The following is a 71,585-nucleotide window of genomic DNA, read 5'->3' on the forward strand; positions in this document are numbered from 1 at the left end:
TGTGCATCCTTTTTACCTATTAGGAAGGACACCAAGGTCGGTTGTCCAGGAATTACAACTTCATCAGTGGACTCACAGACTTACAAAGAACCTGTACACTGTGAGCTTCCACGAGTTTCTAGACTGCAAAGAGAAACCCGGCAATAAAGGCGCCTCCCAAACCTATATCAACTGCTGAAAGGATCTTTCTGAGAAGGGATTTCTTCCATCCCTCTGAAATGGTAGCATCTTAAAGTTGAACCATACTTAACTTGGATCTAATGTGGCATTTAGCAGTGCTTGCATACAACATTAACAGGTACACAAAATTCTGAAGGTGGCTATTTGACAAAAAAAAAAAAAAAATTTAAGTTAATGACTGTAGAGTATTTATTTACTTAGCTTAAAGTTCCAGTCCTGGTTCAAGCTTGTAGACACCACTATTGATGTTATGGTCCAGGAGATTGGCAGAATCACTTTGGTACCTGGCTTTGGGGCCTGAGTGTAGCCTAAATGGATCAGGCTGGAGTCATTCACTTTGGCCGTAAATCAGGCCTCAAAGTCCACCTGATACCAGGCAGCTATTCCTAAGCAAGTGTTATTGCCCGCTGTCCGGGCGACATAGACAGCGCTTTTCAACTCCTTGTTCAGCTTCTAGAAGCAGCCACTAAACTGTCTGTGCTCACTTTAGTGTGAAGCCGGATTTTGCCCATCTTGTAGCCAACTGCGAAGTTGCTCTGGGTCACTCTGAGTTTCGTTCACCAGGGCTCAAAGCCCAGGCGGAACACGCTGCCCCAAGGGCTCCATCTTGTACAATGTCTAGATTTTAGCAAGCCCCTCTTTAGACAAAAAGATTGCATCAAGGGTCCATGCACGCACGAGCAGGTCTTCTTCCGTGATCTGGTCGCCCGGTGCCATCTGTGCTCTACCGCTCCCTGCTTCGCCCCGTGCTCCAGCCACCTGTACCTAGTCTCCAAGCTGCAGTTCACTTTGGTGGGCTCTGCGTGGGATGAGCCTGAGCCAGTGAATTCCAATCTATTCTCAGTCCAAGTTGTATGAAGCCAAATCCACATCCCTTGGTGAAGGTGTTCCTGGCAGATTTTCGGGAGGGGGAGTAGGGGAGGGGGGATTCGGCACCGATGGGAGGTCCTGTTTGCGAAGAAACCCTGATAATTAAGGTCGAAGTGTACCATGACAGGATAGCTTCTCTGAGCTCAGCACCAGGCAGGGTCTGCCTTTGTCTGATCTTGTCTGGAGAGCTCAAACCCCCACACCCTCTGCTTGGAAAATGTCAGTAGTCATTGGTTGACCTATAACCTCAACTTCCTCTTTTCCTGATAAGAACCAGTCCAGCTCGTACCAGGGATTCCTTGAATGCCTCTCCATGCAAATGAGGGATTCTCGGGACATTACAACTCTAACCAATGATTTTCGTTTACCCCGAAAACTCCTTCCCACTCTCTAACGTTCATATATCCCTTGTTCACCCCCCAAAAGTGTACGGGTGCAGGCCTACCCCGAATAAAGGTATCTGTCTGCACAAGCTAAGATCATCTAAGAGCTGTTTGTCTGAAGACTGTGGAAGAAGGCCTTCACCTAAAAGAACTGATAACACTAGAGACTCTTGGAGAAGGCCTCTCCCCCTCCCCACCTCACTCCCAGCTGGACTGGGATCCTACAGAACCCCGCCTGTTCCAGACTCCACCTCATTCTTTGAGCCCAGTGTGCAGCAGCATCTGAGGAAGCAGAAGAGGCACAGCCAGCTGACACACACCACAGCTGGTACCCACATGAGTCCAACAAGACCTCTGGTTTGAGCAAAAAAAAGGGTGAGTGAACCTAGCCCCAACACCCCCCCCCCCCGTGCCCAAGCCTGTACCCCCTACTTTGTTTTCCATAGGAGTCATCTCATGGAATCAGATCCACTGGAAGGACATCTGACCTGATGCCTGCAGCCCAGGGCCACTCTCTGGCGTTGGCAGAACATCTCTAAATCTTTGAAACCTGACAGCCCACAAGGGCAAAGGCCTCCTATCTAATTTCTCCTTGAAACAAACAAACAAGTACTTAGTGAGCTTTTAAATACTATCTACAGTGGTCAGCTATCAGGTCTCTTAAAATTAGTGAGGCTTCACATTTTGGACTTCTGTAGAATTCCCTGGAGCTGAAAGGCTGCGGGAAGATTCCAGTTGGGTTCTTCTTTCCTTCCTATGATGGGTACACCTCACATGCAAAAACACATTTTTAAAATGTGTGTGTGTGTGTGTGTGTGTGTGTGTGTGTGTTTAAATGCAAGCCCTATTAAAGTCCCCTATTTAAAAACTCACCAAAAAGTCATGTGGGCTCCCAACTTCCCCTCCCCCAACCCTGATCCTGCACTCCAAAGGACTCCATTACAATAGTGACCTCCGCTGCCCCTCCTTCCCTTGCCCACGTGCCACAGGACACCTTTACAAACACAGGAGAATCTCCACACCAACTCTTCCCAACCCCCCAACCCCCACCAAAGGTGAGAGCTCTCTGCTTCTCTTTCCCACACAGCTGTACTCTCCAAGAACCCCCAAGGAAATGGAAGAAGAGCCTCATTACTATTGGGGTCCAGAAGTTGCCCCACAAGCCATATGGACACTGATCTCAGTCAGATAGGGATAGTTTAGTGAGCATTGGCCCCAGGACTGAGCGATCCCGGCCACAGACCAAACTCGGGAGTTGACGGCAACCAGGGGCCAGAATCCTATAGAGCTTTTAAGCCTGAAATCTACAAACATTTGTGCCAAGTTATCCCACCAGTCAGGATTTAGGGATGGGGACTTCCTTAGGAACGTGTCTTTGTTGTACACGTATACCAATGGTTCCCATTAGTTGGAGTACTCAGCTGTGGCAGGGGACTTGCTTTGTCTAACATTCATGTCTTAATTTGGCAGCCAGGATGTCAGTTACGCAGGTACAAGAGCCTTTCTGTTAAGTAGGATGTCACTTCCCAGGGAGGTCTTAGGAACCTAAACTTTTCTTGACCTCTCTCCAATTATGAAAGCCTTATTTAAAATGGCTTCTTATATTGGTGCAGGTGTCTCCCTCATGGGGTCCACCTCAGGGGCAGCTCATAAAGGCAAAACCAAAAAAGCTCATACACAGGCAGAGGGAGTGTTGCCGGGCAGTTGGTCTGAGGCCAAGCTTATTGTGGGTAACTATTCAAAGCAGTTCTAACTGACCTCTATTGTGATTGGTTTCCAAGAACACCAAAGCACAGGACATAAGAGAATATGCAGTCTACAGTCTACTTGAGCATGAGAAAGTTTCCTTAAAACATTATTAACGGCACAAAATAGCTGGCTAGACAGGCAGCGGTCACCAAGTCTTAACACTGAGTCCCTGGCCTCCTCCACCCAGGCCAGAGTGAAGAGGGTGTCTGTCAGTCCCTCAACTGGCTCTGCCTACCCCGTCTGTGGCCTCACATAGAACGTGGAGCCCTGGGCATTCTCAGTTGGTGACCACCCCCCACTTACCCTCAACATCCCCTCCATCCCACCCCCCCAGGGGGGATGGATCCTCCCAAAGTCAGATCTCCATTTTAAACAGTTTTTTCCAGAGCCCAGCCTGCAAGATGCTGTAGCCGAACACTCCTGTGGCTTCAGACTTGAGATGTAATGGCCTGCCTTCTGGCTCACAAGTTCAAAACCCACTCTCACCTCCTCAACCCAGCCAGCAGGGTGCCACCAGGTATCAATGTCCTAGTCTCTTTTCTGCTTTGGGGGGGGGGCAGTGTTAAAGAAACAGAAAGCTGCACCCTTCCTGCTGCCACCTGCTGGGCTATGGTGGCACATGGCCAGGGGCAACACACAACTGGGACTCACAAGCCTGGAAAAGGGACAGGGGTGGGAGGCTGGGGGGCTTGAAGGGTGGGCCTGGATTCAAGGGCACAGGTGGAGAAGGCAGCTGGCAGTGGTAATGGGACCAGCCCCTCCCTCAGGCCACTGTAGAATGGCATCTGGACAGGAAGGATCCTCTAGGCAAAGTTAGATCCTCAGAGCCGACTAACTGCTTGTAACTGTTGCCTGTCAACTCATTTAAAACACAAAGCTACAGAACCTAAAACTATTAGGAGTCTTGCTGTTGACATTAGCCGGGAACAATACAGTTCACCCAAAACTTAGAATTTTCATGCTTTGTTTTTATCTGAATTCTGTTTAAATGCTTGTTCTTCCCTAATAACAAGAAAACCTAAAAATAATGTTCTTGCTTTTAACCCAAAATTGTTTACAGATTGCAAATGAAGTTAGTACTGACATATCTAAAAATTTCTCTTTTTTTGTAAAAGTAAAACTTTTTTTAAGCTTCAGAGAATCATGTGAATCTACCTCCCAAAGGTCAAATGGACTGTATTAACAACTATTATTTAATCTTCAAATAATAAAAAGACCATATGCTTAAACCAGATTATTTTTCTTACAGACAAGCTGCCCCTGCCCATCCCGGATTCATAATGAACTCGGTACTTCCTTCCTCAGCTACTTTAAGCAGATGACATAAATGATCTCCAGCTCTTCCTCTACTTTCCTTACTGCAGCATGGGCAACTTCCTCCTGAGTGGAGAACAGGCCAGGATTAAGGTTCCTCTAACACCTCCCCCATTGCCTATACCACCCAGCATGGGAGACACGTGCATGAACAAAGCCTGAGGAGAGGGGAGATCTTGTGTCAGGGGAGCACTGGGCTGAAGAGATGGCTCAGTGGTCAAGATCGGGGTCTCACTTTATTCATTCATTCATTCATTTATTATAAGTACACTGTAGCTGTCTTCAGACACACCAAAAGAGGGCATCAGATCTCATTACAGATGGTTGAGAGCCACCATGTGGTTGCTGGGATTTGAACTCAGGACCTCTGGAAGAGCAGCCAGTGCTCTTAACCACTGAGCCATCTCTCCAGGCCAGGGTATCACCTTTTCAGAGAACCCCAGTTCTTCAAGTCCTGGAACCAATACTGGGCATCTCACAACTGCTTGTAACTCCAGCTCCAGGGGACTCTACACATCTGACTTCCACAGGACCTACACACACATAGTATATACTCAGACACACAAATGTGGTTTTTCTTCTTTTAAAGAAAGGAGAGAGGAAGGGGAAATGGGAGAAATGGCAGGGAAACAACTTCAGCAACATAAAAAGCTGCCACTGGGCAGTGAGTAAGTGAGGCAGGAAAATGAATCAATGCCACATTCCCTTGAAACCTGTTTCTGTTGGTCAGAGCTCACCCTGGATAGTGCTAAGACCAGAGTCCTTTGCATTGCATCATCCAAAGACCTGGGCAATCATCTGCAAAACTGGATAACTTGGTCTTTGATGTAATGTTTCATCAAAAGCCAGGCATTCCAAACACATGACTGTTACAGCAGCTGCCAAGAAAAGTCAACATCCTGGACATGAAACAGCAAAACCATGGCTCCTGAGCAGACAGGGTGATGTCCAAGTCAGAGCTGGCAGACCTGGGGCCTTGGAAGTCTGAAGGAGTGCCCATGGTAAAATGTCTCTCCTGGATATATGTGCCCATCAAGGTGCAGAGGACAAAAAGCTCTGCTGTCTCTGAATTCCTTCCTGGTACTCTCAGAGGCAGTGTGATATGCTGGTTAGAGTCAACACTTGTCTCTGTGTGTATCTAACAAAGTCACCTAAAAGAAATGATATTATATAAGATCTGAGATAACAACCAATCTCTTCTGGCCACACATAGGGCTGAGCAGTGCAAACTGGATTCTCTACATTCTCAGTAAAATACAAGCTGTAAATAATCTATGGCTTAAGTAATACACTTGATGGCAATTGTACAAACTCATCAGAGGATTCGAGCGTGCAGCTTTCACACACAAGTAGGCCAATTACTCTTTAGAAAAGCAAAGCTGATTATTCTGCAATACACATTTTAAAGTAAAGCTGGGATTATCACTTCCTCATCTCTCATGACGCAGCTGTGATGAGTGTGGTGGCCCATGCCTATGATCTCTGCACTGAGGAGGCTTAAGCAGAAGGATCAAGACTCCGAGGTCATCCTCTGCTACAAGTTCAAAACCAGATTGTCCTCTGAGACCCTATCAAAACCAAAGAAACTACCACTAGAGGAAAGTAACTCATTCCAGTTTCTCTGCTCACTGACAACTTCCCACTGTAGGCTCATCCCTTTGGGGATTGGGTCAAGACATAGGTGACATTTGTGGGCCATGGGCCATGAGTATAAGTGAAGACCACTCACAGGCTTTTCTTACCCTATTTTCCTCCTGCTTAGGTCCTTACCAGGAGGGTCCCTTTTCAGCATTTGAGGGTCATATACACAGGAGTGACACAATTCAGGAAGACAAACACAGATAAGGGACATAGCAGGCTTGTGGGGGTGTTCCGGGCTATTTTACTGAATTGGGGAGTACCAGAAAGCCAGGGTACTATTTAGAAGAAAAATAGAAAAACGGTGCATCTTGGTATTGATAGTTGAGAGCAATGGGTTTGACTCTCTTAATCGGTTTCTTTTCCATGGGGCCCTGGGGGTGGTGTGAGGACTGATTGTTGTCTCTGGGTGACACACTGTCATTCAGGAGTGATATATTATTTCTGAAATAAAAATTCAGAGAGTTTATCTTTGTCATACAGCATTTTTGGTTTATAATCTTATGAAATCTAGCCAAGAAATTGATATTCAACAGCTGATACTGCAGAACAACAACAAAAGCCACAGGAAAACGGGAACAGCATGGGATTTTTAAAAAAGGCTTGAACTGGGCAGTGGTGGTGCGCACCTTTAATCCCAGCACTCAGGAGGCAGAGGCAGGAGGATCTCTGAGTTTAAGGCCAGCCCGGTTTAGAGAGTGAGTTCCAAGACAGCTAGGATTACACAGAGAATCCCTACTTGAAAAACCAAAACATAAAAACAAAAGGAGCTGAGCCTTTAATCCCACAGCGGCTTAGATTTTTTTTTTTTTAAACATACTTTAATAAGGATACTTAAAACATTTCTACCTCCATTCTGGTCCACCTACCAAAGGTAGAGAAAGAAAGGTTAATAGGAAATAAGAGATGTGGACCTGCTTAGTAATAGTTCTTTGGGGCAATTCCAATCATTGTTGTCAGGATATCAGCAGGCCAGTTCAATAGTGTCAGGGTATCAGCAGTGCCATTCAACAGCACTGGGGTTATCACAGAGAAAGGAGCCTCAGTTGGGGAAATGCCTCCATGAGATCCAGCAGTAAGGCATGTTCTCAACTAGTGATCAAGGGGGGAGGGCCCAGCCCATTGTGGGTGGAGCCATCCCTGGCCCAGCCCATTGTGGGTGGTGCCATCCCTGGGCTGGTAGACCTGGGTTCTATAAGAAAGAAAGCTGAGCAAGCCAGGGGAAGCAAGCCAGTAAGCAACAACCTCCTTGGCCTCCGTATCAGCTCCTGCTTCCTGACCTGCTTGGGTTCCAGTCCTGACTTCCTTTGGTGATGAACAGCAATGTGGAAGTGTAAGCTGAATAAACCCTTTCCTCCCCAACTTGCTTCTTGGTCACGATGTTTGTGCAGGAATAGAAACCCTGAGATAACCTGCTTTGTTTACATGAAGGCTGGGGCAGAGAAGCTGGGAAAACTTAACCCATCTTTCGACCTCATTTCTTAGGGAGAGTCTTCAGAAAGAATTCAGTGCTCCAGCACAAATGAAGTCATATCACTTTTATTACAAACGTAAGCTATTTCTCTTGTCCCTGGGAGATGGTCTTTAGTGAGGAAGTAGCTAGTGGCTTATTTTATATTCAACTCATAGAAGTAAAACACAATTAACATCTAAACTTTACACGATTTGGGAGGGAAAATGTCTTTGCTGAAATCCAGTTGAAGGTCAAAAGGATAACAAAATAGTGTCTACTGTATGACTTACAGCCTGCCCTTCGCAACTCACCTGCATCAGTATAGAATGTAGGTGCTTGGGGAACTGGTGGTCCTTTTATATGTGGGGGAATCCAATTAGTTCTTTCACTTTTAGGATATTTGCTGTTAATTTCTCCCAAATACTTGCTCCAACCTGTTCGCCAGTCCTCACTGATTAACCACGATGACATAATCTAGTATTGGTATTAATCTAGTGTTGGTATTAATCTAGTATTGGTATTAATCTAGTGTTGGTATTAATCTAGTGTTGGTATTAATCTAGTGTTGGTATTAATCTAGTGTTGGTATTAATCTAGTGTTGGTATTAATCTAGTGTTGGTATTAATCTAGTGTTGGTATTAATCTAGTATTGGTATTAATCTAGTATTGGTATTAATCTAGTATTGGTATTAATCTAGTATTGGTATTAATCTAGTATTGGTATTAATCTAGTATTGGTATTAATCTAGTATTGGTATTAATCTAGTGTTGGTATTAATCTAGTGTTGGTATTAATCTAGTATTGGTATTAATCTAGTGTTGGTATTAATCTAGTATTGGTATTAATAAGGCACGACAATTTCTGCCAGGTCTGTTCCCGACAACTCATGTGGTCTTATTCTGCCTTTTATAATTAAATCAGAAACTTTTTCTTTATGTCTTTAGTTTTTCACTTTGTGTGCTAAGAAGATCCATTCCGTAAAACTATCTTCCTTTTTGCATAATGAGCCCCATGAGAGAATGAGTTGAAGGCAAAATGACCAAAATTCAATCAAGTTTTGGGCTCTGGGATGCACATATGCATCTTGCAGTCTCTGTTCTGCCAGAGTTAACTCTGCTTCAACTGCTGACTATCTTGGACTGTTTAAATCTCCTTGTAATGTTTAAAACAAATTATTTCACTCTTAAGACGTTAATCCAGTGATAGGACATAGCCAGTTAATACCTCCCCTTAATCTTTGACAATTATTAAGAGTTTGCAATTGAGCTCCTCTGATCTGTGTCTTTTGTGGTTAGATTTTTTTTTCTTATTTTATAACCCAAGTAGTTAATAGAATCTCTCTGCAGTTCTTCAGTAGCAATATAACCCCCCAGAACCACCTAATTCTTTGTGTTTCCTTAAACATTTTCTCTAAAGTATCTGCATCTGAACCAGACAACAAAATACCACCAGTGTAATACTAATGAATGGGGGATATTGTCTATGAATTATTTCCAGAAGTTATTGCATAAAATATTGACATGAAGTTAGACTCGTTAGCTTCCCTGTGGAAGAACTTTCCACTAGTATCTTCTCTTAGGTAAAGCATTCTTATTAGTAGGTACTGTGAAAGCAAACCTTGCTCTATCTTGCTCATGCAAGAGAATAGTATAAAAAGCAGTTTTACACCAATGCCTATCATAGGCCATGCCTTAGGTAAATAAAGTAGGTAAAGGAACTCCAGGCTGTAATGGACAGACCCATTGGTCCAATTACTCTTTTCACTGCTCTTAAATATATTAACATCCTCCATTTTCCCAATTTATTTTTTATAACAAATACAGGGGAATTCTGGGGGCTGGTAGACTCTTCTAGGTGTTGAGCCTCCAGCTGCTCTTGTACCACTTACTCAAGTGCCTTTAATTTTTTCCTTAGTTAAAGACCACTGACCTACCTACACAGGGTTATCAGTCAATCATTTTAAGGGTAGGGCTGTTGGCACTTTGTCAATAGTCCCCCCCCCATGAAGTTATAAATTCAGTCCCTGTTCTTTCCTGTGCTTGGACAACTGGCACAGCCTGGGCTGTTTTTGATGACACGTCAGTACCTTCTCCAGGAGCATCTACCACTTCACCCCTTATGTCACCATGGGCTGTGTCTAGGACTAAAGGAATGTTAATCTGAGCCCCCCACAGTTGTAGAAGATCCCTTCCCCCAGTTTATGTGCATAACAACCAGACAGGCTTTAACTTCCCATCTGACCTTTCGGTCTCACACATTTAAGCCACTGCACACTTTGTCTTATCTAAGTGTCGAATTCCTAGAAACTGTGTATTAACTTTTGAAGTGGCCATTCTGAATTTCAGGATTTTTGTGAAATGAGTTACATCAGCTTCTGTATCCACCAGATCCTCTATTTCAACACCATTTACTTGCAATTTTAATTTTGGCCTCTGATCATTAACTACTGTTTGCCAAAACACACATTTTCCAGTACTTGCAAACCCTTCTGTTCTTGCTACTGAAATGGTTTTACCTTTATGGAAGGAACAGCAACAGCTGATCCATCCCGTGTTCAGTTGCGTTCCTTTTTCTACGTTGGCCATAATTTTACGTTCTCCTTTAAAAATCTTCATGTATCGTTCCCGAATACACAATGAATCCTTAGGAAGTCAATCACTCCTTCCCAAGATCATTCCTATTGTCCCTGAGTGTGAAGGACCGTAAACTGAAGTAGTTATTTCATGCCTGAATTTGGGGGATAGAGTAAGATGTGTGGCCAAGACTAGGGCGGCACTGCCTGCAGTGGCACACATTAGGTCTGCCACACCAGGCAGTGGCACTCATTAGGTCTGCCATACTTAATTGAGGTTTTCTGCCTGTTTTTTCCTGGCTGACAGGAGGCAAACCGCTTGCAGTAGTGTCTCAAGCAAAGCCCACCATGTTGTTTCCCGACAGTAAGAAATTGCCTCGGGCTGGAGAGATGTCTCAGTGGTTAGAGCACTGACTGCTCTTTCAGAGGTCCTGAGTTCAATTCCCAGCAACCACATGGTGGCTCACAACAATCTCTGTAATGGGATCTGATGCTATCTGAAGACAGCTACAGGTAGATTCATATACATAAAATAAATAAATAAATCTTAAAAAAAAAAAAAAAGAAAGAAACTGCCTTGGCTATCTCTCTTGGGCCTACATTCATTGGTCCAATGGCAACCCTTGCCACATCACCTGCACACCCCTGGAAGCCTGGGCCTTCTTTCTGGTTTATATTTAGAAAACCCTTTGCCTTTAGAGATGCCTTGTTTACAATTTTGTTGCAAATGGCCAAATTTCCCACAATTAAAGCACCAAGCATTTTGAGATCTGAGACCTTAGCAGCTTGGTCATAGTCTCTTAGCAAATGACCGGTATTTCCCACAATTTTGATACTGGACCTCCAGCTATAGGCTGACTATGATATCATAGTATGGCTCATGTTAGAACCAGTACTGGTCATATCCCTTCTGTACTTGTCCATAGGCACTGCTCTTGACTTTCTAACTTCTTACAGTCGGTATACAAAATGTTATATGCCAAGGTCTCTATCAATACCTGCTTTGCATCAGGGTCTGATATAGCTTTGTTCACAGCTCAGCCAGTCTTTCAAACTGTTTTGAAACAAACAAACAAACAACAGCAAAACCCAGAAAATTCCCTCCGAGTACAAAGCAGAGGATATCCCAATGGTAGAAGTCAATAAATCTTGTGCTGGCATCTTGGAAAGAAAAATCCTCTTCTCCTATCATTTTCTCTACAGCATCTGAAACCCAATGCCCCACTCTGCCCAGCCCCGTGTCTGGACAGCTTTTGTGGGTCTTCATTCGTCCACCCTTTCCCACCCTTCTTCCCCGGTTTTAGCCCCTAACATTAGATCAGAAAGGAAAAACAAAAGAGAGGAAAGGAAAAAGATCCCTGAATAAAGCGTGGGGTAGAAAGGGGGAGAGATTATTGTTAGACTACTTTCTGCTGATTAGGGGCGAGTTTCTTGGGCCATGTTTGATCTTCAGGTGTCAGGATATCTAATTTATTCATCGCCTTGTTTCTTCTTGGCTCACAACTACTTAACAAATCATAGCCAACAGCAACCCACAACTCAACGTGCCTCTCAGGGAATTAACATGTGTATACCCTCTAAAAACTCGCCAGCATTCCAAATATCACACGGTTTCAGAAACTGTCTGTGGCTGGCAAAATCATGCCCCTGCTGCAGCAGGAAGCAAATCATAGTCAGGTGCTGTGAATCCCTGAAGCAGCCGTACACCCCATGCCTGGGACTGAAAATGAAAACATACTATTATAACTGTTAGCATCGAAGTTCCACTCCACAGTTACCTGGCAACAGCCAGGTATGCTCCACCCCACAGTTACCTGGCAACTACCAAGAATGCCTGGCACTATAAAAGGCACTGCTTGCCCCCTCCTCACTCTCTGGTTCCTCTCTTCCCCTCTTCCCCCTTTCTTTGTCCCTCAATCAAAGTAGCAGTGAACTGAAGCTAGCACTAGGTGTAGAAATCTTTCCAGTTACCCACTTCGGCAATTATTTGATGATAGGCTTACATTTACATGGAACGTCATCATTCCGAAGGGAATTATAGTCACCCAAAAGAACTGAGGTCCCATCAGGTGCCTTTAGTTCCAGCAAGAGACACAGAGGCAGATGTATCTCTGTGAGTTTGAAGTGAGCCCGGTCTATTGAGCAAGTTCCAGGGTTACACAGGAAATGAGAGACCAGACCACCTCTATCTTGGGTTCAGGCTCCATCTTAGAGAACCATACCTAAGGTTGAACTCAAGCTAATCACCAGGCCTGCACCTAGCACTAGTCTCCAGGTCACTCCCTCACAACTACCAATCAGGAGGAAAGCAGAAGTTACAGCTGCACCTAAATATATTTACTTATGACAGGTTATGGTTTGGCTCCCAGCACTAGCCAATCATTTTAATGGACAACAAATTTCATAGTAGCCCTGAAATCAGATGTGTGCCAAGCCGGGATCCCCCTTGCTTGTCTGCTTGCCTCTATAAACACTTGCTTGAAACTGGGCTTGGGGCTCACCCTCCTGTCTTGCTGTGTCTCAAGCTGGAGTTTGAATAAAGACCCCAGTGAGACAGCATTGGAAGTGACTCCTTGGCAGTCTTTTGGGGCTTGAGAAACAAGCACAACAAAACAAACAAACAAAATCCGAAATCCCCAGGAGTAAGCAACATGCTCAATCTCATAGACATTTGTTAAAATAATCAAATATTGAGAATGAAAAAAAAACTAGGCCTGAGAGATGGCTCAATGGTTAGAGCACTGACTGCTCTTCCAGAGGTCCTGAGTTCAATTCCCAGCAACCACATGGTGGCTCACAATCATCTGTAATGGGATCTGATGCCCTCTTCTGGTGTGTCTGAAGACAGCTACAGTGTACTTATAATAAATAAATAAATAAATAAATAAATAAATAAATAAATAAATAAATCTTTAAAATTTTTTCTTTAATAAAAAAGAATGAAAAAAATTTAAACAACATTAGATTTTTGTCTCTGGTTTAGTTTTACAGAACAGGGGTTTCATACATCCCAGGTTGGCCCAGAACTAGCCATGTAAAAATAACCTTGGACTTCTGACCCTCCTGTATCTGCCTCTTAGGGTGATATCACATGCACCATACCTGGTTTTATATAGTCCTGGAGATGATCCAGGGCTTCTTGCCTGGGAGGCAAGTGCTCTACCAATTAGCCCGGCCCTGTTTCTTCCACTCATATGCTAGAGTTTTGAGGAATATATGGATTTAGAAGCCCAGTGACCAGAAGCAAAGCCCACAACCATGCCCAGAGGATGACTCTGAGCATTCACTTCCCTTGCTAGTTTCTATTTTCTTTTCTTCAGAACTAGGAGATTTAATGAGATGTCCTATAAAACCCAAACCAGTCCCAAAATATTCTCACTGCTTTTAAAAATGATTTGATTCTTCTGAAATTTTTAAATATTTCAAAAGATTTTTATTTTATTTATTGTTCAAGACAAGGAGTTTTCACCACAGTGTGGGCAAGCCTGGAACTTGTGTGTAGGCTAGGCTGGCTACAGATACCCCAGAGATCTGCCTGTCTGTTTCCTAAATACTGAGATTAAAGGCATGCATCACCATTTCCAGAGGTTATCTCTCTATCTATCCATCCATCCATCAATCGATCATCTTTAACTTATCTGTCTGAGACATAGTCCTTTGAAGCCCAGGAAAGCCTTGAACTTACGGTCATCTGTTTGGCCTCCTGACAATCCACTTAGTTTTAGATTCCTGAAGTCTGGGAGTACAAACATGAGTCACCATGCTTCTCAGATGTGCTCTAGCAGACCTACCACTAGAATGAGAAATTCAGTTCTACGTTTGATTAGGAACAAAATATAAATGTACCAGGTAGAGTAGCAGAGGCCTATGGTCCCAGCACTTAGGTGGAGACAAGGGTCTCAGGAAATCAAAATCATATTCAGCTACAGAGTGAGTCTGAGGTCCCCCTGGTGAATTCGGGCCAACTTCCCTTGGGTTACTTCCTAAAAGGAATGAGAATAATAACAGGATTTACCTCTTAAAGGGGTCACAGGAATTAGAACGAGGGTGCTTGTTGAGTATGCACAAGCTCCGAGTTGACTGTGACTGAGCATCCTAGTGACTGCTGTAGACCAGACGCTAGAGCCGGTGGATGTGTGTGTAAACCAGCTGCCCAGGGCTTATGTACACAGAGCTGAACGTATAAAGTTTCTGATGGGTTCTTAGTATGTCAGACTATGTGATGACAGTTTCTATTCCTTTGTAGTAGTCAATGCCTTTTAAATTTTTTTTTTTTTTTGGATGCTTGCAGATAGTAGACAAGCACTCTATCACTGAATTACAGCCACACTGACAGTGCCCTTTTAATGGCATTTAGATCATTTGTTGTCAGTGCAAATGAATTCTAAAAGCTAGAGTTTTGATATAAATTTAAGCTAAAATTTTTGGGGCAGGGTCTCAGGTAGCCCAGGCTGGCCCTGAATTTACCTCATAGCCAGGAATTATCATCCTATCTTTGCCTCACAAGTACTAGGATTACAGGTGTGGTGATACTAAGTCTGGCTCAGTGTAGAAATATTAGTATAAAATTCCTATTGGGTTTAAAATCCATTTCCATTATCATATGAAATGACATTACATTTGTCAATAAAAGGAAGTGTTGTTTGATTCTTTAGATATAATTATAATTGTAAATTTGAATGGCTATGTAAAATGGTTTTAAATATTTTATTACCCACTTATGTGATCACAGTCCCTCAGTGATAATGAGTATTCAGAATATGAGGAACTCATCAGTAAAAAGTCTGAAGCAAAAACTGCATAAAGCCATTTCAACCATAAAACTCAATACTAAAATACAGTCACAGAGTTCAAGTTCAAAGTGATCATTAAAAAAATGGAAAATTTTTATGCAAATTCCATGGGTAATAGCTTCCCTAATAATTTGTATCTTATTTTTTTATCACAATTATATAACGAAAATGTTATGGAAAATTTTAATCAGCCATCACTTAGATGGCTCCGAGTCGCTTGCTGTTTATTCTAGTTCGCTTTAAAAAGAGACTTTCTGAGTTTGGGGTCACCCTCAATTACACAGTGAGTTCAAGACCAGCCTGGGCTGCATAAGAACCCATCTTAAACTATTTTTGTTATTAATTATTTCCTAGGTTAGGCTTGGTGGCATTGGGAAATGGATCTTCCTGAGTTCTAGGCCAATTTGGTCTACATAATGAATTTCAACAAATCAGGGCTGCATAGTGACAGCCTGTCTCAAAAATTTTTTTTCTGTACCTTGTGAAATGAAAGTTGACAGAACCTAATATAAAGTCTATAGGCCATACATCCCACCCTAGCACCCTTATCTCCTGGCTCTACTCCCCACCCTACACGCTCTTGTTTCAACGTTAGGGCTACAAGGATTGACAGAAGACAGTTTGACTAGATTTGAGTGTGTGTTTTATAGAATCAAGAGCTGGAGCAGGGCTATTTATGTCTAGGATATGTTGGGCCCTAGAGCTGGAGGTACTTTTAGGAAAGGGGGGGGTAAAAAATAGCTGGGCATGGTGGCTCACTCAGAGGCAGAGCCGTTTTGTTGGGCCCCGGTGGGAGAGGATGTGCCTAGTCCAGCAGAGACTTGATGTGCCAGGGTGAGTTGGTACCCAGTGGGGACCGCCCCTTTCTCAAAGATCTAAAGTGAATAAATAAAGGGGAAACATTGTTCTTCCAGTTAGCTCAGAATGTTAATATGTCCGTCAAAGTCACCTTGTAACAAGAAACGCAAGAATAACACACAAAAACACAAGTTCTAACTTCTCTATCAGGCACAAACGAGAAACAATCAGGCAGTGGCATCCATATAAAAAAGAAATTCATCCCTTAATACACAAAACCACAAATCCGACCCTTCCTCTCTATCAGGGAGAAACGAGAAACAACCAGAAAGTGGCACTCATAGGAAAAACTCACACACACAAAAATCACAAATCTGACCTTTCCTCTCTATCCGGCAGAAACGAGAAACAATTACACACAAGAAAAGAAACTCATCCCTCCCTCCTTGTCCCGAAGAGACAAAAGTAATCTGATTGGTGAGACGCTCTCGGCTGAGTCCACACCGATCTCAGATTGGGTCTCAAGATGTCTCCTGGTCTCTTGTGGCCATGGCCCCCTGATACATCCAATTTAACTGCATCTCAGCCATACATACAAACCCAAGGCCTTTTTCCAGAACAGATTTACAGATGTGGCACCACTCAGAGTTTACGAACAAACATAGAACAGCATAGGCTGCGCTGTGTGGAACCAAACTGCTGCGCAGCACAGACTACATGGACGGACTTGGTTTACAGACAGACAGGAAACAGGAAGTTTATCACAGCGTTACAAACACGTATAGATAGACCTAATTGGATTTGCCAGCATCACCCTCTAGATCAGTAGTCCTAAAAGCCTTGGGAAACCTCCAGGACCATGGACTAAAATGTAGCACCAAGAAAGTATTTGAGAACCTCAAAGACCAATCAGGAGCCGATTCAATGCGACCACACCAGAGTCTTTTATTCACAAGCTGGAGCTTGGGGCTTACCACACTGCAGGCCCACAGGATAGTTCTGGGGAGAAAAGCCCCCCTCATTAGAACAAAGTTTTATAAAAATTGGCAAGCAAGCAGTGTTTCTAGCTTTGCAAGTATCGAATTGGGGTGTTATTATAGCCTTTAGCATAATTGGCTGGTGCTAGGAGCCAAACCATAAACTTGTTTTCTTTTTAATTGGTATTAGGCAGAGGCGGGCTGGTAACCTGGAGGTGTAGATTTGTTGGGGAATAACCTGGAAACCGGTGCTAGATGCTGGATTTGTTGGGGAACTAACCTGAAGAAGCAGGTCTTGTTGGGGGTAGCCTGGAAACGAGCCAGGCTCAGGTTTTGTTGGGGTAGCATGGATACTGGAGCTAGGTACTATCCTGTTAGTTTACTTGAGTTTAAACTTAGGTTAGGTTTTCTAAGATGGAGTCTACACCCCAAAATTTGGTCTCTCAAAACCATCTAGAAAAACCAAGGATCAAAAAAGGAGAGGTAGCTAAGCAGGAGTCAGAGAGCAAGCCAGCCAAAGATTGGCTGTAGTTTCTGCTTCACTTCCTGCCCTGGTTTCCCTTGGTGATGACCATGACCTGGAAGTATACCATGTTTTCCTCTTCGAAGTTGGTTTTGGTCCTGGCATTTATTACAGCAACAGAAAGCAAAGTACAACCAGGGGGGTATCATGTAGCCCAGGGTGGCCCTCACACCCACTTCATAGCTGTGAATGTCCTTATATTTTTGAGACAGGACGTCTGTGTCTTAGAGCTAGTTGCAGACCAGGCTGGCCTGGTACTCTCAGAGATCCTTCTGCATCTGCTTCCTGATTTCTGTGATTAAAGTCCTGAGGTACCACACTTGACTGATTTTTTTTTTTTTTTTTTTTTTTGAATCTTCCAACCTCCACTCCCCAAGCCCACTGTGTGTTTTCGGGATTAGAAACGGTGTCACCCGCCCAGTTTGCAGAGATGAGGACCCAAGCCCACGCCTCACGGATTGAGTGTTGGGATTAAAGGTGTATGCCACCATCTGAATCCATTTCTAATCTTTCACAGGGAGGGACAGATAAATTGCAAAGGAATTTATTCTGAAGAATGTTAAAATATGCAATTTGTTGCAGGAAAAGACTTGTCAATTATGCCTTTCTTTCCCCAACGAAACATTTAAATGGAGATCTGCATTTTTTTTTTTTTTTTGAGACTGGGTCTCACTATTATAACACTGGCTCCCTGAAACTCCATGTAGGCCAGAGCCATCAGCCTTTGCCTTCAGAGTATGCTAGAGGTGTCCCATACTATGCCTGGCAAATCTGTAAATTGTTAATTTACAGTTGTTTCAGTGAGAGGGCTAAGCTGATTCCATGACAGGTTTCAAATTAGCAGTTAAAGAGATTAGGCCTAAAAACCCAGACCTCAGGCAGAGCTAGTCAAGCCCCACCACCTGGCCTGAAACAAGGACAATGGGTCAGCAGTTTCCAGCCAGCCCCCACGCCCCTGGAATGGAATGTCCTTAGAGACAGCAGTAGGACACGGCCCACCTACCCCAGGCTTCCGCAGCAACAATTTCCAGCCCTCACACCCCAGTAATGGTTCTGGAATACCTAGAGATAGAATAAGACAAAGCCCACCAACCCCGGGATTCCACCAAGGTGCTTTAAATCAGGCTTGTGAACTTATTTCAGGTCTATCTTGGTAATGGGAGACCCCAGCTTGCTAGACTTCTGCAGAATAAAACACTCAATGCGTTTACATGAGTCCAGGATGTTATTCTTCAGCAAATCGTGGGCCCTTACAGTGGGTGTTTCGAGATCATCTAATCCTGTATTTGCTTTTATTTGATAAACTAACTAAATAAAGCCCAAATGATTCTGAATCCCTTTGCCAAGCCGAAAAACAATTCGACTTACTTCATTCATATGCTGCACAATAAGACTTGAAACAGCCACCACATTAAATAAGAAACCAATCTCTAGCCAACAGGTAGGGAGCCTAAACGGCCGGAAGCCTTTTAGAAACTTAGCAAAGCGTTCCGTTCTTTAAACTCGGTACCCAAAACAAGTGGTTCTGCCTCTTCCTCGCATACGGTCTGCATTTTTTAAGTGTGCAAGCTGCTTAAGGTGAAGATCTCAGTAACTCAGCCGCATTTTGCGGCCTGTGAGAACAAGACTGCAACGTTGTAGTGTGGGTCTCCCAAGAAGGCGGAGCAGTCATTTTCCACACGTTGGCTTGCAACATTTAGGCACCTCCGCTGGAGGCGAAGCGGCCAATCGGCTGTCTCACAGCCTTAAGTCTCCAGTACGAAAAGCGTGACTTTAAATCGGGGACCGGAGTGGGGTGAACTCGGAAATGGAGACCTAGAGGCGCGCGGGGGAGGGGCGAGAGGAGCTAGAAGAAAGGGAAAGGCCTTTCTCTAAGCAGACTCGCGGTCACGCGGCTTTCTCCCGACGTGGGCGCTCACCATTGGTCGAGCTGTAGCTGACGTAAGCGTAGCTGCCGGGCGCGAACCGCAGCGAGGGCGGTGCTGCGTTGGAAGTTGGCGAGGCGCGCGCGCTCCCGCCGGCGGCCCAATCCCCGCTCTCCGCACTCGGCCCGCCAACCCACTGGTCCAGTCGCGCTCCGCTTCGTCGTGACCCCGCCCCCGGTGGGCGGGCACCGCGCGGACAGCACATCACGTGGTGACTAGCCCCGCCTCTTCCTCTCGGTCCCATATTGAACTCGAGTTGGAAGAGGCGAGTCCGGTCTCAAAATGGAGGTAAAACCGCCGCCCGGTCGCCCCCAGCCTGACTCCGGCCGTCGCCGCCGCCGCCGGGGGGAGGAGGTATTAGGGGGAGAGCGGGGGGTTGCTGGGTAGTTGCCGGCATGGGGGGGCTTTGGCTCGATGGGAGCGGGGAGGCCCGGGGAAACCGGGACGATCGTCCCGCGCTTTGCGCTGAGGGCGGTGGGAGGGGGAGGGGAGCAGGCCGTGTGGCCTCATCGAGGCCCTCCGTCGGCCTAGTCCTCTCGGCCGGCCGCACCAGCAGCCCTAGAAGACACGGCGCGGCCGGGGAGTGGGTCCGCGGCCGGGCGAGGAGCCCTCGGGCTGCGGGGCCTGACTGGCGAGGCCGCGGGCGGCATGGCGGGCCTCCGCGGGAGCGGTTGGGAGGAGGCGGTGGGGGAGGGGAGGAGCACATCCGGGCGAGCGGAGCAGGCGGGCGGCGGCCACATTGACATTGATCCCGCCGCCGCGTTACGAAATGGCGCATTGGCGCGCAATGGCCGCCGCCTGGCTACGCCGCCAAGAAGGAGTGCGCGGGATTGGAGGGAACGGCGGGAGGCTGCCGGGCAGAAAATGCCGCAGATGGCCTCCAGGCTCCGGGCGCGGTGCTTTCCGCTGGGGTGCTGCCGGCGTGGATCTAGGCCTTGGCGGGCCTTCTGGGTGACAATCCGCGCAGTACTCTGCCCGGATTTTCTCAGCGCTCATATGGGGATACATTACTGAAAAGCTTGCTGCTTTAAGGTGCTTCCTAACCCTCTGCTTGTGCTTGGAATAAGAGTATTTACAGCGTCCTATGGTTGAAGTCTTAACCATCTCGGGGTTTGAGTGTAGTTGTTTATTTGGAGCTTAATTTTTTTTTTTTAACCTAATTTCTCATACTTCGGATTGGCCCGGGTTATGGTTTCCTGGATTTTGGTTTTAGAGAACTGCGACCATATTAGAAAAATACCACGATTGCGATAATCTTGTGTGTACAGGGGTGTTGATTTTTGTGTATTGTCAATGCAATTCGAGGTTTGCATAAATGGGATTAAGTGAATTATTTGGGTAGTTGATCATTTAACGGGTTTCTGGTATGTGGCTGTCTTTGCATATTGAATGTTCTAACATTTCTGTTTCTAGAAAATAGAAGATTCTCTAAATGTAAAAGTGATCCCCCTTTAAGGACTTTCGTTGAATTGTTTTAATGCGTTCATTAAAAGCGTTCACTTGAAAGTAAAACCTTAAAGAAGAAAACCACAGGCTAGATATGTCCTCAGTCTCTCAGTTACGGTTTTGTTCCTAATTCCTCTGGTCGGGCAGTATATGCTATACCTTGTAAATCTAAGTTTACTTGCTTGTGAATATAGGAATTTCATTCAAAATTACTTAAAACCATATGACAAGAATGGGTATTACCAAGGTAAACTGATTACAGATAGATAGCTAACAAGTGGAACCAGGTGTGAATGGTGTATACCCACCTGTTTTCCTAGTATTTGAAAGGTGAGGTTGGACTGCCTCAAGTTCCAGGTTAGCTTAGCCTGCCTTTCCTTGAGAACCTGCCCCCAAACCCTCACTCTTTGTCCCCACAAGGTATTATGGGGTTGTTTTAAGTTTTGACTGTGTTCTGTTTTGTTCTTTGTGGAATATGCCTATTTTGCTTAGGAATGTCTTAACTGATGAGTTGGAAATGTGAATTTCTCGTATTTTGCCATTGTAAGCTTTAAGCTGAATTTAATCGATCATGTTTTAAATTTTTAAGTTTGTTGGTGTTACAGACTGAGGGTAGTGAAAATGGCATGGGTTGAATAATGCTGAGTCTTTGGGGTTTATTTTTTTAGTGAAAGACTTGTTTTTGCTGTTTATGAGTTTTTTTTTAAAAAGACAATTACTATGCATCTTCTACTGGCCTTTAAAAACTGGATATGTAGTCCAGGCCAGGCTCTGTCTCCCAAACGTTGAAATTAACTGGTGTGTACTAGCATGCCCAGCGTGGAGCAGATTTTTAATTGGGTGGAGTATTGATGTTACAGATTTTGAGACACTTAGAACTTAGTTTATTTTCTCCGGAGAAAAAAAGCTATGTAAATCTTTTTTCTTCAGGGCCATGATCCAAAGGAACCAGAGCAGCTGAGGAAGCTGTTCATTGGTGGGCTGAGCTTCGAAACCACAGATGACAGTTTAAGAGAACATTTTGAGAAATGGGGCACACTTACAGACTGTGTGGTGAGTTCTTGGGGTAAAAATGGTCTTGAAAAGGAATGGGGGCTTATAGGAAGGACTATTTAATTTAATACTTCGAATTATTTTGTAGGTTATGAGAGATCCTCAAACAAAACGTTCCAGGGGCTTTGGCTTTGTGACCTACTCTTGTGTTGAAGAGGTGGATGCTGCAATGTGTGCTCGGCCACACAAGGTTGATGGGCGTGTGGTGGAACCAAAGAGAGCTGTTTCTAGAGAGGTATTTTAATAACATGTTGTATAATGGTTGGAACTGTTTCAGTTTGGTTTTTTGACTTAAAATTATTTTATTTGTAGGATTCTGTGAAGCCTGGTGCCCATTTAACGGTGAAGAAAATCTTTGTTGGTGGTATTAAAGAGGATACGGAAGAATATAATCTGAGAGACTACTTTGAAAAGTATGGCAAGATTGAAACCATAGAAGTTATGGAAGACAGGCAGAGTGGGAAAAAGAGAGGATTTGCTTTTGTAACTTTTGATGATCATGACACAGTTGATAAAATTGTTGGTAAGTAACACTTATTTATTAACTTGTTTTGAAAGGATATAATTTAAGTTTTCATAAAACAGCAAGGTCAGTGGTTCTCTACCTTCCTAATGCTGTGACTCTTATACAGTTCCTCCTGTTGTGATTCCCAACCATAAAATTATTTTTATTGCTACTTTATAACTAATTGTGCTGTTATGAATCGTGTATATCCATGTATATTTGGTAAGCAGGATATCTGATATGATACAACCTATAGGTTGAGAAGTAGTCGTCTAGATCAGAAAACATTTTCCTAGAGTACCTCCCATTCTCTTCAATCATACCAATGGCATTTCATTACATAATGATAAACATGTTTTTCCAAACAAAAACTAACTTCTCTTGTTTTTGACTTAAAAAACTCTAGTTCAGAAATACCACACTATTAATGGGCATAATTGTGAAGTGAAAAAGGCCCTTTCTAAACAGGAGATGCAGTCAGCTGGATCTCAGAGAGGTGAGTTGGATCAGATACAACTAGTAAATATATAAATAGTACACACGAACAGTTGTGGAAAAGATTTTGAAATTTTTACTCCAACTCATGTTACAGGTCGTGGAGGTGGATCTGGCAACTTTATGGGTCGTGGAGGAAACTTTGGAGGTGGTGGAGGAAACTTTGGTCGTGGAGGAAACTTTGGTGGAAGAGGTACGGTGTGCTTATTACATGTACTAGTGTATCAGGAATTTGGCAGTAAATTGAAAGTACAATTTTGACTGAAATCTTGCTTTTGCTCAGGAGGCTATGGCGGTGGAGGTGGAGGCAGCAGAGGTAGTTATGGAGGTGGTGATGGTGGATATAATGGATTTGGAGGTGATGGTAAGTCTTAAAATGTTGACTTTGTTTGGCCTTTTTAAATTTCTGCATTGCTGGAAATCACACATGCGGCCTCAAATGCTAGGTGGTAGGACTTAAAAAATGTGGTAGGTGACCTGTTTTGGTTTAAACAACCACGTTAAAAATGTCGCACCTTCCAATCCCAAAACTCTGAATAGATTGAAGTAGTTTCTAACTAGTACCACAGAAAAGGAAGCCTCTTCCCACGGATGGAAGTAAAATACTGTCTTTGGGGTTAGTAAGATTTATTGTGGGCTGGAGAGGTGGATCAGTGGTTAAAAAAGAACACTGACTGTTCCAGAGGTCCTGAGTTCAATTCCCAGCAATCACATGGTAAACTCACAACCTTCTATAATGAGATTTGATGTCCTCTTCTGGTTTGTCTGAATACAGCTACAGTGCACTCATACACACAAAAATATTTTTTTTTAATTTATTGTGTCAGCAGTAGAGCTAAAATTGGTCTGTGTGAGGCTGTCTTTTCTGAAGCAAAATTGAAATTTTTTTTAAAAAAACAAAAATGCCAATCTTAAAGTTTTACCAGTCAAGACTGCTTGTGTTCTGTGACTAGATTCTAGAGCGGTAGAGGTTTGTTGCCATTTACAGTATGCAGTTATAAAACCAATTATTTGGTCCCTATGAACTTTGTGTGGCTTTCTTTGCAGGTGGCAACTATGGTGGTGGCCCTGGTTACAGCAGTAGAGGAGGCTATGGAGGTGGTGGACCAGGATATGGAAACCAAGGCGGTGGCTATGGTGGTGGAGGAGGAGGATATGATGGTTACAATGAAGGAGGGAATTTTGGTGGAGGTAGGTTATAGATGTCTGGGTTAAATGCAAACCATCATTTAAATCAAAACTGTAGTACTTGTAATTGCTTAAAGGATAAACTGGGGGAAGTTGTTGCTGTTTATAGCTATATTGTAACCCTGACTGACCATAGTCGTAGTTTTGGGAATATTAGCACTGCCTGCATGAATTTCAAGTTAGTCTGGATATTAGAGAAGTGTATAATTTGATCTTTTGTTTTTTTTTTAAGATTTCTTTTTGTATGTGTACACAGTACCTGATATCAGAGGCACTAGAAAAAGGCATCAGGTCCCATTACAGATGGTCATGAGCCACCATGTGGTTGCTGGGAATTAAACTCAGGACCTCTGGAAGAGCAGTCAATATCCTTAACCTCTGAGCCATCTCCAGCCCCCAATTAAATGCTTTTAGGCGTATTCACAGTATCTTATAATTATTATCACTATTCCCAGAACATTTTCATTATCCCAACTCTAGGACCTTTTATTAAGACATGATCTCACAGCCCAGCAAGCCTCTCAGACCGTGTATTGGCCTCTGGCTTTGAGCTTTCCTGTATCCACCTCCCAAGTGCTGGGGCTGTACATACATATGCCACACTTGGTTTGTAAATTCTTTTTGCAGTGTCTGTAGATGCTGTGAGTTGACAAGCTTTACTATTTATTATAGTGAAATGTACATGTACTTGTTCAGCAAACTACAAGGGAAGTTTTTAAGTTTGGCTTATTGCTGAGTTTTTTCTAACTCTTAGTACTTCTAAACTAGGGTAAATGGGATGTGCAAATTATTTGAATAATTAGACTAAATGAATAGGATACCATTATGTAGCAGTATTGGTTATATACTTACTAACTGTACCATGTACTACACACAAATTACATGTAATGTTACATGAGAAACTTAAACTTAATTGCTGTGACTGATAATCAACAACGTTCTGTTTCTGCTTTAAAAGCTACATCAAAGTCGCATTAAAACTGGCAGCTTTAATGGTCTAAAGATGGAGGAAATGGAGAAGTGGGTGTTTATATACACTAAAATGTGATGAGCTCTGTGCTCTTCTGGACAGCTGCTATTTAGTGTAGCAGCTTTTTACATGTTAGATCAGTTAGGCTTCAGATACCTATGATTGCAGTTAATGCTTGCTTGAAAAGAACTACTTGCCATGATAGTCCAAATATTGTGGTAACTACAAATAAATCTTTTGTTATTTCAGGTAACTATGGTGGTGGTGGAAACTATAATGACTTTGGAAATTATAGTGGACAGCAACAATCAAATTATGGACCCATGAAAGGGGGCAGTTTTGGTGGAAGAAGCTCAGGCAGTCCCTATGGAGGTAAGTCTTTCTTAATTAAAATTTGTTTGGAGCCATTTTGGTTAACATTACATATATTAAACTGTATTTGTCATTTCCAGGTGGCTATGGATCTGGAGGTGGAAGTGGTGGATATGGTAGCAGAAGGTTTTAAAATAAAACAGAAACGGTAGGTATCTTAAAATTTTTTTTAATCATGATAAAAAGAATATATGGAATTGTTCACTGAGTGTAATAATTTTTTTATCCTGTATTATTCAACAGGCTACAGTTCTTAGCAGGAGAGAGAGCGAGGAGTTGTCAGGAAAGCTGCAGGTTACTTTGAGACAGTCGTCCTAAATGCATTAGAGGAACTGTAAAAATCTGCCACAGGAGGAACGAGGATCCATAGTCAGAAAGTTACTGCAGCTTAAACAGGAAACCCTTCTTGTTCAGGACTGTCATAGCCACAGTTTGCAAAAAGTGCAGCTATTGATTAATGCAATGTAGTGTCAATTAGATGTACATTCCTGAGGTCTTTTATCTGTTGTAGCTTTGTCTTTTTCTTTTCCTTTTCATTACATCAGGTATATTGCCCTGTAAATTGTGGTAGTGGTACCAGGAATAAAAAATTAAGGAATTTTTAACTTTTCAATATTTGTGTAGTTCAGTTTTTCTACATTTTAGTACAGAAACTAATAAAATGCAGTTTTGAAGGTGTTTCCTTGTGAGTTAACAAGTAAAGAAGATCATTGTTAATTACTATTTTGTATGAATTTTGCTAAAGTTAACTGTAAAGAAACACCTACTGACTTGCAATTTAAGGGGAATCTATTCTCCCCACTTCCAAAACCGTGGTGAGTGGGCACTGACATGTGGAGAGAACAGATATTTGTATGTTTGCAATGTGTGTTTTAGATAATTAGGATTGGGTAATAAAAATAGCATTTGTGACTTTAATAGCATTAAGATTACATTCAAATGAAAAAGATCTCAAAAGTTGCTGTTTGGTTTTTGTGCATTTTCTTTCAAAATGTAATCATGATTTTAGTGTGTTAGACTTACTAAGTCCTAGCCATGTTAAGAACATCTTCATTCCACATTCACCTTGATCACATTGAAACTGCTGCCAATAGTTTGGGTGTAAAGTGTCTATACTGCCCTCTACTTACCAAGGCTGGCAGATGTATGCCATCTCCCTGCTTAACAAACAGTCTTTTCATATACAACCACCAAGTCTGCTGTGTCTGAGCAAACTGGTGGGTACCTGGTTTGTTTCTGATTTTAAAATTCAAGGTCTCAAAGCCCCATTTGGTCTATCATTGGTTAAGTTCCCCACACAGCTTTTCAGAGCAAAGGAATAAAGTCACTCGTTTGAACCCCTGACTGGCTGGCATGCTTTCCGTTTGATGCCCTGTCCATTTTGCTGGATGATGAAACAAAGGGTAGTGAGGTGTCCAAACAAAGCAGCAGCAGATGTAGCACAGTTCAGTTGCTCAGTGCAAGCACCTCACTTCCCAAATAGCTCAATTCAAATTCAGAACATCTTAAGTTCCCAAAGAACACATGGTTATTCTTTGTACATATTTCATTCTAAAACATGTTGGGTGTGAGAATTTGTTTGGAGACCCTGTTTGAGAGGAGCTTTAGATACTAGGGTCATATATATGAAAAAAGTACTGTTGCTCCAGCTAGTGTTTTAACAGTTTCAAGTCCTAAGTATGCCCTGCTATTACTTTCTTTGGCAGTTGACCGTTAAATTTAGATTTTTAATTTTTAAAGTATAAGCTAAACAAGCAATAAAAAGGGGAATGGGGCCTGCTAGTATTTCAATATGCTCTCTTGCTTTTTCTGTGCCTCTGTGCATTAATATTTGGATGCATGCAGTGCTAGCATGGAACTTTGATCTTCACAAATACTGCAGTTTTTCCAGAAAACACTCACAAATGTAACAGACAACATTCCATTTGTTAATGGGCATATGTGCATACGCAGTTTAGAAAATAGGCTCATGTTAGAAACTGGTTACATTCTTCATAACTAAAATGTGGTTATATGAATGGACACTGTCAATGTTCATAGCTTAAACCTGGGTACCTGGTCAAAATGCTTAGGAAACATTAAAATTGAGCTAAATTGTCTCAAGTCCTTTTATTTATATAATAAAGATTAAAGGAATGGGGGAGGCTGACATTTCCTGGTTTTGTTTGTGAAATTGTTGGGCACAACCTTGACAGTATCCTTTAATGAGGTCAATTGTATTAACCAACTTTTTATGTTCTGGAACTAGTATGTATAATAGTGAAACCTTTTTCAGTAAGTTGATGTTTACAACCTATAATCAGGTGATATCTGTATGTGGCCTGTTTATAAGTTGTACCGAGTTAGTTTTTGTGAACAGTGTGGAAGAGTAAGCCATGAGCGGTTTAACCAGCTTTAAAGGACCTAAGTTATGCTTTGGATCAAAGGAAAACCCACTAAGACAGGACTTCAGCAGCCAATTGAGTATGGACAAGTCAGCATAAATAAAGAATGAGAAGGCAGCAGCAAGAGCTTCAACAACAGAAGTGGAGGCATAAGATACCATGGTGATAGTGAGCAACTTCCCAAAAGCTAGTTAAAGCTGCTTATTGCAACTGAAATGTCGAAGAAAGTAGCAGGAAGGAGCTCCTCCGCCTTTTGGAACATCAATGAGCTAGTTGCCACAAGCACTAGGTCTAGCATTTAGACCTGCAAGGAAGGGCATTAAGCATTAGGTAAGGCTTGAACTTGAATTTTTTCACTAATTAAAGAGTACCTTTTTGTAAAGCAAGGTAAGAGTAATCTTTTTGATTTGCAGGTGAATGAGAACCCTACCTGCCTAACTGAGGAATGTCTTTCCCACCACCTTAAATACGAAGGTTTCTGGCTGGGTAAGGTTTGTAGCTCACAGTAAAAACCCATGACACCATTGGTTTTCCTACAAAGTCAATGTCAGTCTGAGACATTACCCCTCAAGCTCAGTTTTATCTTGGTACCCCATTGAACATGTTCTAAGACTTAGGCAGTTATATTCCACAGTGCCATGGGTGTTTGTCATGAGCCAGATGTGGCCTCTTGATCTGTACGACTTGCTGTTGTAAAGTCAGCTTTCAATAAGGGGAAGTTATGTTTGGCTTTTCAAAAAGTAATTTTTGATGTCTGGCTTAAGTTACCATTACCCACCCGAGGGAAAACAAGGAATTTTCACAGTTGTCAGAGTAATTGTCTTCCTCAAAGTTCTCTAGCAAATTTACTATTGCATGGACCAGTAGGGACAGTCGGTTTGCTTACGTGTTTTCAGTCTCCCTATTATACAAACAGGGTCTCAGTGTTGTCCTAGCATGGACCTCAGTCCACCAGCCTTTTGTTGCCCAAATGCTGGGATTAAGGGGTGGTGCCTATATAACTTGTGTTCCTTTAAAATCCAAAGAATAGTTGGGTTACTACTCAAGTATGTTGCTCATTGTCCATAAGGGCTATTTCTGCTGCCCTGAAAGAAAGGGCTTTGAAAATTGCTTAATTCAGGTTACTTTAGAATTATTTTCAGGAGACAAATCTGCAATGTTTCCCACACAGGGATACCTGCATCCACAGTTTGCATAGCAGTACTGAACTCAGAAACCAATAAGGTAGCAGTCTTTCACTGGTGGTTACGTAATTTAGAGAAACATTTAAAGGGCATTTACAGTCTGTTTCCTTTCTGAAATAAAATTATTTTACTTAATGTGGTTCCATTGTCATTTCTGCAAAGACACATTGATAGCAAACGGTGAATAAAACAAATGAGGTTGACTTTGGTTTTCTTGGACCTCTGAGATACAGCTCCCAGTTTACATGTCTGAAAGGTGTTCACATGTCTAAATTAGGGAACACGTGGTGAAGTTAATCTAGCAGGGACTACAGAGAAATGAGCTTGGTCTTTAAAACTCTGTAACTGGCATGGTAGTACGCATGCAGACATGCAAGGTGCTGCAGGGACTGGTGACATCCAAAACCTAACATGTTTCTCATCTTTGACAGCAGAGGTGGTCTGTAATTCAGTTGTTCCATTTGTAGCATAATGAACTGTTAAAGATGACCTTTTCATTAAAGTATTTTTAGAAATGTGTGTGTGTGGTTTTTTTGCTTTGCAATGCTTTTTGATTTAAGTGTTTACTGTAAAGTTGAAATATAAGTAGGAAGTAGAGACAAGTGTACTGCCTCTTAATACAAAGACACCATATGTTTCTTAGTTTCATAAATAAGTACTGAGTTTGGGAAGTGCCTAGCCAGCAACACGTGGCCCCAATTGAGTTACCTGGTAAATTTAAATCCATGTGAGGATTCTTGGTAGGATTTTGACACTTTGAATATTGGTTTTCTGTGCTATGAAACTAGCAGCCACAAGTTGCTTTATTGAGTCCTGCCCTGAAATGAGGGTTATTATAACCAAAATGTAAGATTATGGGATCAGCTCCACCCCTGGACACAAACAGAATGCTGCCTAACATAAAGAGAAGACTAGAGCCCTTAAATTTTCTTTAGCAAAATCGAGATCCTGTTAAGCACTAGGTGGGTATAGGTTTACTAAAGTGACAATTTGCCATCACATTGAAAATGCGGTGGTAGGTATATACTAGTTCATAACACTACAGCTAACAGTTGTGGCAGCTAACTAGAAGGTAAGTAGATCTAGAGACCTTAGATTTAGAGATTGCCAGACAGGTGGCAAGTTAAATATAGTGCAATTTAGATCTTTAAAAAGAACACATGGACACTTTGTATCCATTTGGTATGACCACATTTTTAAGAATTGTGTTTTACCTAGACGTACATAATGTGTTTGCCTTGTGTCCTTGGAACCTAGAAGAGGACTTTTCCCTGGAGCGAGATGAGTTACTGTGCTGAGAGCCAAACCATTGTCTTTTAAGTGGCAGGTTTTGTTAACAGCTGAACCACCTTTCTTGCTCTTTTCATTGCAACTTTTAAGGGCATCAAGTAGTCTGTTGGATCTATCTGGAGTTTATAATAATTTTCTTTTTCAATAGACATTGTGTTTCACTGTGTATTTAGGGAAACATTAAGCTTCAGATAGGTTGCCTGCTGTGAACTAATTTCAGCTGTCTTAATGTCCTCATTTTAAAAAACTGTCAAGATGTAGAGGTTCTGTTTAGTACTTAAGCTTAGCCTATCAAGTTTTGAACTTAATTATGTGGGTGTGGACAATTATTTGAGGGTTATTGTTTCCTTAGATGTTTGGTATTGCCAAGTTTGAAATACTGTGTTTTGGGCTTAGTGGCTAAGGGTATGTTTCTATAGCACTTGGGTTTGATTCCCAGCACCCACGTGGGGCAGTTAAGCTATTTACTTCTAGTCCCAAGGGACCCAGTGCTGCCTTCTGGCCTTTTGAGAGTATACAAGTGCGGACAGGCATGTTTATATAACATCCCCAGACATTTTAAAAGCTTTCTTCGCTGGGAATTGTGGTAAATGCCTTTTATCCCAACAGTTAGGAAGCAGGGGCTGATCTGATAAGGTGTTTATTAGTTCGAGGCCAGCCAGGGCTGTATGACACCCTGTCTAAAAAAAAGTTTGTTGAGACTGCCCAATCTGGCCTCTAACACCTTCACAAATTCTGAAGTTATATTCTTGACTAATAGTCATGCTTAAATGTGGACAGCTTGTGTATTACCTTAAAAGTCTTAAATCAAGCTGGAGAGATGGCTCAGAGGTTAAGGAGCACTGGCTTTCTCCAGAGGTTCTGAGTGTGGCTTAGCAGTAGGTGCTTTTATACATTAAATCCTCATTTCATTTTGATGGGTCTTAGATGTTTGAAGTTACTGCCCAAGGATCTTTTAGTTTCCACCATTATCAATACTATTGTCAAGGATATGGGAGGGAATGTTTTTATTGTTGCCAGAATTCAGTAACAAGATTCTGGTACCCATTTAGAAGATTGCCCAATCATCAGAGCTCTTGTCTTGGAAGTATGAGGACCTCAGTTTGATCTTTAGCACCAATGTAAAAAGCCAGAGTGATCACGTGTCCATTGGGACTTGCCAGCTGCTAGCCTGGCTCCAGGCTCAGCTGCGAATCCCATGTTTCAATGGTAAGGTGGGATGAAGGCAGTACACTCAGTACATAAGGAGATTCTAAGACGTAAATTTATCTTAACTGCAATCATGGAGAGTATTGCCTGAAGATTGGCTAAAATGGGTGCTTATCTAAAGAGTACTTTTGGTAATTCTTTAACATCTTGAAAGCATACTTTAATGAGTGACTAGTCAGTCGGGATCTTGATTTCCCCCTTCCATGTAGAAATGTATCAATTGAAACTGCTGTCTTTTAAATGGGAAGAATGATGTCCACCCCCCAAATTGAGACAAGGTATCACAGTGTAATTCTGGCTAGCCTGGAATCCTGAAATCTGCCTGGCTGCTGAATGCTAGGATTAAGCTGTGTAACAGTCATATAAATTAAGCATGCAGCAGTACATTTGAGTAGCATCTTATTCACTCAAAAGCACATGGAAATACCTTGGTTGTATTTAAAGATTTTTTAATATAAGGGGCCGGGGAGATAGCACAGTGATTAAGGGCTTTTGTTGCTTTTGCAAATTCCCACCCACACATGGTAGTTTCAGAGATCACATGCAGGCAAAACCTTCACACACATATACTCGGGGGTGGGGCAGGGCAGCAGGGAGCATGGAGAGATGGGTTGGTTAAGAGCAAGCACTCTTGCAGAATACTAGAGCTCAGTTCCTAGCGTTCGGGTTAGATGGCTCACGACCACCTGTGCCAGAGAATCCCAACACCCTCTTTTGTTCTCCACAGACAACCAGACATTCCATATATATATATATATATGGAATTTTGTTCTTAATGGTTAAGTAAGCTAGGATTTATGAAGTTTTACGTTTATTTCCCTAAAATCTGTGTGTATGGATGTTTGGTTGCGTGACTAACTAGTGCCCATAGAGTCCCCTGGAAAACGGTAGTTACAGAAGGTTGTGAGCTACCATGCAGGAGCTGGGGTTTGAATCCAGGTCCTCTAGGAGAGCAGTCAGAGCTCATTGTAAGTTGCTGTAAGGTCCTATAGTGAGCTCCTGTTTAGAAACGGCAGAATGACATCAAGTTGGACTGTGATAACATGAACACATCTGCTCTGTGTGCTCCAGTTGAGGCTGCACCAAGGTTCCTCTCATCCTGCCTAAGAGGATGGACCAAGTGTCTGAAGAATCCTAGGTCCACTTTTGACTCAGCCTTTCAGTCATAGGTCATATTCTCTTACTAGTTTTTCATGCTACCAAAAGTAAGTTTAAGTAGATGAAGGAAATGTCCTCTTATGGGTGTTTCATCTTCTAGATGAAACAAGGCTGAGTGCTCGAGTGAGTGACTGGAGGCCACTCTCTAGGAAATGACTCACAACGGGTTCAGTCTAATGCCAGGCCAGGTAAGTACATGATTGGTCCTAGTGTAGTGTTGGGATGTCTGGGGCATAATATACAAACCCATGCTTATTAACACAACGTTCAAGTGCATCCCTAGGAACCCCCTCTTCCTCAAATACCATTATGTAGCCCTGGACTGCTGAGACTGGGTTTGAATGGTGGGTAATACTTCCTCCTGAGCACACCGCCATACCCAGCACCCAACGTTTACAACAGCAAAAAGCCCTACAGTGATGAGATGAAGCTGGTGTTCTGAAGGGTTTTTTGTTTGAAAGGAATGCTCATTGTCCGATTTTAGGGCCTTTGTTTTTATACATTCCACATGTCTAATCAGTCTCAACCTATCCGAGTAATGTGAGCCAGTTTTTCACCGTTAGAAAAACGGTGGAGCACACCTTTAATTCCTGCTCTCAGGAGGTGAAGGCAGGCAGATCTTAAGCCAGTCTTCTAGGTGACTTCTAGGACAGCCAGGGCTAGAGAGAAAAAACCTGCCTTAAAACCAATGGGGACGGGGAGAGGTTGAGAAGATGCGTGTGTTCGCATGCCAAACACTGCCCACTCCTCTGCTTTTGATAGCTCTGTTCTTCCCATCATTTCCAGACATTGCCTCCCACTCAGTGGTGGTCTGTGAAGTTGCTGTTAGCATACAATGCTGGGAGATCGGGTAGACCTAGACCTGCAGATGTTGCAAGTTCCTGTAAGTTGTGATACCTTTTATAGTATTTATGAGGAAGTTTTCTGACACAGGGTCTCTCTACATATTCCTCCTGTCCTGGAACACTCTATGTAGACCAGGCTGAGCAGGAACTCAGATCTGTCAGTTTCTGCACCAGAGTTCAAAGCCAGCCTGAGTTCAGCGATTGAAGATGTACCCCATTATGCCTAGTTTTTTTTTTTTTAAACTGGTTTTCTCAATCTTTTTTTTTTTTTTTTTTTTTTTTTTTGTATGCTTCCTAGCCCTGTTAGGATGGCACTTGTAAGAATACAGGAGATGACTGGTTTTGTTCTTTGTACTACAGTACTGCACAGCAGGCATGTCATTGTGAATAAACATATTCATTGTGACATGTTCCATTTCCTTGGTATGACAATCCTAGTAACATTTAATATGAAAGGTCTTTTGAGACAGACTCTCATTACGTACCCTTGGCTGTCCTGGAGCATAGAGATCTGCCTGCTTCTGCCTCCTGGATGTTGGGAATAAAAAGCATGTACTGCCATTCATGGCTATAAAATGCTTCTGTATTTTGAAAACCGTTCTGAGGATGTAAAATAACCAAATGTGGTAAATGGATGATTGTCCTATGGAAAATACTATTGTGAATAAACTCAAACAGTCCAAAGTAATATAAGTCATGATATTCCTTTATTAGTGCTAGCTCCTTTTAATTTTTATCAGAGCTAAACAATTTAATATAAAAATGTCATTTCTTGTTCATACAGTATATAAAAAAAGTATAGTGGTTTGGTTAGTTTTCAATAGTCTGCTTTTAGCCAGATGTCATAAGTCTATGACTGTAACAAGTGAGAACAGTATAAATAAGTCCTGTAGTATTTACACGTACACAGAAACTAGACCAAACGGTGCTAAGAAATTAACTTGAGAGTTAAAATGAAACTGATTCAACATTGAGACTTTAATGCTTTGTAAAGTTTCATATTATTTCTACACTGGCTTTGGCTATAATTCTGCATAGTTATAAAGTGTTTTTGCATTTCACATCACAGTAGGAAGTTCTAGCAGTACAAAAGAAACACTAGCTCAGAAAAGGTTCCATCTTCCCAAACCTAGTTTTTCTTTGCATCTGGCTTCTTGCTTTTGGGAACAAGGAATACATTGCCATCTCTGGTTTGCTGCAGAGAGTATTCACTGGGGGAGTAAGGTTTTCCATCCTCGTCACGCAACATGCTGAAGACTTCAAGATACAAAGTGCTGAGCCGCCTTTTCAGAAGGTGGAGGTTTCTGTCATTTTCTCCCTTTTCTCTGAGTAGTTTTTCTCTCTCATCTTTTAAGTGGCCCAAGTCTTGCTCCAGCTCTACAATGTTCTCCAGCTTCCTTTTCCTACAGTTCTGAGCGGCAACTTTATTCTTACCTCTCCTGCGTATGTCTCGGATTAATGCAAGCTGAGCTTCGTTGAATTCCTCTTTGGACATCATTTCATTGAAGTCATCAACGGGGAGGTTAATTATTTTTTCGACAGGGAATGGAATATGGAGAGCTTTTGCCCTAAGCTCATCTCTTGTGAGATGAGCCTCTAAGCGGCTTGAATGTTTGTCTTTTGTGAATGGGACTCTTTGATGACCTGGACTGACAGGCTCTTCTCTTTTTATTGTATTTTCACACTGGGATTCATGCCCAGGAGCACTGTGTCCTTGAACTGGCGACAGAGGCTGTACCGCATCCCCAGAAGAATGTGTTGGCAGTGCGTTATGTCCATTCTGTTTGACACTTCCGGGGGCACTATCTAGCTCTTCCATTTCCGAGTCACTGAACCCAGGCGGTGGGTCTCCAAAAATGGAAGACTCCACAGAGTGCTCTGGGGACGCTCGGCTGGGACTTGTGTTCAGTGAAATGCCGGAGTCAGAGTCATTGAACTCTACGGTGCCTTCGGCGTGCTTCTGGTTGAAAGCTTTACACAGTGACAGGTCACAGCCGTCAATAGGCCCGCCCAGAAGTTCGGAGAGCGACTGGTTGATGGCAGCTGAGGAAGGCATGCTGCCGCCACTGGGCTCTGCTATGAAAGCAGAGTAAAATTCATCACCAAAATCTGTGTTCAAGGTGGAATTTGAGTCTAAGGAATTCAGCTGGTTGGCATCATCCGTGGAGAGGATACTGCTGAAAGAATCCTCAAAACCATGAAGGAAATGTGGACTACAGTTGCCCACTTCTTTTTCCAGTGAGGGGATCGATGAGTAAAAATGGTAGTTACTGTCCATTTCTGTCAGTGTGGTTTCTGGGCTGGCAACAGCAGTAGTCTCAGACAGCTGCTTGTTTTCAGTATTGAGACACTAGAAAAGAGGGTCACACTGTATGAACAGAGGCTAAGTACATCTTAGATCAATTCCCTACCCCAAAATCCAAGGTGTTCTTTTCAATAATTCTGGTAAGTCCCATTTTCAATAGATAAGTATTTTATGGTTGTCAGAACTCTAAATTAGCTTTCAGTCTGAGAATGAATTTATCCTGAAATATTCAGTCTGATTAACTAAAAATGATGTGTGTTAAGTGAGCCTGGAAAGCTCTTATGAGTAATCTAAATGCACCATCAATCTCTTCCTTTGAGTAGGTAGCAGGTAGATAATGAACAGCCGGGTGGCTGATTTAAAGCGGCACTCACAGCGCTCCTTACCTGTAATTCAGGAATGGAAAACAGCTCCTGCCAGACCTGCTCCATATCCTGTTGCATGTCGGTGATGGCTGCCTCCAGAGAGCTATCATGTGGCTGAGCCTGATGAGGGGTGGCGAAAACTGAGCTTTCAACGTGGCTGGGAATATCCAGGGCAAGGGACTGAAATGTAGGTGACGAGACCTAAGATTGACAAGGTATTTATGTGAGTGAGAGCCAAGGCATGTAGAACGGACCGCAGCAGGATCTACATCTCTCAGATTACTAATAGTTGCTTTTATAAAATGAAACATTTTTTTCTCCCCAATGACTCCACATTTACCCGCTACTAGGTTATTTCATCCCGTGTATGTAAAGGTAGACTTCAAAATGGATAAAAACATCCATTAGGACTTAATTTGTACCCAATAATATCTATCAGATTACTTCAAGCAACAGATTAAGATTCTTAATCCAAGTACAGATTAATAGTTGCTCTTTACTAGTCAAAATACTTTCTATACCTATATCCATTTTTCCAGGGAAAATTATTCTGATTTATGTTTCTAGCTATACAGTAAAATGAACTTGCACTTTAGTATTGTATGCAGGTTTTATTTTTAAACGTTTTATATAGATATCTGATACAGTTTACTTGATAATTTCTCTGATCAACTTTTTCCTTCTAAAATTTTCTTTTATTCTCTTAGTCAGAGACACATAAAAGGGACTTATACCAAATAGGAGTTAAGCTAACATTTTTATACCTCATGGTCATCTACAAATGGGAATGTCTCTGCCAAAAGCTGCATACAGTCTTCAAAGTACACGGCATCTTGTTTGGGAATGTGAGCAACCTTGAGTAAGGGCACAAAGGAACATCATTTATTACATTTTCAAAGCCCAGGAGTCATAACTAGCATTAAGAGTTGTTTATAAAATAACCTATGATCATTTCAGGAACCAATTTGTTGTACAAATTCAAACCAGATCACTTGTGTTCAAGCTATTAGTCCCTCCCCCTTTAATAAACAGTGCTGACAGTGCGGGGGCTGAACCCAGTGCTCTGTGCTAGGAAATAACCTCCCTTCATTTCTGAGTGATCTGAAGGACCCTTTCGAGCTTTAGCTGTAACATATAACATGGGAATCACACTTAATACAGTTCAGTTAGTTACTCATACAATCATGTCTGCCACAACAATGAGCAATGCCTACTTCTTTTACTACAGCAGTGCTTCTGTCACAGTCTGCTCCTGACAGGATGTTTCTGTAACTCACAAAGCACACCCTGCAACCTATGTCCTGATCATCAAAAGAACTCAAGGGGACTCAGGCACCCAACTCATCAGAGCTAAGCTTGGGAACTTAACCTCCTCACAGAAGACAGGGTAAATGGCAGACCAGGAACTCAAATCCAAATGCTCTGCCTTCTCGGTCCCACCAGAACGAAGTGTACCTGGGAGTAGCTGGCAGATCCACTGGTGTCTGTCTGGATGAACTGGGCTGGCTGAATTGGGAGGAATTCTCCTGTCTCTTCATCCAGCTGTAGCTGAGCAAAAAAGGCCTTCTCCTGTTCCTTCTGGAGTTGCTCTTGTCTCTCCTTTTCAAGTTTTTTCTGTTTTTCCAGCTCATAGTCCTTCTGTCGCTGACTAAAGTCAAACACTTCTCGACTTACCCCAAGATCTATGTCTTGCCTCCAAAGGATGTCAATCAAATCCATGTCCTATATTTAAGACAGAAAAGGAGAAGCCATGGTTAAGATGGTCCATTCTAGTTCATTACTGTACGCCATCACTGACGGGGGATAATACGAACAAAATGAGAATACAGACGGAAGAAGCTGAAGACTGTTAATTCCATTCACTCAGCATCTATTCGATAACAGGTATGTTGTGAGTCAGTTCGGGTCACTAATTTCTGCATAACAATAGATATAGCCAACTGTGCACACTGGTATGCTTTTCAGAATCCCCGTCTCTCTTAAATTTATATATATTTTATATATTGTTGATTTATTGTTTATTATATATACAGTGTTCTGTCCGCATGTATGCCTGGAGGCAGTAAGAGAGGTCAGATCTCATTACAGATGGTTGTGAGCCACCATGTGGTTGCTGGGAACTGAACTCAGCCAGTGCTCCTAACCACTGAACGGCGCGTGCCCCCCCCCCCCCCAGCTGATTTTAAGCAACTTTTAGACTTTGGGTTCCTAAACAGCCCACATTTTCCCAGCAGGGTACAAGCTAGGGCTGATCTTGCTGAACATCAAACCCATAGCCCACATTCACAGCAATACTCATAGGTCTGGGTGCAGACATTCTCATCTGAATGCAGGGTGTTTCTTTCTGTGCCTAACACATTTTGCTGTTTCTACACAAGTTCAGAAGGAAATTGATTTTTTCCCTTTTATGACAGACAGGTTTCATACTGCCGATGACCTAGATTCAGACACTGGATGGAACTGTATGGAACAGTCAAAGCACTACATTGGGAAGAGATGTTGTGTGAAGTCTGCTAACCAAGCACTGGCACTGCCTGGGAGGCCCACAGCACAAGTGCTATCTTCTGTAATGAACAAAGCACTCAGCGTTTCCTGTAAGGAACCCTGTGACTGGCGCATGACTTATACCACAGAGTCTTGTCCCAGGGCCTCTGCACTGTGAACCTGAATATCATCTAAGAGGAAATACTAGGGTGGAGCCCTTAACAAGCGCGAACATGACAGCTGAGGAGTGTCTAAGGAGAAATGACACCATCCAAAGGCAAAGCTGAGAAGCACAGCTAGCTGCCTGACCCCCATCCTGTGGGGGTCCCAGAAGGGGAGGCGACTGAGAACAGGGAGAGCTAGCAGAGCTCCAGCAGGTATTCTCTTAGACTGGAAAAGGCTGCCGAAGGGTAACTAAGTGCCAGGGTGAACCAAATTCTACAAACTGAGACAGCAAAATGTTGGACAAGCCACATTCAATCGTCATTTGTTCTAACAACAAAATATGTAATTATTTGCTGCATGGTTAATCCATTACAGGCCTCATGAAACAAATTAGACAACAAATCATGCCATTTTGAAATAAACATCTTTGCACAAGGATCAACAGACACCTTGAACACTGAAGTCATATTGTGTTTCAAGCCAATCTTAGTTCTTTGAAAAAACATTTAGGGGGCTGGAGAGATGGCTCAGTGGTTAAGAGCACTGACTGTTCTTCCAGAGGTCCTGAGTTCAATTCCCAGCAACCATAACCATCAGTAATGGGACCTGATGCTCTCTTCTGGTGTGTCTGAAGACAGCTACAGTGTACTCATGTAAATAAAATAAATCTTTAAAAAAAAAAAAAAAGAAAAGAAAAAACATTTAGCAGGGGATTTTAAAATGACTCCCACCCTACACTAAAGTTATTCAGTAAACTCAGACAGCATGTTATTGAAATTAAAATTGTATCTTAGAATAAGATTTTTATTACTTTTTACTGGGGTGGTAGCAGGAGGCAGGGGAAGCAGACACAGCATGTGCCGGAGTATGACTAGAGGTCAGAGGACAGCTTGCAGGAGCTGTTTCTCTCCTTCCACCATGTGGGTCCCCAGCATAAGGTCACCAGTTTGGAAACATCTTTCCACCACCACAAAAACAGCAGCTCAACAAGCTCCTCAAACAGCCTCCCAAATGCTGGGGTTACATACAGGCGCATACACACTCCAAAATACCAACCTTAGTTTAACCTTTGCACCCCTGCATTCTCTTCCTCATGCACACGTTAGTTACTAGGAAATCTAGAGTGAGAAACACTTGGGCACACTGTCCTAACACATGTCTCATTATGATGTCCAGGTGAGTACATATTATTCACTTAGAAGGTAAATCTGGTTTAACTACCCCCTCAATAGACAAATATTTTTTTTTTTAATAAAACCAGATAGAAAACATGACTCATGTTCTACAGTGTGAAAGCCATCCAGGGGAGAGCTGTCAGATTCTGTAAGTGCAATGAGGAAATGCCCATTGAGTAAGTAATTAAATCTTAACTGAGTAAGCAGCTGCATAATTAACCTTCATTTACAAGGTCCTACTCTGTGGTCATACTGCCTGATAGAGTATTTATTTATTAATAACTGTAGTATTACTTGTAGTAATAAGTGACTCCAGGCAGGTGTGTTTTTCTAACCTATCTTTCTTATGACAGTATTTCTAAGTATTTACCCATTTACTTCTCTGAGGTTCCTATGCGACACTGCATGGCATGGTATACATATAATGCCAACTGCTTTGCACCAAAGATCCCAGAGGCAGACGACAGACACACGGCTCTCTGCAGTCATCCCCACGTGAGCTCTTTCAGGTTTCACAGATTAATTTTCTAAGTCTTTCTCTCACTACTGTGAATCGGTGATTAAAACATATGAAATTAAACTCCAGAACAGTGTAGGGTGAAAGTGGGGCTACAACCATCCATCTAAATCAGGCACGAATATTGCTGTTTGTCTGTTACCTCAACAATATCAGAAAGAACTGGTTAAACAACTCACATGTACTTGGCAGACTCTTAACACTAACCCAAGTTTTCCTCCTCCTACAGAAATCTTCTTTCAATAGTCAACAACTAGAGATTTTCACCACATAAAAACTCCTGAATTCATACCAAATACAAATCACTCAGCAAGGTTAAAGCCTTGATCACGAATGTAGCGTTTGTTCCCTAGTCCATAGAGAGAGACATCCTCCACTTTGTTTAGACTAGAAAATGGTCACTTCCTCAGCCTGGCAGGTTACCAGCTACCATGCACACAAACTTTCATGGGCTGCTTCCTGTTCTCAAGCAAGGTTCTTAGCAATGACTCACTCAATCTAAGAAACACGATCCGGCCAGCTTACAGGAACTCTCCCCCATTACGCAGTCCATAACCTGCAACACATATGTAAGACACACAAAGGCGGAAAGTGAAGGCAGTCAGAACCTCGACTTTCTCCAGAGGCTCATCTGTAATGTGGTCAAAATGAAATCACAAAGGACATTCACTTTCCAAACACCGAGGAGCTCCGCCTACCTACTGGAGAAACCACTGAGCACCGACTGCTCTCCACAAGAAGTTTCACACTCGTCTTTAAAGAGTTACAATGTGGCTGTGCGGCTGCAGGGCAGGGACAGGGTTTACAGAGGCTAAGGGTGGCCCTACTCTGCCAGGAGAATAGCAGTCTTTAGGATACAGTTGTCTAATTCTTCCCATTCTAAGTGAGCAAGCACCCAGAGAAAGCACTTGATGGACACTCTTGAGTTACTGTTAGAACATGCACACATCATTACCGAAAGAACCTTCAGGAACAGTGTCCATCCTTCTAATCTACTTCACCTGGTGTAGCCTTGGCTGTCCTCGAACTTGGGAGATCCACCTGCCTGTGCCTTCTGAGAGCTGGGATTAAAGGTGTGTGACACTACCCAGCAAGTATATTATTGGGGGGGGGGTCTGTAAAAGATAAGGAAAACCTCCCAAGTTTTCAAATTGTCACGGTACAAGGGGCTGGTAACCTGTGTCAGTCCAACTTTCCTGCAAGTACTGCTGAAGACAGCAAGAGCAAGCGATATTTCTTAAAGTAATACGCAGTAATGGCTAGAACTTGTCAAAAAGTGGCAGTTATAAACGTGGTAGTCAAGAACAAGAAGGTGGGCGGACAGTCTAAGTACATCACTGGTCTATTTACCATCCACACAGCTCACATCCATGGATTCAGGCACTGTGCAGGGGCCAGATGCAAGGAGTCTGTTAGGAGCCACGGTGAGCAGAATTAAGGTCCTCTGGCAGCACAGAGAGATAAACAGATTAAGTCCGACTTATTTGAAAGCGAAAGGTGTCAGGCATGGTTACACACACCTGTAATCAGTACTCCAGGTACTGGAGCCAGGACAGCTCAGCTCTGAGTTCAAGGTCAGCACAAAGCGGAGCAAGAATGTCTCAAAACAGACAGGCAGTAAGAGCATGTAAAAACCCACCTCCACCCCTCAAGGCTCCAATTCTCCAGCTCACAAAGTCTCGTCCCCAGAGCCTTCCTCCTTACAGCTCGACTTTTTGGTACATGTGACTCAGATCACATGGGAACCACTGTTGATGCCACAGTCGTGGAATGGCACTACTGAGAAGGCTGTCAGAATCATCTAGATAGTCCTCGTTTTGCAAAGGTGAGATAACTTGCTCAGGGCAGAGGGCAAAAAAAATGTAAAACTACCTCTAGTCTACTTCTCTTTTCACTGTGCTAGCAGAAGAAAAAAGATGTACCTCCATTTCACTTCCCTTTTCAATAAGCTCCCCGCCCTCACCCCCCAGACAAGGTTTCTCTAACTGTCCTGGAACTCATTCAGTAGACTAGGTTGGCCTCCAACTCAGGGGTCCACTTTTCTCTGCCTCTCGAATACTTGGAGCTACCACACTTGATGTGCTTTTATGCTTTTAAAAAAACGTTTCATGCTCTTGTGTTGGGGATTATGGCAACACATGGGAGTGGAGGCTAGAGGAAGGTGTCTCCATCACTTGCTCTAACCACTTTGAGTCAGGGTCCCTCCTGGAATCTGGAGTTCATGGTTTCTGGCCAGGCTAGCAGCCAGGAAGCTCAACAATCTTGACCCAAGACCCTGGGGTTACAGGCACGCACAAGACCTTGCCAGTTTGTTATGTGAGTGATGGGTTCCGAACTCAGGTCCTCGTAATTGTGCAGCAATAACTCTGAATCACTGAGCCGTCTCTCTGGCCTTTAGGTTTACGGTTTATAGAATGGAGAGATGGCTCAGCAGTTAATAGTACTCACTGTTTTCCCAGAAGACCCAGATTTGTTTCTTTGTTTTAAATTTACTTATGTATGAGTGTTCTGTGTGCACATATGGCGCAGGCCAGAAGAGGGCACAGATCCCATTACAGACGGTTGTGAGCCACTATGTGATTGCTGGGAACTGAGCTCAGTACCTCGGAAAGCACTATCAACTACTGAGCCATCTCCTCAGTCCGAATAAACTCCCTTGAGTCTATGCCCAGCCATGCTCTAGCCAAGCTCCTGCTCAGCTGCCTGCACATCGGCAGGGATAAAATCCAGGATGTGTACAAAGGGAAGAGTAGGTGGGTGAAGTCTCATTGGCAGCAGCAGGAGACCAGGCCAGCCAGGCTGACCCACCCACTGACTGACACTTAGAACATGATGTAACTGACTGGAAAGAAAGCTAACTGATTTATGAGAGCACAGTCAACTCCAGGGCTAAATTTGTAATCTGAGGCTCATGATGCTAAGTGGACAACTGGTGACAGTATTCTTGTGACTGAGCAGAACAAAGGACAGTACGTCTGGTCAACTAAACACAAATTTCATATGGACTTTCTCATTACAATTTCCTAAAACCTATTAAAATTTACTCGATGCGTGTTTGTTTACATGATTTCATCATGTACATGCCTCATGTGCCTGCTGAGGTCAGCAGAGGGTGTCACGGCCTCTGGAACTGGAGTTCTGGATGGCTGGGAGCCACTGTGTGGGTGCTATGACTTGAACACAGGTCCCTTTTAAGAGTGGCATGTGCTCTCAGTTGCTTATTCATTTCTCCAGCCCCTCTGCGACAGTTTCTTCTATGCACTTCTCGGCACACCAGCACTGGCAATACTGCTGCCAGGTGTGCTAGCGCTCGTTTCACCATCCTGCACTGGAAATGCAGAGGCAGAGGGAGCACTGCTGGGAAACTGGAGCCAGTTCAAACCAAGTAGGACAAAAGCAAAAGCCAAAACAAAACAAAAACAAAATCCCAAATAACAAAACGGGATGTGTGGAACTTACCTATGAAGCTAAATTAACAGCCTGTAAAATCCTGTTAACTGACATCTGACAAGACAAGGCCTCCAGGGACCCTGCACCTTCCATAAAGACATGCCTTCCCCACCGACAGTTCTGATTGCATGCTCAGTAGAGAAGAGCCTTCCAGCCCTCAGCCCCTGCCACAGCCTATCTAGGGCCTGGCCTCTAGGGTAACCTGACCACAAAAAAAAAGTCTGAAACTAGTGTGGACTCAAAAAGGCCTGAATTGGACAATGTAGGCCACATACCCACTAAAAGCAAGACAAAGCTATTTATCCCCAACTTCCCAATTGGGCAATAGCCCTTGCCCTCCTTGAGAAAGACAGTTTTTGGGCACTGGCTCTGACATTCAAGTCCCTGAAGGTCACAAAACATTCACTTGCATCTTTGTCATGTAATTCCTATGCTGCCATGTAAAGGTTACTGGAGAGAAAGAAGACATGAGGAAGAGCTACAGTCAGATTCAAAACACGGCCTGTGTCTGCAGCTCCAGCGGCCTACCTCCATGCCTGAGAACTCTACCTAAATACTCAAATTCTTTGTCTTTTCCCTTAAGGACAAAAGCTATGGGTCTGGTTTAAAGGTTGTTTGCTTTGTTTTTGGCTTTTATGTTTTAAATCTATGCCTTTGAGTTGGGTATAGTGGCATCCCCTGCTGAAAACCTTTCATTCTAGCACCCAGTAGGCAAAACAGGCAAATCTCTAAGTCTGAAACCAACCTAGGCTACAGAGTGAGTTCCAAGACGCCAAGTCTACTCAGGGAAACCCTGTCTCAAAAAACCAAAACAAAACATCTCTGGCTTTGGGAGGGAAAGACTTAAGCTAAAATAGGAAAACCAGTGTGGAGTCTTCCAACATGGATGATCACACAAAGTATGGAAACATGAACACTACTGTTTGTGAAAGTGTTATCACACTGCCCAGGAATGACAGATGAAGTGAACACCTTCTGAATAAACCCCTTCCACTGGTGGGGAGACAGCAGTCACATTCCTCTCCACCTGCAAGCTGTCTTTTCTAAGGTCTTATTTTCTGTTGTAACAGGAAGAAGATGAAGCTCTGGTCTACTTACTGTGCTGCCAAGTCACTCTAAAGACCACCAGGCTCCGGGCCGTACCTGGGACCGGACAATCCATTTATAGAACCCTTCAGCCCTGCCTTCTGCACCTGTAAGAGGGTGGGGTTGAACTGGAAGATTTCTAAAATCTAAGTGTTTCTGGTTTTATGATATACAAACTACAAGTGAAAACTCATTATAATGTAAAAATGCACACTAATTTTACATATTACAGAATGCTGTAACGGAACTCTATGAGAAATAAAATGTGAATGACACATGTAATGACGTTAGCAGCTCAGACACAATAACGAGAACAGCACAGCGAGTTTAATCTGAACATTGTATTTAATCCAATTTGGTCCAACAGTCTTTTAACATGTTAACAGGAACTGTTGCGGTAAGTACACTGAAGCACGTGACAATAATCTTACTCAACAAGACAGCATGCAATGTTGTCCTACAAAGGCATGACTAGAAGCCCTGATCCTGAGCTAGGGAAGATTGCCTAAGGAATATCAAACAGAAAAGTAGTTTCCACTCATTACATTTCGAGACTGCGAGGTGGCTAGAGGCTGCCATGGTGCAGTGCAGCCCTGCAGCGGCCACCACGAGGAGCCCATGCACTCCCCCGTCCTCTAAGAGGATGCTTCTGTGTGGATAACAACTTCTTGAGGCTACAACTGTGCACATTAGCTCTTCCGAACTCCTCTAGGTGTTAGCAACTATCTCAGAGAACCAGTGTGAACCTGAACCTCAAAGAGGGCTCTTAATGACGAACTCATTATATTGTGTTATTCTGTAATAGCATAATTTACAAATGAGATGACAACCATGGTTACTAAATACATCATGTGAAGAACAGAAATAAGAGGCTCTGTGTTCCCAATATAGACACAAATTAACCCTGAGCTTGGAAATTATACTTCAACTACATGTGTATGTGTATATCTGAAAGTGCTTCATGGCACTCACCATTTCGCTGACTAAGGATGACTAGGGACTGGAGAGATGGTTCTACTAAAAAGGATGACTAGGGACTGGAGAGATGGCTAAACCAGTGCTTAAGAGCAATCACTGCTCTTATAGATGTGCTGGGCGCTGTTCACAACTGTAACTCCACTCCCAGGGAATCCGGTTCTTTTCTGAACTCTGAAGGCACCAGGCACACAAGTGGTATACAGAAATACGTACAGGCAAAACACCCACACATAAAGAGTGAATTAAAAATCCACTACATAGTGTGAGACTCTGCTCACACTGGGTTTTGGGAACGGAAGGTTACAATGTGGATGGTCTAAGTCCAGACAAAGTAGACATTACAATGCAACAAAAATGGCCACCACTGATCACATACTTTCTACGTGCGCAAAACACTTGTCCCGCCTCGTCTGGATGCACAGCAACCCACCAAGTGGGCAGTAAGTCCCCGTCATTCTGGAGTAAGGAAAGGGAAGCACAAAGAGCTTTAGTACTTTGCCAGCAAACACCCAATACATGGCGACAGTGAAGCCACATCAGGCACAGCGACCTTGCGGAGCTTGAGCTCTCACCCACTCTAGAACACAGGCTTCCACTCCTTGGCCCCCGTCTTTGGGGAGGCTGAGTGAAAAATGGACAGCACGCTACAGCTCGGAAGACTTGAGCAGTTTTGCCGTTATCCGTGAAGGTGATGACGCCGACTCACCTACCCTCACTGTGGATTCGAACTCCATAGAAAGCCAAGATGCACTAGTCCTCAGAATGACCTTTCTTTCTTTCTTTCTTTCTTTCTTTCTTTCTTTCTTTCTTTCGTAATATTTTATTTATATGAGTACACTGTAGCTGTCTTCAGACACACCAGAAGAGGGCATCAGATCTCATTACAGATGGTTGTGAGCCATCATGAGGTTGCTGGGAATTGAACTCAGGACCTCTGGAAGAGCAGGCAGTGCTCTTAACCGCTGAGCCATCTCTCCAGCTCCCATGACCTTTCATCTGAAGTGTGTAAGTGCATCTTAAGTATAAAGGAGCAAGCTGGGTGTGGCAGCACCGCTATTAATAAATCTATCTCCTGTAGCAAATGTCAGTGGCCGTGAAAGCAGCTACTTTTTCTGGGTTTAGCCACTGCATGAAAAATAGAAGGTGAGGCCATAACTTGTTTATGTATCCTGCACCTGCATGGCAACGAACAGTGCAAATGCAAATGCCTCTCGGCTGTGCCATCCTCTTCCAGGGCCCAGGACGGGTCCCTTCTCTCCACCGCTCAGCTTACTAAAAAGCCAAAGTTATTTTGGAAGAGGTACTATAAAGCAATACTTTAAAACCCTGAAAGAAGGGGCGGGGTGAGAGAGGACAAGGGGGTCGGCTCAGTTTCATTTGGATTCAGCCTTCCTCCAAGCTCACTTGCCAAACCTCTCTATCCAGCTGTACTGACAGGACCTTAGGCTCCTAGGCCCAAATCCCGAGTAAGAAGTTCTTGTGCAAGTGGAGAGACAGGGCTGAAAGTCATTCTATTCAATAGCTTATCAACCCATTTAGTGACAAGGGATCCAGCAACAGGTTGGAGGGTCCGCAGCGGAACCTAGGCAGTGTATGTGGCCTTTGTTGGGCTGAGATTCACAGAAGGCCTGGCCAGGAGACTCCAGTTTCCAAGCAGGCAGCACATGATAAGGTCGGGGAACGAGTAAAAAGGCCACACAAGAATAGGACTTAGGGCAAAGAATACAACAGAGCAGGAAGTCTGAGCTCTGCTGAGGCTACAAATGGACGAGGAATTTTGTTTTCAATCGGCCAGTGGAAACCTCATATTGCTACACATCCAAATTCACCCCAGCATTACAACGGGGGGGGGGGGTACAACTGTTGACTATGTGTGTGCTTATTTTCCTGATTCGTCACAGACCAAAGCTACCATAAAAACCCAGTAAAACCCACCATAACAGTATCTATAAGGCTCGCACTAGGCCTCAGTTCTTTGCTGAAAGAAAGCTGCTTCCTTCACAGGGTGCAATGGGATTGTGAAAACACAGTACTATACCCTTCGCTGGGGAGCGCACAACACACTGCAGCTGAGGTCAGTATGCTGTCTGTTTTCCACTTTCCCTTTGGTGAATAATAGTGTAACTGCGAACCAAGGAACGGTTGCTACAAATAATACACGGACCTCAGAAGGGCCAAAGGAGGCACCCTCCAGGCCATTCAAGAACAGACTCTGAAAGCAAAGGACCAAGTCTTTTGGGTCCCCTGACCTCCATCACTGGAACTGAGCATGCCGGCAGATGAGTTCCTACGGGAACATGCAAACTTAGGCCTGTGAGGCCAGGCACGGTTGGTTTTGTGCTGTAACCCACAAAGAAAATCCACTCCCTTTAAAAAGGTTGTTTGTGGGGGAGGAGAGATAGGAATTGAGACAGGACCTCATAGCTCAAGCTAGATTCAAACATACTGTGTAGCTCAGGCTAGCCTTGACTTCTTGGTCTTCTTGCCTCCACCTCCCATGTGCTGAAAAAGTACAACCTCGCTACAATTAGAGATCCTCAGTACATGGATGGGCTGGTGGCAAACAAACCAAGTCACAAGAAGAATGTTATATGTACTGTACAGCAGGAGCCTCCAACCTGGCCATCTTCTGACTCATCGCAGACTTTGCTTGTCCATAGCCAATCCAGGTACTGTGCCCTTCCTCAAACTTTCTAAAACTTCCAGGCGCTCTGTGATCCAGGTATAGTGTAACAGCACAGGTGAACTAAAGCCCTCTACCTCACCCCCAGTTAACTTTTCCAGAACCTTCGATGCTGAAGTCCTGCTCACACTTGCTCTCTTCCCCAGCTTTCCTAAAGGGCCTCTAAGCTGAAAACAAATGAAATCTATAGGCTATAAAGTTCAAAAGCCTAGGGCAAATGCTACCTCCTTCTAGACATCCTAGGAACACAAGCTACTAAGGATAGGTAAGAGACTCCCTTTCTGAGTTTCCTGAGCAACTATTAAACAAACTCAAAGCATCATAAGAATCTGTATCCCCAGAGGACAGACAGCATTAATGAAATTAACTAATCACCACAGAAAACACACCCTGTAATTCAGGAGTACCAAGAGCCAAAGGGTCAGAGCAATTAGAAAGAGCAGTTTCAGAAACCCACGTCCTTGAGAACAAATGCTGTACTATCTCCAAGATTAAAACAAATCATGCCATGCAAGGCCAGATACAGTCCGCATAAATATTTGTGAAATGAATCCAATATTTCCACTGTAAACCATAGGTATCTGAGGTTATAGCTCAAAGTACCAAAGCAACAAAGGCAGCTTTTTTTTCCATATGATTTATGACCAAATACCAGTCACAGAAAATTTATTTAGCTCCATTCCTTTATCAATACTTGGGCATTACTGAATCCAAGAAGTAAGAATTGTATCTTAAGGATATTAGCACATACGCTTCTCAAGGAAAAGCCATCTTTCAGGAGGAATAGGGGATGTTGCTAGACACTCAGCTTTGGGCCTGGTCACACGAGCTAAGTGCTCTACTATTCCAGCTAGACTTTCAGCTTTAATTCTGGATTTTAAAAGAGAACAAATATGACTATATCTTGAAATGTTCACAAAAAGAATTCTGTGATTTGGATGTCTGGTGCAGACCTGGAACTTCCGAATTCAGGAGGAGGAGGAGGAGGCCAAATGACTCTGTGAGCCTGAGGCTGTCCTGCCACCACAGCGGGTCTGTTTAAAAAGCAAAAGTCAGACGTTTGCAATCCAGGGAGGAAGTAAAAACTAATGAATCCATCAATCTAATTGCTGACTAGGTGTATTTTCTTAACGACGTGCGCTGTTTCCCTCACAGCGGTCAGAAAAGACGAATTTGCACCCACAGGTTAGCTTTTCTCTAAAGCACTGAGCTATTCCCTAGGCATCACGACTGAGCCAGCCACCACAGCTTCCTGCACTCTAGCCTCAGTATTCAGACGTCTTTTTGCAGCACGCACCCACACTTACCGCCACAGCCTTATCAAGTGGACTTTGGACAACTGAAGCACACAAGACAGAGAGAGACCCTTGAACGCTGGACTTTCTGCAGTGCCTGGGCAGGAGAGAACCAGGCTTGTCCCTAGAGGAGCCATTAATGACCATTATCTCTAGAGACAGAGGAATACTCGTCAAGGTCAATGAGACAGAGTTAAAGTGTCTAGACACGCCTACCCCACCACATAGCAGGGACTGAACCATGGATTAGTCAGAACCAACCGCTTCAGGCCAGGTAGAGATTTTCAAGAGAAAATCAAGAAAATCTGTCCCTAGAGCAGGCCTACTCTCAGCCTGGAACCAGTAGGAAAAACATGAGTTGGTGCAGGTTTCTCCCAAGCAGCAATAAAGCAGCCTTTTGAGAGTGGCTTTCAATGTGTATTTCACTGTTTCATTGAGAATTGCCACCAGCAAAAATAAAACCTTCAAAACTGGGCTGGAGAGATGGCTCAGTGGTTAAGAGCACTGACTGCTCTTCTAGAGGTCCTGAGTTCAAATCCCAGCAACCACATGGTGGCTCACAACCATCTGTAATGAAATCAGATGCTTTCTCCTGGTGTGTCTGAAAACAGTTACAGTGTACTCACATAAACTACTTTAAGAGATCCTGTCTCAAAACAAACAAACAAAAAAAAAAAAAAAAAAAAAAAAAACAAAAACAGAAAACCAAATCCCTGGGTCCAGTTCTGCAAAACAAACCTGGTCTCTCCTAAGAACCACACCAGCAGAGTGATTCCATCAGCTCTAAGACTGCTCACCGCAGGCGCCACCACTTCCCTTTAACCTAAAGCCGAAGGCTGCAGAGGTGAGCTTCTGCGTCCAGGTGCGATACTACAAACCCTGCTACAGCAGAGCCGAAAGACAGAGCCAGATCTGACACATAGGAACAGTCCAACCCCCTCCTTCAGTGTGCCAGTCACTTTGTCACACAATCACACTGCCCTAACATTCATGGCCTTCTCTCAATGAATATGGCAGGTACTAAGTAAGACACTCCAAATCGCAAGTCTTTTAAGAACGAAAATAAGATGCTATTCTTCAAAATCTTAAAACGCAACAAGAGACAAACTTTTGTCAAATTTAGGCAGGTGACTAAATAGTACCCCGCTAAGCAACTATGAGGATGGCTAGGATAGTGCCAACCAGCTCTGCCTGGCAACCCTGAGCAAGAAAGGCAGAAGTGTGCAAGGCAATGACAGAGGCCACACTCAGGAGTCCCCCACCCTCAGTACACCCACCAGCACAGTCAACCTCTAGTTCCAAATGTGTAAATCAGAAAAAATCATTCTGGAAAATATAAGTGCTGATTATTATGGTCAGGACTATAAAGTCTCCTCAAACAGGCACAACCAAAAAGTGGGGTTGGCTTGGAAAGGCCTGGGTTTTTCTTTGGAGAAAGGAAACAAAGCACAGGAATGAAGAGTGTGCAGGAATCCACATGCAACACCCACCCCAGCAGGAGCATTCCATTCTCCTCCTGTTTGTTTGGAGACAGGGTTCTATGCTGCAGGCCAGGCTGTCTTCCAACCGCCTGCAACCCTCCCTAGGAGCTGGAATTGCAGGAGTGATCCACCACACTCCTGGCTCTCACTGCCTTTTAAAATACTCATGTGAGGATGTATAGCTACCAGGTTCTCTGGTTTATAGGCAGTTGTAACCCATCTGACATAGGTGCTAGGAACTGAACTGGGACCTTCTGCAAGAGCAGTGTGATGGTTTGCATATGCCTGGCCCAAGGAGTGGCACTATTAGAAGGTATGGCCTTGTTGGAGGAAGTGTGTCACTCTGAGGCTTGGAGACCCTCCTCCTAGCTGCCTGAGGATGCTCAGTCTGTTCATCAATTCCTTCGGATGAACATGTAGAACTCTCCGCTCCTCCTGCACCATACCTGCCTGGATGCTGTCATACCTTGATGATACTGGACTGAACCTCTGAATCTGTAAGCCAGCCCCAATTATATGTTGTTATTTATAAGACTTGTCTTGGTCATGTTGTCTGTTCACAGCAGTAAAATTCTTAGCTATCTTTCTAGCCCCCACCTCACACACTTTTTAATATGCCATTTGTTAATAAACTTATTGCAAGTTATCCACACTCCTGAAAAAGTCATGGAAAAGTCCTACTGGCTCTTTTGGGGAAAGTCTGTTGATTACAGGGTCACCATCCAAATCTTCATTAGGTATTAAACATTCACTGCAGACAGGAGACCTCCAAAGTGCACTAGGCACTGAGTTAGGTCCCTAAGGTACTGGTTCTCAATCCTCTTGAATCCAGAGGGATGCCTTAACACAGTACTTATTCCTAAAGCCATACCTAGAGATTTTGACTGAATATAGAATACAGCTTGGGCTTTGATATTTGACATAAGGTGAGTCTAATAAACAACCAAGTTTAGAAATATATTTAAAAAATCAACTCAAACATTCCACAATTTGCAATGTGATACTCCCACACAGTGGAGTAGTATTCACAGTCGAAAGGAATAATGAATGATACAGGCTACATAACAAGGCATTGTGCTGAGCCAGTCATAGAATGGCTCCATTTCTATGAAGTGTCTACAAATCCACAAGGAAAAAAAAGGTAACTGAGTGGTTATCAGGGTGGGTTGGGGAACTTGGATAAAATAAGAAGTGGCCATTAGTGATAAAAACTGACTATAGGGGTTACGTAGAATGAAGACACCACACTGCTGGACGAGTTTAAGAGGATGAACTGTGTAGGGTTGGGTTATAGTTCTCTTCAACAGACTCTTCAGAAGGCAGCTGTTGTGGGACTGTAATGACACGGGCGTGAGTCAGTCTTCAAAGGGGCCTGGATAAGACGGGCTGGGTGCTCAGAATCCAGCCTCAGCCCTGGATTTGTCTTCACACTATAATGGTCTGGATGAATATGCTTACATTCTAGAACAGAGCCTTTCACAGCTGCGGAGGTAAGCTCGGTGGTAGAGTTCATTTGTGCAAGGGCCTCAGTCTATCCCTAGGACCCCAACCATCGACCCCCAGAAAAAGAATCCAACACAGGGCTTTGTGACATCACTATTATTGTTCATACTCTTAAAATTTTTTAAAAAGATAAATTAACACTGTGTTGCTTCCCGCAGAATTATTCAAATTCTTAACATTACAGCAAGGCACATACAGAGAAGCCCAATAGGAGTTTGCTTTGTTTTTCTGAGGGACAAACTCTCCTAAGAATGCACTTGTATTTTTTGCTTTTTAGTCTATAAACTCTTCTGCATGTCACAGTAATACAATTCCTTCTACAGCCATGGACGGAGCAAAATGGGTAATCACATCAGACGATCAAGCTCACCTCCACCCGAGAGCTCAGCACATTCTCGAGTGGGTGACTCAGGCAAGTACCTGGACTTCCATACAGAAAACTCAGGTAAATAATCCGACAAACTCTAAAGGTCCTTTCAAGTATATTTAATTCAGACAATCATTCCTAACAAAATGTAACAGTAAAGACCAGAAGATAAATAAAGTAGTTAATTTTCGAATGTACTAGTCTCAAAGCTCCAGGCAAACCTGAGAGGCCTAAGCCCGTATAGCACTGCTTTCAATCAAGGCAGGGGCTTAGTGTTTAGTTTGAACCAACAGGTTTCTGCTAGGTGTGTTCAATTCACTGGCCCCCAACCCCAAATCTACCTTCCTTCACTAGTCTTACCCTGTTGTTCACACTGAACAACATATCCTTACTTACCAAGCACAATTTTAATCATCACCCCAGAATAAACACAGGAGACTGTATGAAAAACGAGGCAAAGGCAAAGACGCCCAAAACTAACAGATTTAACTTAGGGAAGGGTAAATGGTCACTGGAAAATGTGAAGCGGACTCTCAGACACTATGAGTATTAAAAAACGAGTATTACAGGAAAAAAACATCCTGCCTCTCCAAATGAAAGCCGCCTGGACCTGCCTCTGTCTTCCTGGACAGGACCACAGGCACCAGCCCACTGCCGGTTTACTCATTCCTGCTGTAATTGGAAGGATCCACTCCCTCTCACGTGGTTATTAACAACCTAGGTAAGGGCAAAGGGTGTAGAGCCTTTGTCATCCCAGTCTCTCCTCCTGGGTTCCCCGCACCCCCTTCAATCTAGCTTTGTGGTTCTGCTTTAAATTCCCTTTGGTCCAGTTTGGAAGACTCAGAGCCTTGGAATCAGGCTAAATTTGAATTCTATCTTTAATACGAAACAGTTGGGTCACCTGGAGGAGTACTGGCGTCTTTTCGTGCTTCCCTCCTAACCTAGAGAGGGAAGATAAAGTCTTTGGTGGCGTGTGTGAGGTGACTGAGAAATCACACACCCGAGGCAATTACCATGTGGTTTGACCTGCAAGGGAGAGTCCACTAACCTTAACAACTCTAACGCGTGCGTTCTCAGGTCTTCCTGCATGCCCGGGCTGACCCTAGTTCCAGACAATGTATATGACGGAGGAACTGTCTAGAAATAAGGGTAACTACCCAACTGCTCCTTTTTCCTGCAGCTTTGCTGAGCATGACACATCCTAAATAAAAATAAATATTAAAAAAAACCCCACATCTCTGGCTTTCAACTCTTCCTGTTAATCCTAAGAGAGGCTTGTTCCTCAGTATTGTTCTCAAGGACCACTGTTAATACAAATGGAATTTCAAAATGACCCTAGTTCTTTTGAAAGCAGAGAATCTGATGAAGCTGTGTTGTTTCTCCCTCCTGCATGTGGCTCCTGTAATATCTGTCTCAGAGATTCGGAGAAGGTCCACATATCTAGAAAGCCAAGTTTTTCTCAAGTTTTCTCTCCTCCTTCATTCTGGAGAGGCCAATCCCAGTTGTCTTTAAAAATAATCTCGTGTGTCTCACTCAAGATCAACTTCTCCTCTTCAACTAAAGTATTTTATCTTTCCAAGACACTAGTGGAAAATATGGAAGATTTCCCCCTGAGATGAAGAATTATTGAGTCTACTAACTGTTATGAACACAATTAAAAAAACATATCAACAAAGTCTTCAAATATTTAAACCAATGTCTGGAAAGAACTAGAAATGTCTTTAGCAAGCAAAGCTTTCACATGGAAGACAAGGCTGTATTCTGCCATTTTTGTAAATGAGGTGCCCTTCTACACAGAAAAGAGAGAAAAAAAAAACTTTACAAAGTTCATTTGCACCGTGTATCCTGTGACTAGAAAGCATTCCTTCTGATTACTAATGAAGAGCAGAAATCAGAAAGTTCGGTTTACTTATTCATCCTAATGAAAACCAGGCTACAACCCCAATTATTTCTGGGGCCAAGTTCAAGGGCGGAGTAGACTTAATGCACTGTCAGTAACTTAAAAGCTTACACCAGTACCTTCCAAAGTCAGCCAAAAACTTTACATTTAAACTGACTTACTGTTTACCGAGTTATACATTCCCTTAAGCAAAATGCTTTCTTTTTCTAAAACTCTTAATTCAGAGGTTTTTTTTTGGGGGGGGGGGCAACACAAGCATTTACTTCTTTAAAAATTCCTGAAGTATAACCAGAAACTGGGTTTCACTTACATAACAATCTTCAAAACTTAGCAAGAAAGTGTTATGAAACGTAAGCGTCCTATTCTTTGGTTTCATAAAAGTGCGCAACATGCTAAGAAAATTGAGGCGGAATCTCAAATAGCAAAGAAAAATGTATTAAGGACACAAGGGAAAGATAATAAATAAATGGCTAAAGCAAAACTTCTGAACAGTATAAAAAGCAACAAATTTCTAATCTATTACTCTTACCCTTGACGGCAAGGAACAGAATATTCTGCCTTATACATTTTGGAATTGCAACTCTGTAACGCTAAATCCAAAGACAAAGCCGCCCAGGGGAAAATAACAATTGCGCAACTGATCAACAACTCCAACTTGTCCCTTGGCCCCAGAGCAGCGAGGTTTGCACGCTATAGAGCAGGAAAGGGCCAACCGAGGGCTTCTGTGACTGCCAACTGGAGGTTGTAAGCCAGCTGGAGGCCACAGCCACGGACACAACGTGGGGCCCCGAGAGTCACGAGACTCGGAGCCCACAGCCCCGCACGGGGTCGACTGGGTCCTCGGAGCCCGCCGCCCAGGTCTGCACGTCCTTGCGCCTGGCGCGAGGCCATCCCCGGGTTCCCGGGCCGAGGGGGCGCGTGGAGCCCTGCCGGCAGGCCGCCCGTCGGGGCGCCAGGGCACGAGAACCACCCGGTGACTTTCTCCTCCGCCCCCGGAGGGCTGGGCTTTTCTAGATCCAGACCGACAGGCGCGATCCTACAGACGGCCAGCTCTCGGGCTGAGGCCACAGACGGCCGAGCGCACCGCGACGTAGGACGGGGTTTGGGGAGGGCTTCCGGGCCGACGCCGAGGAGAAACCTCAGCTCCCCCGAGCGCGGCCCCGTGACTAGGCACATTTTTTTTTTTTTTATACCGACACCGAATCTGGGAAACTCCGCTGCCCCGGAAAAGGCCGGGTGGCGCCGGCTCAGACCGCCAGCATCCACCTCCTCCCGCCCCGCCGTCTCTGTGCCTCCCACCCAGCGAGGCGATGGTGTCGCTGCCCGGCCCCGCGAAGCCGGAGTTTCCTCCACACCCCAACCCCACCGCCGCTGGGGAATCTCAGGCTCGGACCCCACTCTCGTCGCGGCCAACATCCTCCGTTGCCCTCCCAGCCCGGCGCCCGTCGTAGTTCGTGGCTCAGACTGTCCCTCCCTCCCGGGGCCACTGTCCCCTCGAGCTCCTGCCCGCTTCCTGGTACAGCCGAGGAGCCCGAAGGCCGGGGAAGCACCTGCTGGGACTGTAGTCCTGGCGGTGGCAACTCCAAGTCCATCATGCTGAGGGCGGACGCTGCGCGAGGGCTCCCCGACGGCGAGGCTACTGGCAGCCGAGGTGAGGCGGCGGCAATGGCTAGTCCGAGCAGCCGGGAACCTGCAGATAGCCTGCTCGCCCGAGAGGCAGGCCAGCCTTAGTCCGCCCCGCCTCCGCCCCCTGGGGGCGGAACAAGGACCTAGGGACCAGACAAGAACTTAAGAGGCGGAGAAAGGGCGAGGGCAAGAGGCGAGGGCCAGAGGCGGGGCAAGAGCATGGGGGTGGGGCAAGGGGCGGGGCGAGAGCTTGGAGCCGCTCACAAGGGCCCGGGGCAGGGCGAGGACCCGAGGGCCCCCGCAAAGGCCTAGGGCGGGGCAAGGGTAGGGGGACAAGACGGGGGGCCAGAGGGAGGAGCAAGAGCCCGGGGGCGGGGCAGGGACGTGAGGGCTTCCGGCCGGAGTTCCCGCGTCCCCCTCGGCCGCAGCGCTGACCCTCCTCTAGCGGTGCGGGGCGTGGCGGAGTCAGGTGGGCTCAAGTCCCACGGGGCGGGGCGCGAGCCTTCAGTCCCTAGTACTCTCTCTGGGACAGCACCCCCTTGCTAGAGATTAGCAGCTGTTTGCCGAAGGTCGCTCTGGCCCTGGCCCTTTGAAGCAGTTTAAACAGTTGGAGCAAACACACCGGGAGCCCCGGCCCCCGCGCTGCTATCGGAGCTGCGCCTTCCTGATTTGGACCCGCAGGACCTTGCCCGCTTTATCTCGCCCCACCGGCTGATTCTGGCGCCAGTCCGGGGGTTGGGACTCTGAACCGGGACCTGAACTGTGCAAGAGGCCAACTGCTCTCTGGCCCCAAGGTCTCGCTCAGTTGCTGGGGTGCCCGACACCTCTGCCCCAGGGAGATGCATGAATCCACGCTGCAAACTCGTGCTCGCTTACTCCATTTCTCCCACGTGCCCCGGGCTCCCGGCCCAAGCGGCCGCTCAGTACCACTTTACCCACCCAGAGCCCAGTAAGCGGGCACAGCTCAAAAAGAATCACCGAGGTGGATTCTTAAGATCCACAGGTTCCTTTCCGTGTACTTATTTTATTTTGGGAATTTTGAGATAGGGTCTCATGAAACCCAGGAGGTATTAACTACGATCCTCGAAAGAGCTGGTATTAGAACAGTGGTTCTCAACCTTCCTAATGCTGTGACCCTTTAATATAGTTCATGTTGTGGTGATCCCCAACTATAAAATGTTTGCTGCTACCTCATAACTGTAATTCTTTTGTTATAAGTCGTAATGTAAATATCTGAGATACAGAATATCTGAGATGCTTGGGGTGGTTATCCACAGGCTGAGAACAACTGTTCTATAGAATCTGCTACTAGGTTTTTGGTGGTGGTGATAGTAGTGACAGTTTTTTTTACAACGTTCATTCCCAAATATACTTCCCTAACTCAAGTCCCTGAAAAAATTCAATTTCTAGGGCTGGAGAGATGGCTCAGTGGTTAAGAACACTGACTGATCTTCTAGGGGTTCTGAATTCAATTCCCAGCAACCACATGGTGGCTCACAACCATCTGTAATGGGATCTGATGTCTTCTTCTTGTGTGTCTGAAGACAGCTACAGTGCACTCATAAAATAAGTAAATAAAATCTTTTTTTAAAAATTCAATTTTTAAAATAGTTCATATGGGCTTAGGAAAAAAATTCAAGTGATGTTTTAATGTGTTAATAGTTGGAAACCCACAGAGTATTTTTTATCTTTCTCTTTGTTGTTTTAAGTATGTTTGAAATCCACAAGTATCTTCTTTTGAAATGTATTTTAAAAACCATTACCCTACTATGGGCTTGGGGTCCATCAGAGATCAGCAGTCTGACCATTAATACATTTTAACAAAGAAGAGGCTCTTACTCAGATACTAGCACTAGGTCTACAGCTGGGACACTGAGGGTTCCTGGATACACTGCCCAGACATTCCTTCTCGGGCAAGCAGAAGCTCCTGTACAGAAAAACAAGCTTCTTTACAGAGGCAGAAAAACAGCAGTAAAAAAAAAATTTGGCCCTTAACATTAGGCGGTCTAATTTTGCTTTATAGTTCTCTTAAGCACAGAAAGTTTAAACATTTAAACATAAAGTTAACCATCAATATAACATTACTGTCACATTCCCCGACCCCTTGACCCTGAGCCAAATCCTTCACTCTGTGGTGGGCATGGGTTCATACTGAGACTTAATTAATGGTTCTTAACTGGCAATTTATATATCTGGTTAAGGTATTAATGATGCAGGGGCCAACCTCATCCAGCAGGATCAGGAGAGCTCAGGGCCTGATGACAATTGACAGCAAAGTTACTAGCCAGGAAGAATCTAAGAAAATGGGAGTCTTTTACTTCCTCCTCATAGGACCTTTTCCCTCTCTCTGTGAGACTTTTTTTTTTTAAGCCAAACTATACTGAATAGTTTGCTTAGTAGTTTGCATAGAAACAGCAAGTTTCCCCAAGGTCAGACAGTAACCTTGTTCTGCATAAAGCAGATCAAGGGCCCTACGAAGTTGTTAGACTACCTCAGCTAATGAATCAACCTGTTCTTCTAATTTTACGGTAGACTTTTCTAGTGCAAAAAAAAAAAAAAAAAAAAAAAAAAAATCCTTGGTCATATAACGTCCCAAATTTTTGTTATTGACATCAAGCCATTGTTGTACCCGTAGCCAGCAGAATGGTTTTAGCTATTACAACGGCAGTCGCCAGTCCTAAGTTTACCATGAGGGGTGGGAAGAGAAGAACCGCAGGTTGCTCTGCCCCCGTGAAGCTGGAAAGGTTTGCAAAAACAAGTGCTCTCCCGTGCCATGATATCATGTCCAAACGTCAGAGGAAACAGGAATACTAAGAGTCAAAGTTTGGGGCCTTGGTACACATGCCACAGAGCTAAGCAGGGATGTAATCTGCTATCACACGCAGACCAGATAGCTTCAACGCGGAGGTGAAGGAAGGAATGCCCACCTGCCAAGTGCTGCCCAGGAGCTGTGAGACGTGTGTGGCAAGTTGACATTTGCTCTTAAAGGGAGACCTAGACATAAACTCCATAGAAGAGGGAGAGGACATAGACACATTATTAGCCTGCAACTGATACAGGCTGTGACAGCTACACGGCAGTCTTTAGTGGATTTCCTCAGGCCTTGGTGACAGTCCATTTTTCTGCAGCAGGGTCATCATCCCCTGTGACCCACCTAATCCGAAAGTGACGTTTGCAGGTGTGGCTGTGGTCTTCCTGGACAGCAACAGGGTGGTAAGGGTGCCGAGGTACCGACCTGCTAGTGGGGTCCCAGTCTCCTTTAACCTAACATTCCAGCATTTCGTTGAGGATAAGGGAAGATGTATGCTCCTCTGCAACTGCTTCTGGGCTGAAATTACTGGTTGTCAGGGCCCCTGGAAGGCTATATGCCAGTTAAAGGCCAAGGGGCGGGGCTTCAGACAGGAGCTGAAAAGACAGGGAGCAATCACACTAGCTGTACTGGTTTCTATCAGCTTTCGGCAAGCTCAACAGCTGTTTGGAGCAGTTTGTAGTCTGCAGCTGACCCTGGGTGGTGTCTGTCAGCCAAGGGGACAGAAGTTAAACTTTAGGGACTTGAAGGAAAATCTTACATTTAGTACCCACCTACCCCCCCCCCCCCCCAGTAAGCAGTAGGTGGAGAAGCTTAGGATGTTAATTGACAGGAATACTTATCTGGAATTCGTTTGACCCGTGACAGGTGAATCTGACTCTCAGCTCCCTGGAGTGTACATGAATTTAAAGTTTACAAAAAGACATAATTATTTTTAGATATATTAGCATTACCCCTGTTTGTAACCTGTACAGAAATCTACATTGTAGAAGCAGCAGAAAACTCATACCTTTGAATCATGCTAAAAACTGTGGGACCCAAAAAGATGACTTTGAGTTAGAAGCACTAGTACATTTTCCTTTGTCCAGAGGACTGAATTACACACACACACACACACACACACACACACACACACACGAGTATGACAGAAATTTTTTTATCACATGAAAGTCTTAACATCATATATCAGCCCTAAGTTTTATTGTTATTTTCTCAGACCCTTACAATGTAAATACACCTGGAACCTTTCCCACTTAATCATTTACCATAAGACACAGTGGCCAATTGCTGAGAGTAGTCACTGCAATGCAAGCTCTTTAAATAGAGGAATTGTAAAGGCTGCCTGGAAACCCGTTGTGTGAACTTGCCTTTTTCAAACCAGGAGACCTAGGAAAGGCGAGGCCTGGTTTTCCAATATGAACTTTATTGGCCAGGCAGCTGCTAAGCTGATAAAGCACATTTAGCCATTAGCCCATCAGAGACTGGAGAAGGGTAAACATGAGCAGGCCGCATAAACCAAATGACCTCAGTATTAATAAAATGACAGATACTTACCCACTACCTGGACGATTGCCATGGGCTCCTCCTCGGCGATCTCTGTGGATGCAGAATGGTTTTAGCCTCAGCCATTATACAGGATGTCACTAACTCCGACTGCCACACAGCAGCATCAGCCTCCAGCTGCAAGGCACAGAAGAGAACAGTCAGTGCTCCACGGTCTCAGCAGGGTCCTGGGGACCATCTTCACCACTGGTTAGCGTTACCACACTTCAGGTGGAGTCATCTTTGGAGGAGATTTTAGGGTTGCCTCTAGATTTTTTTTCCCTAACACAGGAAGCCTTTAAATGCCATCCATATTCAGCATATCCACGAAGACTCTTTGAAGGCTAGTAAGTGCATATGACTTTAAACAAACTTTATTTAAAAAAAAAAGATATTATTTATTTTATATATTATGCTAGTACACTGTAGCTGTCCTCAGACACACCAGAAGAGGGCACTGGATCCCATTACAGATGGTTGTGAGCCACCATGTGGTTGCTGGGATTTGAACTCAGGACCTCTGGAAGAGCAGCCAGTGCTCTTAACCGCTGAGCCATCTCTCCAGCCTTCTATTATTCTTTATTTAGAATAATAAGATCACTTTATATCTTGGTCTGTCCAAAAACCTGGCCAGATTCTATTTCATCACTTCAAGCCTCTGCTGGTCTTTCAAGTCATATTTTTAACCAGAAGATCCAACTAGGTCTGCTGGACAGTATCTGTCAGGTGGCCGTAGACCCTAAGCCAGGAGGCCTGGGCTGATTCTTTTTTAAAACAGCTTTCTTTCTGGAGCTTTTCTACATATTTCTGTTTCTGGAAACAGTTTCTGCCTTGGCCCTTTTAAATGGATTTCTCAGGCCTAGTCCTCTGGGTCTGAGCTGGCACATCCTATTAGCTCAGAGACAGATCTGTCTAAAGCCCTTTGTTTAAAATTAAAACTAGAATTGGCAAAATTGCTGGAATAATCTTTGCATATATCAAACCAATGCTGGCAGACTCAATGGATTTTGAGAACATACAAGAACAAACATTTTGGTTTAACCCATGATATTATTCTGAGATAAAGCTGACCTGTTATTTAGCTACATTTTTCAGAAGAGCAAAGAGTTTCTGAACACAGACAATGAGACCTCATTCATGTTGCTTTGATTGAGGAGTAAAAATTATTATATTTAACCATTGTAGCCTTTCGGTGTTGTTTCCCAACTTTTTTTTTTTTTTTAAATAACCCTTGTTTTCCTGATTTTCTTCCTCATCTGTTATTTTTATTCTCAGGACAAGAATCACCCCACAAAAGTTTATTCCAATCTAAACCATCCTAGAGACCCCCTGTTATCTAGAACATCCATTTCTTTTAGACAAGAGATGAATCCAAGTTACACATATAGTTGGCAGTAGTAAATTAAGGTTACTTATGTATAGATTTCAACCTTCAACTCTGATGCTACAAGTTTTAACCTTTTGTTAAATATCTTGCAGACATTTAACCTTACCCAGTCAGCTTACAAAGTTTCATCATCGGTCCTTTCCTCATACTTTGCTCCCCTTTCTCTGTCACATAGTCATGTGGCTCCCCTGACATGGGGCAGAGAATTTGGAGGAAAACTTTAAATAAACATGTTTGAGTTTATGGGAGTGAGAGCCATACCCCAACTCCAGAGCCAGTTTTTCATGGAAGTGGAACAGCATAAAACTACAATTTAGTATTACCAATACCTAAAAGATACCTGAATCTCTTAGAAAATTGAATCCAGTGACCAGAAGAGGAAACAGAGGAAGCTGAGAGCAAATAATTAAAAGAAAAGAAGGAGGAGGAGCACGAACATAATCTAAGCTGCACAGGACTGGCTGACAAAACTACAATTTGGTGGTCATCCAGACAACCTATAATCAAACAAGGGCCAGTGTGAGGCATCCCAGCAGTCCCTCCAGCCTGGGAATCAGCACTGTGTCCAGCTCTTCCACAAGGCTCACAAATGCACACCACAAACAGGATCCTTATCTATACCACTGGACCGTTTCTGATGCCTCTTTTCTCATCATCTAAGTGTTGAGAATCTGCTGGTGGTTCCCACCAAATGCTAGGCCTGTCTGATTTCTTGGCTCCCAGAAGGCTGGGAGCCTCTAGGTTCCCAAGGCCAGCCAAGAAGAAAAGGTAGATCCATCTGAATGCCCAAATCTCAGACAAGCCCCCAAATGTTATAGGTCTGGGGTTGCTCAGAGATTTGCCAGTCTAACCATTAATAAATTTTAACAAAGAAGCTTTTATTCAGACACTGGCACTAAATTTATACCAAGACTAGGCATTCCCAAATGCAATACCCATCCAGCTCAGTCAATGGTTTATAAAAGCAAAGAATACAAAATAACAACTTCTTCTCTTGCAAGTAGAAGATTCTCTCACTTAAAACAAAATTGTTTATGCAGATGAAATAGCAGTAAAAATTTTAACCCCTGATATCTCTTAACATTAACAAGATCTAATTTGGCTTTATAGTTCTCTTAAGCATGAAGATTTTAAACTTTTAAACATGAAGTTAGCCATTAATAACTTAGCCATCACAGCCCTAAGTCAGGTGTGGTGGCACATGTCCTTAAGTCCAGCATTTGGGAGGCAAAAGCAGGTGGATCTCTGAGTCTGAGACCAACCTGTCTAGAGCGGGAATTCGAGGACAGCCAGGGCTATACAGAGAATAGAAAAACAAAACAAACATCACCAACAGCAAACAAAAATACATTACCCACCCTGTGTGGGTATATTGATGCCAGACTTTAGTCCCAGTGTTGTATGACCTGGGTGACCTCAGATAGGGAGCCCACGGCAAACCAAAGTCCAATTTGGTAAACCACTAAGTTTTATTAGAATTAGTTACTGGAATCTGGCTGAGAGGTTACTTACTGTTAGGCTGGCATCCATGTTCCTGCTACAGCTCCCACTGTTTTGTAGAGTACCTCCTTACCAAGACAGCACCAAAACCAAGTTCTGCGTAGCACTAACCCAACCCCCTTCCTGAATGACCACCAGGCACTAGAAACAAGATCTTACATGGAAAAAAAAGTATAGCTCTTGACTGACAATTTTACCCTCCCTCTTGCCTGGGACTATAAGAATTGTCTATCTTGGGTCCTGGGTGTAATTTCTCTGGCCCCTTCCCTGGAACTGGTGAACCTTGCCAGAGAGCTGCACCAATAAAGCTGAATTTGTTTGCTGCCAATTTGGTCTGATCTGGTCATTTCATGTTGCTCCAGAGTCTGACTTACAGAGGCAGAAATGACTCAAAAGCTGTTCCATCACCAAAGCCCACTCCTGCATAGGAGACAGGACACAACGCTGGGAACCTGGACCATACAGTACAGTCTGTAGGCAATGCAAAGTTCCAGGTGCTTTGTTTGGTCTAAACCTCTTGAAGCTTGAGTGATTTCTGAAGCTTCCAGGCAGCTGAGGCTAGATTCTAATCCAGTCTCAGAGTCTTTACACTTTGGCTTTTCCTGAAGGGGACTCTCGATTTCACTGTTTACTCTGGAGGGAGGGGCCTAGTGAATCTGGTCAGTGTCAGGAACTTCCGGAAACTATTTTGAGTTGTTTACCTTCCTGCCTAAGGAGTTTTCTTGTAGGATGGAATGCTAGCATTTGGAAGACAGATGTAGGTGGTTCTGTGATTTGGAATAACCCTGATCTACAAAAAATGAGTTCCTTCTTAGCCAGGGATACATTGTAAGACTTTGTCTCAAAGCGAGAGGGGAGATCATTGCCTATAAAACACCAAGAATCTCAAAACATAATTTGAGCTCACAAATTCCTTTTAAAGAACAAGCTTTGTGTTTTCTTTTATGCTTTAATAATTTAAGTCTTTAATGTGACTTAGTTTTTTAACCCCTTGCAATTTTTTAAAAAACAACTGAAGCTGGTAATTTTACTGTTTCATTCAAAAACCTGCAGAGTATGCCCACTGACTATAGCAAATCGACTCTCAAAAAATTTGCAGACGAACTTTCTCTTGGTTGCATAATTTGACACTCCCAGGATTTCTATGTAAACTTTATGTTCAAATACTCCTTGAGATAAATGGTGCCTAAATTCTTTCCTTGTAATTGAAACAAGATTCTCCAACTTGAATGAAATCTTTCATCTCTCAGATGAAAAGCCTGCAAAAGGGTCTGCACAGTGAAAAGAAGCTTAGGAGAAATTATTTACAAAGAGCTTGACACAAAAGAGGCAGCAGTATAATAACAGTGAAATGACATTTCTCCATCAAAGATAGAGGGAAGTGTATAATGCTAACAATTCAGGTTAGTCATTCAAACTACGGCATCTATAAAGGTAAACAAAGAGCCCAGGAGGCAGATCATACAAAAGTCCTGTATGACACAGCTGCAGCCCTGGGGGAGCTCATGAAGTATTTTCATTTCTTTGTTGAACAGTATTACCAGGTGAGTTTACGCAGAATGAAATAACCACTACTTTCACAAAAATAAATGTACTAGGTATATTTTTTTGAGGCAGCTGAAAAGTACATTCTTTCAAAGGAAGGAGAGCTGTCTGATAAGAGAGCTGTGTATGATAAGAACCTGAACACATTAAAGAAAGAAAGAAATCTAAATACGGGAAAAACTCGTCAGGGGTTCAGCTTAAGAAAATGGAACCGCAGTTTCAGACCATCCAAGTCGAGCAGGTTTCTCAGTCTTTGCAGAGAAATAAATTGTCTTCACTGTGGGGATGCAGTGCTAGGATCCAGCCTAGGGCCTTAGACATGCCAGGCAAGTGCTCTATCACTGAACACCCCAGCCCTATGGTTGATCCTCACCCCAGATTTGGCCCCAGTTAAGTTGGAAATTCTGCTGATCCTTGTACATTTCCACAGACGTTTGAATTTCTTGTTGTTTCTGAAATGCCTGATCTCCATGCATGCTTCAGATGTGTCTGCACTATTGCACCTCAATTCAGAATTTTCCAGGAAGTATCATCAAAGGAAGCTTCTGAGGGCAGCAGGCTTGGATACTGGTGATGCTCTGACCCCTGTTCTACCTTAAGCTAATCCTCCAAGTTTCAAGGCCTGAGGGATGTACCAGCTGATTCACACTCTCTCCAGGCTACAAGGCTTCTTCCTCTTACTGTCTCTTCCCATTTGGTCATGTTGGAGCTGGAAAGATCCTCAGACACAATTGAAATGTTCTTTGGTCCAGTAGGTTGAGTATTAAGTCTGCAAATAACAGCTTGGTCTATGCAAGTTCCTGGCCTGCCAGGCCTTCACAGAGAGACCTTGCCTTAAAGAAAGAAAGAAAGAAAGGAAGGAAGGAAGAAAGAAAGAAAGAAAGAAAGAAAGAAAGAAAGAGAAAGGAAGGAAGGAAGAAAGAAAGAACAAACAACAATGAAAATGAAGAGGAAAAGAAGGAAGAAATGAGGCAGACAAGATGGCTCAGAGAGGTCCTACCAGTTGTCTTCTGACCTCTAACCTCTGACCTCTATATTATTTCTGTAGGACATGTGCTGCACATGCACAGAAGTACGCACACGCGTGCACACGCACGCACACACACACACACACACACACACACACACACACACACACACACGGAATAATACATTTTTTATATTAAAGAAAAGGAACTACCCTGGCCCTTCGACCTTCCCCGCCTGTCATCTCAAGCCCTAGAGGGTTCTAGCCCTAGGCACAGGAAGACTGCTACCAGGTAACAGAAGCCTGCCTGTTTGAACCTGTTAACGCCACAGACCTGTGACAGATTGCTTAAGTCTCTTCCAACTACTAAGTATTAGGTAGCTTGTTTCCTAACAGTAGGTGATCTGATGAGCATATGTTGAGCCTCAGAGGCGGCATGCCTCCTGGGTGCCTTGTTTATTAACTGCCACTAAGAGTGTGCACAGGGACCGCTCTCAGTGCTTACTATAAATAGAGCCTCAGACCCTCAGAAAAGGATTTACTTCTCTGAGAATGAGGAAAGTATTTTTCCCATAATATATACCTGTTTCTACCAACAGAGTAAATGACCTCATCACACCAGGCCTTACTTTCCGTCCATTGGAGATGGACAGATACTGAAGAGATACTCTCGTTAACACCCAAAGCACAGATACCATCAGCTTAGTACTAGACAGTGATGTGGATGCATACCCAGATACTGACTCTGCCTGACCTCATTTAAATCAGTCATATAAGAAGCTTGTGAATAGCCACTAAGGAAATTTGAACTTGAGGAGCCACCTGCCCAGGAGATAAGCTGAACTCCAGAACACCAGGGTTTAGAATAATTGGTGTGTTAACTTCCAAACATGCCCGTAACCTTGTTTCTTGGACCTAGACACCTCAGTGTGCAAACTGTAGGTACAAAGAGCTGGAAGTCTACAGAGCCAGTTCCAGCCAGTGTAGTTTCCTGTTCCCGGCAGAAACAGCCCTGCAGGGGGAGTGGTGCTGGGAGTAAACAAAGAGAAGTTTGAAAGGGTTCTTAGAACTGCACCTGCTAACCTCCACAAAAATATACATGAAATGAATCACACCCAGAAAGAATATCTTCCAAAATGGCCACCAATTAGGCCTGTCTACCCGAGAGTGATGGCTTTATTCTTCTTGGTTTTGCCTGACTATAGTTTCCTGAGTAAATTGCTTTCACAGGCAATTCATATATATGTGGGAGGGTAGAAAGCAGACGTGAGGAGGCTTTTGTCCTAAGCCACTGAGCCTATTTTATTCTCAAACTGGATTTTATTTATGTATATTTTATTTTACTGTTGCAAGTCAGGGTTTCTCTGTGTAGCTCTGGCTGTCCTGGAATGCACTCTGTAGACCAGGCTCCTCCTGGAACTAAAGAGATCTGCCTGCCTCTTGCCTCCAGAGAGCTGGGGTTCAAGGAGTATGCCACCACTACCTGGCTTCTTTTCTTTTCCTTTCTTTACAAACTGGATTTTAATCACAGACTTTGCAAGTATATGCAATCTGTATTTACTGAGACAGAGCTCACAAACTGGATTGTGTCTGGAATTGTGGTTCTAACAAGAGCCTTAAATAGCCTTTCTTCTCTCGGCAGACTCTGTATTTGCAAAGTTTTGTGCAGCAGAGTAGGAATTCCCAAACATGGAGGTTTAGGAGCAGAGATGATGAACTGAATCTTCAGAGTGAGGTGCGAAACATTCCATGTATAATGCTGCTGTATGGGGAAAATGAGCAAGATCTATAGGTCCGAATTTATGTCAGCCTGCTGCTCTGCAGAAATTAACAATGGAGGAGAAAACCAAATACTCTTCATTTTCATAGTTTTCATTTTACACTTTAAAAAATTAATTAACCAATTAATTAATCAATGTGTGCGTGTGTGCATGCCATGGCGCATGTGCGGCGATCAGAGGACAGCTTGTGGGAATTAGTTCTTTCTTTCTACCGTATAGCTACCCGAATTATCAGGCATTAGCAGCACCTTGATTGGATGTAACTCTCTTGTTGACCTTCATTTTTGCTTATTTCTGTGTCTAGAGTTTTACTGAAAACAAGTTTAGAACAAAGGGAAAAGTAATTAAACAGCTTTCATTTCGGACAAGCAGATGTTGGGATGCAGTTGGAGAGAAAGCCGAGTGTCCGAGTGTGAACCAGCTGTGCAGAGGACGCTCAGTGGAGAAGGAATGTATGTATGTCTGCTGAGAGAGCTGTCTTCTGTCGTTACCCCTACCCCATGGACTTTGACTTTTCCCCTTTGAATAATGTTAACATTAAAACAAATCTTAGACATCTTTTGGCTCAGTAATGATCAGTTTATTTTTCTTACTTTCTTTTTTTAATCTTTATTCCTTTTTTGGGTCTCCCTTCTTTTCCCTTCTTTCTGGAAGGCTCTCCTTCCTCCCTTCCTTTACATATATTTTTTGTAACATGATCTTGCTTTGTAGCCCAGGCTGGTCCTGAACTCAAAAATGTTTTCCTGCATCAACTTCACCATTACTGGGATTATAGTGTGCACCAATGTTCCAAAGAAAGAGGGTTTCATTTAGATTATCAGTTCAAATCTGTTACACACTAGCTTTCCTACAGAGCATTCAGAAGCAGTTATCCAATGTTCCTTTTGTGAAGACCCCTTAACCTCACTCACTGCCTATGTGTTCAAGATCAAACGCAGAACCTCATACAATCCAGGAAATCTTTGTACCACGCAGCTAGATAGTACTCAACTTCCTAACTTCTCAATTTGCTATAAAAGATCAGTGATTGATTATTAATGTCTGCAATGGCACAAAAATTACAGGATTTTTTTTAAGGTATTTTTCCTGGTCAACCTTTTACTTTTATATTTAAGGAAACTGAGGAGTCAACTGATTAGTAGTGATCACCTACCTGCTATGGTCAGAATAAGAAAGACAATGACATTTCTCAACTCTTGGTCTTCTGTTTAGCCCACAAGTTGAGCTCCCCTTTGAAGGCCATACTAAACTGAGCCATACGGAACCATACTTAAGTTACCAGATGTAAATATTATTTACGTATTAAAAATTGAATTTTGAAGGTGATTAATATAACTTATTTTTTTTTAAGATTTATTTTATTTCATGTTTATGAGTACACTGTCATGTCTTCAGACACACCAGAAGAGGGCATCAGATCCCATTACAGATGGTTGTGAGCCACCGTGTGGTTGCTGGGATTTGAACTCAGGACCTCTGGAAGAGCAGTCAGTGCTCTTAACCACTGAGCCATCTCTCCAGCTCATAACCTATTTTTTTGAGGATATGCTATTGTATTTATTTTTATAAATACTCCCTACAAACCTGGAGATGTAATTAGGTCTAATATAAATCAAACAATGGCAGACTACTTTTTAAGTAACTGGCTGAAAGTTCAAGAAAAATTGATACTGAAAATGGTTGGTTCCAAAGCCAGGCGTAGGCCGTGGGAGGTCAGGGCTCTGGAGTCTCTTGGCTCACGTTGTATTTACTGAGCTCACTCCTAACAGAGTTCCCTGAAGATTCCACTTTTCCACATTCTGTTTAATTAGTTCCCCAAGGACAGAGCGACAAAGTGTTTTTCACTGGAGAAAGCATGCAAACAAACACAAGAAGAGGATTTCCACATGGCAGAACTCTGAAGTGGAGGACAGAGAGAAAGTCAACGGCAAAGCTTCATTTTGTTTCTCTCTGTGAAGCAGTCTAAGGACACAGTATAACCTATGCTGGCAAGACCACAAGTTGCTGCAGCCCTGCAATTTTCTGACGATTATATTCCTCTAGCTGCAAGCTTCTAGAGAGCCTAGCTATCAGGTGACCTTTACTACCAGCCTGGAACGGCTCCTTCCACCGGGGAAGGTTCAGGTCACACTGGTCATCACATTTCCTTGCTCCCAGTGAAAGATGGGATGTGTCTGTCTGTGGAGTTCCTAAACTAAAAAGTTTGTGTTCCCCATGGAACCTTGCAACCGGCTATGGGGACAGGAGGGTTTCTCTTCTAGCAAACATTGTTTTTTGCTATGTATGATGACCATGTCTTAGAATATTTCTAAAACCTTTAAGGATTCTTTTCTTTAATAAGATACTGAACCTGTCAGACAGTGGTGGTGCATGACTTTAGTCCTAGCCCTTGGGAGGCAGAGGCAGGAGGATCTCTGAGTTTGAGGCCAGTCTGGTCTACAGAGTGAGTTCCAGGACAGCCAGGGCTATGCAGAGAAACTCTAGTTGCAAAAACCAACAAAACAAAACAAAAAACAAAAACATAGTGGACCTGTAGACCCATGGATAGTAATAATTTAGTGGTCACTGTGGATCGTGTGCTTTATACAAATTGGTTCATTTTGAGCCTCTGAAAAAAGGGGAAAAAAAAGACATAGGTAAATTATTATTCCTTGAACAACTAGAAAGGGTAGGTGAGATGGTTCAGTGGGGAAAAGTGCTTGCTGATAACCCTGAGACCCGAGTTCAATCCCCAGGACCCATGCCTAGGAAGGAAGAAACAGACTCCCGAAAGTTGTCCTTTTATCTGTGTGCACACAAGCAGACTCACAGACACACATAGACACAGACATTCAGAAAGGTAGGCACACACACCACAAAAACACACTTTTTTTTTTTTTTTTTTTTTTTTTTTTTTTGGAACTGAGAAACTGAGGCCTATAGAGAGCACTTTTTCTCTGCGCTGGAGCAGTATGGAGCTGGGCGCTGTCTTGCACCTTCCTCCTGGTTTTTGTCTTCGAGCCGAGTCTGACTTCGGAGCTATGACCAGCATCTTATTAAGAAGACCTTCCCGTCTCTGCCTCCCAAGTGCTGGGATGGCAGGAATGGGGACGTGTCCAACGTTCTTAAGTGTGATGACAAACTGTGAGCTATGGGCGTCTCCAAAACTCCAAAAAGTTCATTTGGAAAGTTATTTAGAACCATTTTGATGTTTTAAAAACATTTAAAACACAGGCAAAAAGTGTTCAGATAATATATCATCTGTTTTAAAAAACAGTTGAATATTTAGTAAGTACTAGCCTGCTGGTGGGGGCAGGGTGGGGGTTGAGGAACTTGAGTTAAATATAGATTTTATCTTTAAAGCCCAACAGCCCAGAAAAAAAAAATCACAATTGCCCAGATCCACTCTCATAGAGGGC

General features: G+C 43.6%; 2 protein-coding genes across 4 annotated transcripts; one reads left to right on the forward strand and one right to left on the reverse strand.

Moving 5' to 3' along the window:
* The first annotated feature begins 19,412 nt into the window (after positions 1-19,412).
* HNRNPA3 (heterogeneous nuclear ribonucleoprotein A3) lies at positions 19,413-29,255 on the forward strand. 3 transcript variants are annotated; one of them, XM_080927083.1, is made up of 11 exons: positions 19,413-19,531; positions 21,554-21,676; positions 21,765-21,911; positions 21,989-22,199; positions 22,588-22,677; positions 22,774-22,869; positions 22,960-23,040; positions 23,724-23,867; positions 25,084-25,206; positions 25,287-25,354; positions 28,004-29,255. In XM_080927083.1, exons 1-10 carry the CDS (start codon positions 19,460-19,462, stop codon positions 25,337-25,339), a joined length of 1,140 nt encoding a protein of 379 aa, XP_080783209.1. In that variant the 5' UTR covers positions 19,413-19,459; the 3' UTR covers positions 25,340-25,354; positions 28,004-29,255. The 3 variants fall into 3 exon arrangements, with proteins under 3 accessions (XP_080783209.1, XP_080783208.1, XP_080783210.1); XM_080927082.1 differs by lacking the exon at positions 28,004-29,255 and adding an exon at positions 25,450-25,819; XM_080927084.1 differs by lacking the exon at positions 28,004-29,255 and adding an exon at positions 25,450-25,819 and having other exon boundaries at positions 19,413-19,465.
* A 4,715-nt stretch (positions 29,256-33,970) lies between these two features.
* NFE2L2 (NFE2 like bZIP transcription factor 2) lies at positions 33,971-56,736 on the reverse strand. Its single transcript, XM_080928123.1, has 5 exons — positions 56,581-56,736; positions 37,402-37,668; positions 36,711-36,800; positions 35,968-36,147; positions 33,971-35,626 (listed from the first exon to the last, which is right to left on the reverse strand). The coding sequence occupies exons 1-5, from the start codon at positions 56,623-56,625 to the stop codon at positions 34,406-34,408; spliced, it is 1,803 nt and encodes a 600-aa protein (XP_080784249.1). The 5' UTR covers positions 56,626-56,736; the 3' UTR covers positions 33,971-34,405.
* Between the last annotated feature and the right edge of the window lie 14,849 nt (positions 56,737-71,585).

This window comes from Micromys minutus (genome assembly GCF_963924665.1).
Source record: "Micromys minutus genome assembly, chromosome: 13".
Classification (NCBI taxonomy): Eukaryota; Metazoa; Chordata; class Mammalia; order Rodentia; family Muridae; genus Micromys; species Micromys minutus.

Coding starts and splice junctions, on each gene's coding strand:
- HNRNPA3 (XM_080927083.1), top strand. CDS start 19,460: ATGGAGGTAAAACCGCCGCCCGGTCGCCCCCAGCCTGACTCCGGCCGT. Junction 21,677..21,764: donor GCACACTTACAGACTGTGTG/GTGAGTTCTTGG, acceptor ATTATTTTGTAG/GTTATGAGAGATCCTCAAAC. Junction 21,912..21,988: donor AGAGAGCTGTTTCTAGAGAG/GTATTTTAATAA, acceptor TTTTATTTGTAG/GATTCTGTGAAGCCTGGTGC.
- NFE2L2 (XM_080928123.1), bottom strand. CDS start 56,625: ATGATGGACTTGGAGTTGCCACCGCCAGGACTACAGTCCCAGCAG. Junction 37,669..56,580: donor CAGGACTACAGTCCCAGCAG/GTGCTTCCCCGG, acceptor TCTTAAATATAG/GACATGGATTTGATTGACAT. Junction 36,148..36,710: donor CATTTGTAGATGACCATGAG/GTATAAAAATGT, acceptor TGTCAATCTTAG/GTCTCGTCACCTACATTTCA.